General features: G+C 40.6%; 1 long non-coding RNA gene across 2 annotated transcripts; it reads left to right on the top strand.

The window, feature by feature from the left end:
- The first annotated feature begins 27,224 nt into the window (after positions 1 to 27,224).
- On the top strand, positions 27,225 to 34,827 carry LOC111764502 (uncharacterized). Of its 2 annotated transcripts, none has more exons than XR_002797095.2 (4): positions 27,225 to 27,538; positions 30,701 to 30,869; positions 31,528 to 31,649; positions 34,130 to 34,827. It is a non-coding gene; the product is annotated as an uncharacterized lncRNA (long non-coding RNA). The 2 variants fall into 2 exon arrangements; XR_002797096.2 differs by having other exon boundaries at positions 30,701 to 30,975.
- Positions 34,828 to 72,089: the final 37,262 nt, after the last annotated feature.

Raw genomic sequence — 72,089 nt, 5'->3', positions numbered from 1 at the left:
CTATTATTATTCCAGCAAAATAACCAGCAAAAAAATAGAATGGGAAAATACATCATCTGTCTGTCCTACAGTGCAGAGCAGTGCTTCTGAAGGGGTAAGCCACCTGTCACCAACCAGCCTCGGGGGGGAAACAATATCCCGATCCATCCAAGATGTCCTAACACAGAACCTAGAGAAAGAGGCCAAGGAGGCCACAATTTGAAACAGTTTTAATCAACTCCCTTTGTGGTTCTTTTGTTCTCTAGATTTTGATTCCCTAAGGTAGTAAATAAGAATAACTCATTGCGTGAATCTGAGCAAATTATTAAACCTTTTTAGGCTTCAGCTTCCTGATCTACAGAAGAAGGATAATGAAAATACCTAGCTTATAAGGTACTGTAGAATAAATGAAAAAATGAAAGAGAGGGATTCAGGACACTACCTAGTACACGGTGAGAACTTAATTGATATTAGATATTAGTCATAAATATTGAAACAAATATAAAATATATAGAAATAAACAGGAAAAAATAATCAGAATTTAAGTGCAAAAATGACAAAAATTAAGGAATATTTTGTAAAGATTACATAAATATAAGTTGAGAGGCACTCTGTTCTTTCTGGGAGTGATAGGGCAGAGATGAGGAAGAGAAGGAAAATGACAGATTGAAATGAAATATTTTCTAAAATTGTGGTTTTTTTTAATTTCAAGTTGTACACAAAATATCAAAGTGTATACTTTTCACAACACAATAATGGAAAGGGTCATTTTGAGGAACACATGAAAAAACTACCCCTTTACCACCAAATGAAAAAGAAGTGTATTGATGGCCACATTCATTGCCACATATTATAACATACTGTACAGTTACAATAAATTTAATAGTACAGTCTGATTATCAAAATGGACAGACACATCAATGAAACTGAAGAGAAAATACAGAAATATATCTAAGTACATAGTAATTTTGAATATGATAAAGTTGTCACTTCAAATTAATGAAGAAAATGGGAATTATTTAATAGACAATAATTGGATTATTGATTAAGTAATTTAAAAAAAAGAATAGCTTACTCCAAATTCATTTCCAAATGAATTAAAAAGTAAAATTAAGCTATAAAAAAAGGAAAATTATGTGGCTTTATGTGTTCAGAAGTATACTGTACATTATGGGTTTTTTTTTAAGATTTATTTATTTATTTCTCTCCCCTTCCCTCCCCCACCCTGGTTGTCTGCTCTCTGTGTCTGTTTGTTGCATCTTCTTTGTCCGCTTCTGTTGTTGTCAGCAGCACGGGAATCTGTGTTTCTTTTTGTTGCATCATCTTGCTGTGTCAGCTCTCCGTGTGTGCAGCACCATTCCTGGGCAGGCTGCACTTTCTTTCACATTGGGTGGCTCTCCTTACGGGTGCACTCCTTGCGCGTGGGGCTCCCCTACGCGGGGGACACCCCTGTGTGGCACGGCACTCCTTGTGCGCATCAGCACTGCACATGGACCAGCTCCACACGGGTCAAGGAGGCCCGGGGTTTGAACCTTGGACCTCCCATGTGGTAGATGGATGCCTAACCACTGGGCCAAGTCTGCCACCCTGTATATTATGTTAATAGAAACAGAATCTACAAAATTAGTGAATTTAGGAAGCTATGCTTGCTTACTTAAATGTAAGAAGAAATAGACAAGATAGGAATGAAGTAGGGGGAATAGGGAAAAAATAAATCTTTGGGAAAAAAAGTTATGAGGGAGAGTATGGGCAAATTTGTATAAGGACCAAAGGAGTTCTTGAGAGAAAAAGAGAGGAGGAAATTCTTTCTTTTCCTTTGAGGGTCAACATTGTGAGAAAATCCCGCCATGGGCTAAAATCACCATCCTCGTGGCCCTCGTGGCCCTGTCACGGGCCCCTGGCCAGAACCTCATCAAGAACCAAGAGAGAGCTAGGGCAGGGACTTGAGTGGTAGCTGAACTGAGAGCCGCTTGGTTGGGGGTTTCCCACAGTGTGTGGCTGGTGACCCATCCAGCACTTCCTCTGACACGGTTCTCTCCTTCTGACCCAAGCCCCTGCTGGAGGAAGGCACTGACCCAGGTGCTAGGGAGAGCAACTCCACGGTATGGCAGTGTGTTGATGCTCTGAATAGTCACAGTAGTCTTCTCAGAATTATTGGTTTATTGCTTCCTTGGGTGTTTTTTGCCCTATGTCTTTTTTTTACACTTTTTTCTGTTTTTTAAATTAGAGCAGTTATAGATTTACATACCAATCATGTATAAAATGCAAGATTCTCATCCACCACCCTCTTATTGACACCTTGCTTTAGTGTGGTACATTTGTTACAATTGATGAAAGCACATTTTTATAATTGTACTATAATCTATAGTTCATGATTTAACTTAATGTTAGTTTGTATATATGGTAATAGAATTAATTTTGTTTTAAATCATGGAACTGAACTATACAGTGAACCCTAAATCAAACCTTGCTTTAGTTTTTAGACCTTGTTTTTCTCTGTGTTTGGTGGCATTTATACCATCAATAGGCCTGAGAGTTTGAAAGCAGGGAAGGGCTGACTTAAGAGACATCATAAAATAAAAAAATTTTAAAAAAAAGGAGAGAAGCATGGAGAATTCAGAAAATGAAAAAAAAAATTATCTCAAAGAGGAAGTCTGACATTAAATGTCAAAATATTGAATGCTGGTTGGGACTGGGTAAATGACAGAAAAGAGGCTTGAAAGTGAGTAGGACTAGAAGAGGCAGCCACAAAGAGGCTTCTGTGGAAGAATCAGCTACTTAAAAAGGAATGGTACCTTCTGGAAACAAGACAGTGAAGGGAAAGAAGGAAATGGGAAGGAAAATAAGTATCCTGGGTAGAAATATATAGTATGTAAATATTATACTTCCTAACAAAATAGAAAGAATGCAGTCAAAAAAAATGGAAGGAAAAAGGGAAAGTAGAATAAGATCATAAATTGTTGTGCAGGGCAAAAATGGGAGACAGTGGATACCTTTAAAAGCAAATAAATGAAATAGCAAGATAGTAAGTAAACAAAAAAGAGGAGGGGATCCAGCAAGATGGCATCAGTTTAACCGGCACTTGCCAGTTCTCTTGCAAAAAATAGAGAAAGGGCGATACCCTGCCTGAGTGAGCTGTTTTGGGAGCCCACAGAACAGGAGTCTTCAGGGCATCAGTCTGCAGGGAACTGGACACAGAGATAAAAGCCCAAGGGAAAACTGAGTTTCTTGCCCCAGTGGGTGGAAACGGTGGAAGCCCCATCCTCAAGGCAAAAAGTCACTGCCAACCCCCTGGCTCCCACCAGCCCCCAAGCAAGAAGGAGCGTTCTCCAGGAGTAAGAGGGTTCTGGTGAAGGGTGGAGAGGGGTTTCCTTTCTGTGGGTGTGTTACCTGGACCCCCTTTGAACATTAGGGAGCATACTGACTGGCAAGAGGTGGCCCCAGGAATACGGAAGAGGGAGTTCTGCTCAGGCAGCCTGATTTACCTGGCCCACCCGGGACAGAGGAACATGGTCTGGGAAAGGGCAGAGCTGGACAATTGGCAGGTCTGGTGCTGAAAACTATCACAATTCCAAATCCCTTAAGGGAGGCAGCAGTAGGAAGCACTTACCAACCTTCCAAGGGCTGGTTCAGGGTTCCCTAGGAGGAGGGGGAGATCTGGGGGAGGGTTGAGAGTCATCTGGGGAAGGGTTGAGAGTCGTTTCTCTGTGGTGAGTTCAGATACCAGGTCCCATGTGAATTTCAGGAGGGAGCTCAACCTGACCAGGAGAGATGAGGGGGATCCGATCCCAGGCTATCCATTCTGCTGCCCAGGGAAAGAAAGCAGGAAGAATAGAAAGGGGGCAGGGACACACAGGCTCCTAATCAGCAGGAATCTCCCCAACTGCAGCATCAAACCAGCCCTAGGGAAAGTGACTGGATAGCTCTCCAGCTTACAGACCCCAAGAGAAAGTTTAGCCCAATGAAGGAGTCTCCGCTTTGCATATGCGAGCTTCCTGGTTACCCTCCCAGCTCTCCTTAGAGGAATGACCTGCAGTTATCAAACCCCCAGCTGATACTTCAGGACAGGAACACACAGGCAGTGTTTTTGTATTAGCTTCTCTTGGGTCTCTTATTTTTCTTAAAAAAGATGCCTTTTTAAAAAATTTAATTTAGTTTACTTGCTAAAACCTGATTCAAAACCTGCAGCGATATGGGAACCTCATATTTTCTGAATGTAATAAAAAAAATTAAAAAACAAAAAAACAAAGTCCCTTAACTAAAGCAGTCCTATCAATGGTGATCTAATTAAAAGTCCCTTGGGAAAAGGACTTGGCCCAGTGGTTAGGGCATCCGTCTACCACATGGGAGGTCCGCGGTTCAAACCCGGGGCCTCCTTGACCCGTGTGGAGCTGGCCCATGCGCAGTGCTGATGCGCGCAAGGAGTACCGTGCCACCCAAGGGTGTCCCCTGCGTAGGGGAGCCCCACGCGCAAGGAGTGCACCCCGTAAGGAGAGCCGCCCAGCGGGAAAGAAAGTGCAGCCTGCCCAGGAATGGCGCCACCCACACTTCCCGTGCCGCTGACGACAATAGAAGCGGACAAAGAAACAAGACGCAGCAAATAGACACAGAGAACAGACAACCGGGGGAGGGGGGGAATTAAATAAATAAATAAATCTTAAAAAAAAAAATCCCTTAAATGAATCTAGTCAAAAGGTCCCAAGTAAAGTAGGTGTACATGTAAGAATGGGATAGATTGAGAAAATAATTATCTAGAGGCAACAAAAGACTAAAGCACAACAATTGCCTAGTGAAAAAAAAAAATCCTGCAGCGAACAGGCTGCAGGGTAATTGATTGACGAACACCAGCAGCCTGAGAAGCTCCTCAGGGGTCTAAGAGGGAAGGAAGGCTGTTTTTCCTAAGTTTTCATTAGATTGCCAGCTTTAGTCTTTATTTTTTGGTTCTCCACCTCCCCTTTCCCCCCCCCCCCCCCCCCGCTTTCTCCCCACTCCCATTTTTTGTTAATTAGGTCTACTGTCATGTTACTTCTTTGCTGTGTTTCTCCCTTCATTTCACCTTTTTTTGGTATATCAATTTTGTCTCCCTATGCTATTTCTTTTCCTTCCTTCATCTTCTTCCCTTCTGCTTTCTGTTCCACCTCCCTTTGTTTGTCTTCAATTTTTCTTGATATTATTTCTATCTCCTATATTCTGTTTTCTTTCTTTTTTAACTTTTTTTCTTATTGTCTTTTCTCTATCACTCTATTCTTATCATTCTGGCCTTTTAATTCATTCTAGATATTTTTCTCTATTTGGCTTTTCATTTCATTGTTTGTGCCCCACATTTTTATTCTCATTCCTCTGCACTTCTAACATGAGTTAATTATTCATTTTCCTAAGTCTTATATGGTTCCTCTTCTACCTTTTACTATCATTATTATTACTATTATCCTTTTTCTCTTCTTACATCTTTCCCTTTCTCTGGCCCTATTCTTTTTCTTTCAAGGGAACATAGACAACAGCACAGAAATAAAATAAGAGGAACAAAGTGTCAAAGAGAAAACTTAACACACACACAAAAACAGCAACTACATAAAACCCTAGAGTAGAGAGAGAAACTACTCAACTGAATAAACCCACCAAGAAAAGAGATGCCTAAACACCAACAAAAAATTATAAACCATACTAAGAAACAGGAAGACATGGCTCAGCCCAGTGAAAAACCAGGAGAAGATACAGAACATGGACCAACTTATCAGAGCTCTTGAAACAAATATCATGAACCAACTTAATGAAGTGAAAGAAGAGATTAAGGATATTAAGAAGACACTGGGAAAACATACTGAAGAAATTGTAAACATACATAAAAAGATAACAGATATGATGATGATGAAAGGCATAGTCCAAGAAATCAAAATACACTGGAAGCACATAACAACAGATTTGAATAGCCAGAGGAAAGAATTAGTGATGTGGAAGACAGTACATCTGACATCAAACAGATAGTATAACAGATAGATAAAAAGATAAGGAAAAATCCAACAGGGACTTAGGGAACTGAACAACAACACACAGATTAAAGGTATCCCAGAAGGAGAAGAGAAGGGAAAGGGGACAGAAGGAGTGTTAGAAGAAATAATAGCTGAAAACTTCCTTTACCTATTGAGGGAGATGGATGTACATGTCCTGGAAGTGTAGTGCACCCTAAACAGTATAAATCCCAACAGACCTACTCCAAGACATATACTTGTCAAATTGTCCAATGATCAATACAAAGAGAGAATACTGAAAACAGCAAGAGAAAAGAGAACCATCACATACGAGGGAAGCTCAATAAGATTAAGTGCTGATCTCTGATCTGAAATCATGGAAGCAAGGAGACAGTGGTATGACATAGTTAAGGTGCTAAAAGAAAAAATTCCAGCACGAATTTTCTCTCCAGCAAGGCTGGAATTTAAAAAATTATGTAGAATTCAAAATATTCACAGATAAACAGAAATAACAGTGTTGGCCAATAAAAAACCTGCCTTTCAAGAAATACTATGGAAATGCTGCAGGTTGAAGAAAAAAAAAAAGAGGGAGAGAGTTGGAAGAGAGTGTAAGTAAAAATTTTAAAAAGTGAAATAAAAACAACATATGACTTACATAAACCCAGAGAAAATATGGCTAATGTAAATAATTCCTTAGCAGTAATAACACTGAATGTTAATAAATTAAACTCACCAGTCAAGAGACACAGATGGGCAGAATGGGTAAGGAAACATGACCCATCTCTTTGCTGTCTACAAGAAACTCACCTTAGACTCAGGGACTCGAGGAGATAGAAAGTGAATAACTGGAAAATAATTTTACAAACAAACAACCACCAAAAAGGGGAGGGAGTAGGTATACTAACATCAGACAAAATAGACTTTAAATGCAAAACTATTTTAAGAGACCAAGACATACACAAAATATTAGTAAAAAGGATAACCTTTGAAGAAGAACAGTCATAAACATTTATGCACCTAACCAGGGTAGCTCAAAATACATGAGGCAAGTGGAGAAATAGATGCCTCTACAATTATAGTGGGGGACTTTAATATACCATTATAACCATTAGATAGAATATCTCAACAGAGAAGAAACAAAGACTGGATAATATATTAGAGGATCTGGACCTAATAGACATATACAGAACCCTACACCCAAATACAGCTAAATATACTTTCTCCTCGAGTGCACATGGATCATTCTCCAAGATAGACCACATACTAAGCCACAGAACAATTCTCAATGAATTCAGAAATATTGAAATAACACAAAGTAATTTCTCTGATCACAGTGGAATGAAGTTGGAAATCAGTAAGGGCCAGAGAACCAGATTAGGCACAAAATATGGAAGTTAAACAGCACACTTAGACAAAAAATGTGTCAAGGAGGAAATTAAGAAAGAAATCAGTAACTACCTTGGAATGAATGAAAATGACAGCACAACATATCAAAACCTATGGGATGCAGCAAAAGCTGTACTGAGAGGGAAATTCATAGCCAAAAATGCATACATCAAAAAAGAAGAAAGAGCTAAAAGACCTAACTGCACACCTAGAAGAATTAGAAAAAGAAAACAAATTAATGCCAAAGGAAGTAGAAAGAAGAGAATAACAAAGATTAGCACAGAATAGAATAAAATACAAAAGAAAAAAAGCACTAGAAAAAATTTTAAAAACCATAAGCTGGTTCTTTGAGAAGATCAATAAAATCGACAAACCTTTAGCTAGACTAACAAGGAAAAAAAGAGAAAATATGCAAATACTCAAAATAAGAAAGTAGGAAGGGGATATCACCACTGACCCCACAGAAATAAAGAGTATCATAAGAGGATACTTTGAAAAATTATATGCCAACAAGAAGGATAATTTAAAAGAAATGGACAAATTCCTAGACACACACAAGCAGCCTACATTGATGAAAGAAGAAATTGAAGAAATCAACAGACCAATCACAAGTAAGGAGGTCGAGTTAGTCATCAAAAACCTCCCAAATAAGAAGAGCCCAGGTCCAGACAGCTTCATAGGTGAATTCTACCAAACATTCCAGAAGGAACTAACACCAATCCTGCTTAAACTCTTCCAAAATATAGAAGTAGAAGGAACATTGCCTACCTCATTCTATGATGACATTACCCTAATGTCAAAGCCAACAAAGATGCCACAAGAAAGGAAAATTACACATCAATCTCTCAGATGAACCTGATGCTAAAATCCTCAACAAAATACTTGCTAATATTATTCAACAGCACATCAAATGAATTATACACCATGATCAAGTGGGCTTCATCCCTGGAATGCAAGGATGGTTCAACCTAAGAAAATCAATCAATGTAATACACCATTAAAGAGACTAAAAGAAAAAAATCACATGACCATCTCTACAGGCACAGAAAAAGCATTCAACAAAATACAGCACCCTTTCCTGATAAAAACACTGCAAAGAATTGGAATAGAAGGAAACTTCCTTAACAGGATAAAGGGTCTATTTGAAAAACTCACAGCTAACATCATATATAATGGTGAAATGCTAAAAGCTTTCCTTCTAAGATCGGGAACAAGACAAGGATGCCCACTATAACTGCTCCTTTTTAACATTGTGTAGAAGTACTTACTCAAGCCCTTAGGCAAGAAGAAGATATAAAAAGCATCCAAATTGGAAAGGACATAGTCAAAATTTTGCTATTTGCAGATGATGTGATCTTATACATAGAAAGCCCTGAGAAATCTACAACAAAGTTTCTAGAGCTTATAAATGAGTTCAGTAAAGTTGCAGGTTATAAGTTCAATGCACAAAAATCAGTAACATTTCTGTACACCAATAATGAGCAAGCTGAGGAGGAAATGAAGAAAACAAATCCCATTTACAGTAGCAATTAAAAGAATCAAATACCTGGGAATAAACTTAATTAAAGGTGTCAATGACTTATACACAGAAAACTACACAACATTGTTAAAGGAAATCAAAGAAAACTTAAATAAATGGGAGAAAATTCCCTGTTCATAGATGGGAAGACTAAATATCATTAAGATGTCTGTCCTACCCAAACTGATCTACAGATTTAATGCAATTCCAATAAAAATCAACACAGCATTTTTCACCAAGTTGGAAAAACTTAACTATGAAATTCACTTGGAAGGGCAAGAGGCCCCAAATAGCCAAAGATATATTGAAAAAGAAATATGAAATTGAAGGAATCACACTACCTGACTTTAATAAATTGCAAAGCTACAGTCATCAACACTGCATGGTATTGGCACAAGGATAGACATACCAACCAATGGCCCCAAATTGAGAGATCTGATATAGATCCTCGCATATACAGTCATCTGATATTCAACAAGGCCACCAAGCCCACTCAGCTGGGAGAGAATGGCCTCTTCAACAAATGGTGCTTGGAGAACTGGATATCCAAATCAAAAAGAATGAGAAGAACAGCATCTCACACCATATACAAAAATCAACTCAAGATCAATCAAAGATCTAAATATAAGATCCAAGACCATAGAGATCTTGGGAGATAATGTAGGGAAGCACCTACAGGACCTTATATTAAGAAATGGTTTCATGAACTTTACACCTAAAATAGGAGCAATGAAATAAAAAAATAGATAAATAGGATCTCCCCAAAATTAAAACCTTTTGCACCTCAAAGGAGTTTGTCAAGAAAGAGAAAAGGCAGCTACCCAATGGGAGAAAATATTTGGTAGCCATATATCTGAGGGATTTAACATCCAGCATATATGAAGAAATCCTACACCTCAAAAATAAAAAGACAAACAATCCATTTTTAAAATGAGCAAGTCATTTCAACAGACACTTCTCCAAATAAGAAATACAGATGGCTAAAAAGCACATGTAAAGATGCTCAACATCACTAGCTATAGGGAAATGCAAATCAAAACTGCAATGAGATATCATCTTACCCTCATTAGACTGGCAGCCATTTAAAAAGCAGGACTACAAGTGTTGGAGAGGATGTGGAGGAATGGGAACCCCCATCCATTGCTGGTGGGAATGTAATATGGTCCAGCCATTGTGGAGGACAGTTTGGCAGTTCCTTAAAAAACTAACTATAGAACTGCCAAATGATCCAGCAATTCCATTCCCGGGTATATACCCAGAAGAATGAAAGCAAGGAAACAAACAGATATATGCACACCAATATTCATAGCAATATTATTTACTATTGCCAAAAGTTGGAATCAACCCAAATGCTCATCAACAGATGAATGGATAAACAAAGTGTGGTATATACATACAGGGGAATATTACTCAGCTGTAAGAAGGAATACAATACTAACACATGGGATAACATGGATGAATCTTGAGGACCATATGTTGAATAGTAAGCCTAGCATTGAAAGGAAAATATTACATGACCTCTCTGATCTGAATTAAGCAAATTGAGCAGAATCAGAGAGCTAAATTCTGGAAGACAGATTTATAGGAAATAGAAAGGGAGAAAATAACACCACACCAGTGTTCCTCACCTGCCATAGTTGAACCTCTCTGAGGTCCAAAACTTCTTCAAAAATGAATCCTAAAATAATCCCAAGTTCCATTAATAGTGAAATGAACTATAGTGATGGGTTTAAGGGTTAGAGATAGAATACATACTAATTTAGAAAAATTAAATAAAGTAAAAATAAATTGGGGTATCAAAAAATGAAAAACACGTTGACGTTTTACCTTCCATCACTGCAATAGGTATTGCCAATGTACAGTGGCAAGGCAATTTCTTTCATTTCTTCCCCAGTGTCTACATCCTTTCTTTTTTAAAAAATAATTATTAAGTTTGTATTCACAAAAGTTTTAGATCACAGCAATTCACATATACAATATCGGGTACTCCCACATATCCAACATCAAACACTCCATCCCCCCCAAGCAATGATCTTTTTACATATTCATATTATATTTGCTGCAGCTGATGTACAGATATTGAAACATAACTTTCAAACATGGTTCCATTTTGGTTTACATTATGGTTTACATTTTAGCCTGTAGACTTTTATACATTTTTGGTGTAATTTAACATGTCCTATATCCATCATTGCATGATCTTGTGGAACACTTACATTGCCCCACAGTTACACTGATTCCACCTATTCAATACCTCTCTCCCCTGCCCCTCAGGGCCCACAGTGACAATCAATCTTCATTACTTGAAGGACCATATTCACAGATACTTGCAACAATGTTGAGGATTTGACATACTCAACTGCCCTAACCCATTGGGAGCCACCATTTCTCTAGAGGGGCACAATTCCCTCTGTTTGAGAATATCAGTCCTCCCCAGGATGGAGTTCAGTGCCATGTCAGTTGTCCCTACTTTGGAATTTGTGTTCCTGAATGTGATGGAGTTGGACTCAGATGTGACCTTTCTACACATGCCTCGTCTGTCATTTTTACTGAACCTGTGGTTGGTGCTGAGGTTGGTGTATGCTCAGGAGACCTGAATCTCTGGACTGTCCATGTGATAGCCAGGCCCTGAGTCTCAGCAGACTTGTAACTCCTACTCTCTGGTTTATTGGACTTACTCCAGCCAGCTAACAGGGAGGTGAAGAAGGTCAACCATCACATCAGGGAGCCAAGAGTGCCTACAACTGCAAGCAGGAGAATTGCATCCATCTTCCATGTGGAATCTCAGCCCTCTCTAGATATAGAGGGGGAGGGGACATAAGCATCCCAAGGTCCACAGGATGCAGGAATAGAGTATGGATTAGAGTGGACTTACTGGTGTTCTGCTGGGGAACTACTGTGATTAGTAAGGGAAGAAATTGTAGTAGTGATGTGGAGAAAGTGGCCACGGTAGTTGCTGAGGGTAGAGAGAGGGAAGAAGAAATACAGTGTGGGGGCATTTTCAGGACTTGAGGTTGTCCTGCGTGGTACTGCAGGGACAGATGCTGGACACTATATGTCCTGCCATGGCCCCCTGGGTGGACTGGGGGAGAGTGTAAACTACAATGTAAATCACTATTCATGTGGTGCAGCAGTGCTCCAAAATGTATTCACCAAAGGCAAAGAATGTGCCATGATGATGAAAGAGGTTTTTGATGTGGAAGGAGTGGGGTGAAGGGGCTGGGGAGTATATGGGGACCTCTTATATTTTTTGAATGTGACATTTTTAAAAAATAAAGAAAAAAAAAGGGAGAAAAAGTTTGTGAGCCAACTCACATATGGGTGAAATCTATGACAAAATGGAAGTGAGTAGTTATACAGTTAAGGGATATGACAGGGGGATAGTAATTCTATTGGGTTGGGTGGTACAAGTTTGACAAGGTGTAGGTTGGGGAGGGTGAGTTGTACAGTTCATGGAACTGGGGGCAGGGTTGGGGGAGAGAGCAGGTGAACACGGGATTGGTGGGTATCTGGTAGAAACTACAATGTTGGGAAAGCTCTTTTGGCAATATGACAAAGAAGGATTACTGGTTTAGGGTGTTGGATGGGAGGGGCATTTGGGACAGGGCACACCTGGGGCAGTCTTCTAGATAATATGCAAGGGCTCATTTTGTCATAGTGTATTGTGTCAATGGGTGAAGACCCACATAATGAGCAGGAAGGAGTTGGACACCATCCTGGGGAGGCCTGATATGTTCTCCAACAGAGGTGTGGGTGTCTTTTGAGAGCATGGGTAGTTCCTAATAGGAGAGGACAGACCAGTGTGTCAAGCCTCAGTGTTGTTGCAAGTAACTATGAATCTTGTCCTTCAAGGAGTGAAGCCTGGTGGTTGCCATGGGCCCTCAGATGAGGGGGAGGGAGGAGTAGAATAAATGGAAGAGAGGGGATTTAGGGGGCAATGGAAGTGTTCTGTGTGATCTTGCAATGATGGATACAGGCCATGCTAAGTTTCATCAAAAATTTATAAAAGACTATGGTCTAAAATGTAAACCATAATGTAAACCATTGACCATGGTTAGTAGCTATGTTTCAATATTTGTACATCAGTTGTAACAAATGTACCATCCACATATAAAAAGGTTATTAATATGGGAGGGGGAAAAAGGAGGAGGATGTTGGGTATATGGGAGTCCCCTATATTCTGTATGTGACTTTACCATGACCTAAAACTTCTTTGAATTCAAAATGAAAAAAAAAAGTAAGACACTGGGGAAGAAATGGAAGAAAATGTCACTGTACATACAAGACAACATGTATTATAGTGATGAAAAGCAAAACATCAAAAATGTGTTTAATATTTTTCATTATCTTTTTAATAATCTAATTTTTTATTTTTTTATAATTTTTTTAAAAGATTTATTTATTTATGTATTTAATTCACCCCCCTCCCCCAATTGTCTGTTCTCTGTCTAATTTGCTGCGTCTTGTTTCTTTGTCCGCTTCTGTTGTTGTCAGCGACACAGGAAGTGTGTGCGGCGCCATTCCTGTGCAGGCTGCACTTTCTTTCGCGCTGGGCGGCTCTCCTTACAGGGCGCACTCCTTGTGTGCGGGGCTCCCCTACGCGGGGGACACCCCTGCGTGGCGCAGCACTCCTTGCGCGCATCAGCACTGCACATGGGCCAGCTCCACACCAGTCAAGGAGGCCCGGGGTTTGAACCACGGACCTCCCATGTGGTAGACGGATGCCCTGATCACTGGGCCAAGTCCGTTTCCCCAATTTTTAATTTTTATTTCAGTTTTAGTTTTTCTAAATTATTATGTATTTTATTTCTTATGTTTAAACCTATCATTAATATTTCATTTTCCTATTAATTGTATTTGTCAATATTCTTGGCTCCATTTTTGAAGAAGTTTTGGATCACAGAAGGATTACAACTGTGGCAGAGGAAAATCATTGGTGTGGGGTGTCAGTGATGGGAGATACATAGGAGGAAGTTCACTTGGGCATGCATATAAGGTGTATAAATGTGTTCAAATGTTCATGGGGTAGTCACAGTGGGTAAAAATTCACACAATAATTTAAAAAATATTACATTCCCATTCTGGGGTGCTCTGCCACATTCTCTAATGTTACAACAATGATCCCCCAAGTACAGGGGCAATGACTAGTGAAGAAGGATGGTTCATTCATGGGTCCTTGATATTGATGACTAAGCTTTTGAGCTTTTGCTCTTGAAATTGCAACTTAGCCTAGTGCTGTAGGGTGCCTAAGAATTACCTCCCGAGAGTCTCCATGTTGCTCAAATGTGACCTCTCCCTAAGCCAAATTCAGCATATAAATGCATTACCTTCCCCGCAGTGTGAGATATGACTCTTGGGGATGAGCCTCCCTGCCATCAAGGGATTACTACCAAGCAGCAACTAGCAATGCAACTGGAAAAAGACCTTGAAGAAAAGGGGGGAAAGGTAAGGACAAATGAATTTACATGGCTAAAAGACTTGAAAGTGAGTTGGGAGGTCATCTCAGAGGTAACGCTTATGAACATCTCAGCAGGATCACATAGACTACCAAAGTGGATACTACCCCAAATAGTAGTGCTCCTGAGGGCTCTAGAGACAGCCAGGTCCTATGGTCAAAGCAGATCACTCTGGAGTTTGGTGTCTTGCTAGTGGGCCCTTCTTTGGAGTTTGTGCTCCCAAGTGTGACAGAGTTGGACTCAATTGTGACTTCTCTACACCTGCCTCTTCTGTCCCTTCTATTTGAACTTATAGTTGGTGCTGGACTTGGTAGGTGCTCGTCCAAGAGACTTGAATCTTTGGGCTGTCCATGTGACAGCTGGGCCCTAAGCCTCAGCAGGGTTGCAGCACATTTTCTCCTGTTCTTTGGACTCACCCAGGACAACTAATAAGGAGGTAAAAATGGACAACCACCACACCAAGGAACTGAGAGTGTCTAAAGTGGCAATCAAAAGAGTCCCATCCATCAGCCATATGGGATCGAAACCCCCTCTCAATTAGAGGTGGGCATCACCATCCCAGAATCCTCAGGATTGGGGAATACAATATGGACTAGAGTGGACTTACTGGTATTCTACTATAGACATATTGTGATTTTGGCAATGGAAGAAATGATATCATTGATGTGAAGACAGTGGCCACAGGAGGTGCTGAAGGCAGGGAGAGGGAAAAACAGGTGTAATATGGGGACATTTTCAGGACTTGGAATTGTCCTGAATGAAATTGCAATGACAGAAACAAGCCATTATACATCCTGCCATGATCTACAGAACTGAGTGGAAGAGAGAGTAAACTACAGTAAAGCTATAGTCCATGCTTGCTGGCAATGCTCCAAAATGTGCTTATCAATTGCAATGAGTGTACCACACTAATGAAAGAAGTTGTTAATGTGGGGGAAAATGGATGATGTGGGAAGTAGGGCATATGGAAATCCCTTACATTTTTTATGTAACATTTTATGTAATCTAAGTAACTTTTAGAAAAAGTAAAAATACATATTTTTTAAAAAGAGGAATAAAAGGGAAAGTCCCCTAGAACAAATTTTGCAAAATAGTGAAACAAATTTTTAAAAAACAAAGAATATACATCAAAGAGAAAAAAAATCACAGTTTAAAGAAAAGAAACTGAATTCTGTGGTCAACCACAGGAGCGGGGCTCTAGAGGGGAACGCAGCCCTCCCAGCAGCCCTGCTTGCCTTCCTGTGAAGCCTGAGTCAGGACCCCCGACCCACAGAAAACATGAGAACCTGTGCTGCTTCAAGCTGCTTAGTTTGTGATGACTTGATTTGCAGCAATAGGAAACAAAAGCAGAATTCTGCAGGAAAAATGAAATAAAGTAGAACTGACATCAAGTGCATGAAAATAAAGATATTGGAATATATGGGAGAAAATTATAAAGGAAGGAAGGGAGAGAAGGAAGGATGGGGGAAAGAAGGATGGAAGGAAGAGAGCGAGGGAGGAAAGAAGGGAGGAAAATATTAAGAAATTTATAAGAAAGGAAGAATGTTTAACCATGTGGCTTAAAGGTACATTTTCATAATATTGTAAATACTGTCCATTGATTTAACCAATGATTATAATGAAATTATGATAGGTGATATGGGTTGTAGAACAATGTAGGAAGCCAATACAGTTATCTAATAATGATAAGCAAGAAAACTAAGATATTATTTCAAAATTTGGAGATATAGCTGTGAAATCATCTAGAAGAGTTGAAGCTAATTCCCCTTGGCTGCAGGTCTGGGTGGTAGAGAAAGTACTGCAGTTTTCATGATGAGACATTGATACCTAAACTGTCTGCAGGTAAATCTCTCATTATATTTGGAGTTAAGCAGTGGTGTACTGTAGACCCCTCTCAGTAGATCATGAGAGCCAATTGTTACATTTTTAATCATCTGGAGAGCCAATTAGTAAACACAGCCTCATGTAGCACATATACTATAAATACATATTTATTAGTATTTATAAATTGCAACATATCATTTATATCAATGGGCTCCATAATAAACTTTTGTAAATATATAATGTATACTTTTTATTCCAGAGAGCAAACATTAAACCTGTACCAAACATTACTGGATTAAAGTATAATTCATTGCAATCTATCCCAAGAACTCTGTTTCTTCATTTACCTATGCCTATAATTTTAGTATTTATTTTAAAATATATTATTTTAAGTAGATGAACCAATATCACTTTTCCCAGAGTCAAAAGACAGGAGGAAACTGCAGATTGAAAGAAACCACCAGGAGTCACAAAGCAGCACAGTAAATGGTCACATAGCACCTTGCCTTGTGTTTCAAGAGTCTTAAAAATCCTCATTTAGGGAAACGGACTTTGGCCCAGTGGTTAGGGCATCCGTCTACCATATGGGAGGTCCACGGTTCAAACCCCGGGCCTCCTTGACCCGTGTGGAGCTGGCCATGCGCAGCGCTGATGCGCGCAAAGGAGTGCCGTGCCACGCAAGGTGTCCCCCGCGTGGGGAGCCCCACGCGCAAGGAGTGCGCCCGTGAGGAAAGCCGCCCAGCGTGAAAAGAAAGTGCAGCCTGCCCAGGAATGGCGCCGCCCACACTTCCCGTGCCACTGACGACAACAGAAGCGGACAAAGAAACAAGACGCAGCAAATAGACACCAAGAACAGACAACCAGGGGAGGGGGGGGAATTAAATAAATAAATAAATCTTTAAAAAAAAAAAAAAATCCTCATTTAAAGATACTGCACCGTGGAAGTTCTTATCAATATGAACGATATGTGTACATTAACATGTGCATATTATTCAACTGAGCAGAGTCAGAGAGACAGATAAAGCAGATACAACCCCCAGATATTGGTTCCTTTGAGGGCTAAAGAGACCCATGGGAGTTATGGTCATGGCCGATGGGGTTAACTACCAGGGCAGATGGCCCCTCTTTGGAAATGGTGTTTATGTGTGATGAATCTGGACTCAGATGGGATCTCCCTTCATAAGACTTTCATGCTAATGTGCTGGAGGTGCAGTTAATGTTGGGGTTTAAGATATATTTAGGGGATTTGAATCTCTGGACTGACAATGTGATAGCCAGATCCTGAGCCTCAACAGACTCCAGCACCTACAATCTGATTTATTGGACTTACCACACTCAGCTAAGATGGAGGTGAAGAAGGACAACCACCACACCATGGAGCCTAGAGTGATTACAACTGAAAATGGGAGGATTGCATCCAGCATCCAGGTGGAATCTGAGCCTCCTCTTGACATAAAGGTGCAATGGACACAACCAATCCAGTGTCCACATAGAAGAGGTGGCATTGGATTGGGAAAAGTGGACATAATGGACAAAGGGTATGGGGAAAGGCAGGAAGAGATGAGAGGTGGAGGCGTCTTAGGGACATGGAGCTGCCCTGGATGGTGCTTCAGAGGTAATCACCGGACATTGTAAATCCTCACAGGGCCTACATGATGGAATAGAGGAGAGTATGGGCCATGATGTGAACCAATGTATATGAGGTGCAGAGGTGCCCAAAGATGTACTTACCAAATCCAATGGATGTGTCATGATGATGGGAACGAGTGTTGTTGGGGGGGGGGGAGAGGGGGGGTGGGGGGGTGGGGTTGAATGGGACCTCACATATATATTTTTAATGTAATATTATTACAAATTCAATAAAAAATAAAAAAATTAAAAAAAAAAAAAAAAAACATGTGCATATTATTATTTGCAAATAAAAATTGTGGAAAATTAAATATCTAAAACTAGGTTAAATAAATTATAATATATCTTTGTAATAAAATATTTTGTGGCTAACGAGATTTGCAGATAATCTTTATGAAATTAGATACATTTATAGTGTAACAGCAATACAAAATGCATAAAATCATATAAAAAATTTTGAATATGCAAGGAAGAAATGAATAATTTGTGAAAAATTATCAGCGTGTTAATTATCAGAATGCATAGTCATTTTTAAATTTTTCCTTCTTTACACTTTTTATTAACCAACAAATGTCTCTGATAAAAATTTCATAGTAGTGTGGGGGAGTGGAGAGTGGAGTATATGGGAACCTCTTATATTTTTTAATGTAACATTTTGTGCGACCTATGTATCTTTTTTAAAAAAAAATAATAAAGATTAAAAAAAAAAAAAAAAGGAAATCAGACCAGAGACCAGGAGCTGGAAAAATAAAAAATTTGTAGTGAAGAAAAAAGATGATGATAACATAGAAATATTTTAAAAGAAAATTGAATAGAAATAGAACTTTATTTGACTTTCAGAAACAGCAGATCTTTCTATAATTAGTAAAATGAAAATGATGAAAAAATTAGAGAATCAGGCAAAGGACATAAACTGGTGACTAATTTTTAGAGTTGTGTGATACAGTAGCCGTCTGAGTTTCCAGGCTGCTGACAACATGGGATGGCTTAAAGAATGCGAGCTGACCGGCTCGTGGTTTCAGGGCTAGGAGTGTCCAAAGCAGTGCATCGGCAGGGCAGTGCCTTCTCCCTAAGTCGGCAGCTTTCTGGGGCTGCCTGCCACGGGCCTTGGGATTCCTTGGTGTGCTCTTTCTCTTGGGGCGCGTTGGCTTCTGGCTTCTGGCTCCTTCCCGTGGCTTTCCCTGACTATGCCTAAATTTGTTCTGTTTGGGAAGGACTCGGGTAATCTAGACTAATCTCATCCAGTGTGGCCACACCCTAACTAAAAATAACAGCTTCAAGGCATCCTATTTGCAGTTTCACACCCACAGGGGCACAGATTAAGATTAAGAAGGTGCTTAAACTGGGGTACGTAATTCAACCCACCAGTTCATAAACACAGATCAATTCATCCATAAATGTTCAATTTCACATACTAGCAACAACGGAAAACAGTAAAAACTACTAAAATCAAGAATAAGACAATGTATAGACAAAGTGAGGTGAGTCACTCGAAAATGTGTGAATTGGAGAAGAAATTCAAAGGAAGCCTTTTGAAAGTGTGTATATAAAAATATGTTTGTGTATATATGTATATGTATGTGTATGTGTATATGTATGTGTTAATGTATACGTACATGTACGTGTCTGTATATTACTTATATCTTTCTCATCATTCTTTTTTTTTTAAAGGTTTATTTTATTTATTTCTCCCCCTCCCCCAGTTTTCTGTTCTCTGTGTCTATTCGCTGTGTGTTCTTCTCTCTGCTTGCATTCTTGTCAGCGGCACTGGGAATCTGTGTCCCTTGTGTTGTATCATGTTGCTGCATCAGCTCTCCGTGTGTGCGGTGCCATTCCTGGTCAGGTGCACTTTCTTTCACGCTGGGCGGCTCTCCTTACCAGGCAAACTCTTGCGCATGAGGCTTCCCTACGCGGGGGACACCCCTGGGTGGCAAAGCACTCCTTGCGTGCATCAGCACTGCACGTGGGCCAGCTCCACACGGGTTAAGGAGGCCCTGATTTGAACCCTGGACCTCCCATATGGTGGGTGGACACTCTATCTGTTAAGCCACAGCCACTTCCCTCATCATTCTTAATCATGGAGCAATTTCAGTTCTAGATCTATACTAAGTACAGTCAAATAAAATAAAACAGCAACCTGTATTAGGAATTGCCAGGAGTGGTCCCTTTTCTGAAAAATGGCAAGGACTTTTTAGAAGATAAAAATGGCCAAGGACAATACAGACAAAAAGCGGAACACTACTGATAAGGTGCAATTTGAGCAACATTTAATGATAAGATGGCCTCGGTCTGGAAGGAATAGTTTATTAAAAGTGGACAAGTATACTATGTTGACCAATATTTATCTGTTCTTTGCTGTGTAAGATCCTTTATGTGATGAAAAACTTGAATGCCCTCCAGTCACTGTAACTTCCTACCTGAAATCTCCCAGTTCCCTCTACAAACTGCTGAAACCCACTCTCCATTCAGAGACTTTCACTCCCCCCATCTGAAAGCTCCCTCTTGAGCAGTTTCTTTTTTAAAAAGCCTACAGCTTTGACTGCATTGGTGCCTTTGTTTCCTTGGCAGTATCCAATTCTAAAATAAATAAAGCTTTTCACACAATGCAAAAAACTATAGAAAATTAAATATATAACAGGAAAATGGTGGACTAGACACACATGCATATGTGTATACATATATACATCTGATGGAATATTATACATCCAGTTAAAATCATGTTTATCATTTTTCATAAAATTTATGTCTGAATGGAAAAAGTGTTCAGTATATTGGTACTGCAAACAAGGTACAAAATTACACAACCATGTAAATATAAAAGAATAATTAACTTTTTTAAATTCTGTGCACCAAGCACTAGGCTCAGTGCATTATGTTTTTAATTTTGCTTAGTCCTCAAAATCCTATGAGTAGGGACGATTGGGGAAGGTGGCTAAGTTGGAAGCTCAGGAATCAGTCCCTCCACCAGAACAGCCATTAAACAGACAGGAACTGTCTGGATCAATTGTTCTGAGACCCTGGAATCTAGTAGAAAACTGTGCAGCACCCAGGGAAGGATGGGAGAAGAGGCTGGTAAAGCATGGTAAACATCCGTGAATTGTGCTTTCTGTACAGCAGTTCCCACCACCCATTCCCCTACCTCGTGGTGACAGCAATGGGGTTCTCCACCCATGCCCCTGACTCAGCTTGCTGGTGCCAGGATGGGATATGAAGACCTAGTTCCTCAAATCCAGGGGTGTGTGGTCAAACTGAGGTCACTGCTCTTGATTAGCTACTTCAGATCACCAGGGCCCTACTCTGAGAGTGACCATTATTCTAATGCATCCCAGGCAAAAACAGCAGAGGAGACTTAAAAGACAGTTTTGGCACTTCCTCAAAACTATGGAGAACAGCTAGAATGCTGCATTTATGATGCAAGTGCCCAATGGGAAAATTTAGCGTCAAAGAGCCATTGGAAAGGCTCCTGGCACCTTCCTGGCCCCCCCTCTGGCCTCTCCAGGGCGGTGTGGAGCAGCCTGTGATCCCTCTCTGGGGTCCTGGCCTTGATCTGGTTGGGAAAGACCGACTTGGGAAACTCCTCTCTGGCATGTCTCCCCTCCCAGAATTTGTCCTACAGGGGGAAGAAGCTTGAACAGCAATTGAGAGGTGGCCTGGAAAAAGGCTTAGCTGCTCTGACCTACGGTGGAGCACCTGGGGGAGGGAGAAGGTCTGCTTCCTCAGGAGTAGAAGGGCATTCACATTCCTGTGTACAGGGTACCTACTAAGAGCACTAGCAAACACAAGCCCAGGACAAGACACAGCCCCGGAAAAGACAGGGAGGACGCTGTACATTGCATTCACCTTGGGCTGACCTTCTTGACAGGAGGGTGGAACTCTAAAGAAGAGCACCAGCCAACACTAAGCCAACTTGCCAAAACTGTGAAAGCTGCTCTTTGCATTGGTTTTTTTGGTTTTGTTAGTTCTTGACACTCAAGAAAATCCCTGTCCTACCACTAGGATACAAACTCAAGGAACAGACAGCACAGGGACTAAATCCCAGAGTTAAATTTTTATTTTTAGTAATATATATATTACTAAAATATATGTATTATTGTGTGTATGTGTATCCCAAAATTTCTGCTTTTAACCACATTCAAATATATAGATATATACATATATATATATATATTTCAGTGTTGCTAATTACACAATGTTGTGCTACCATCCATCATTAAAACTTTTCCATCAGCACAAATAGAAACTCTGTATAATTAAAGCATTAATTTCCCATTCTTCACCCCCACCTTATCCCCTGATAACCTGTGTTCTAGCTCCTCACTCAAAGAATTTGCTTACTCTCATTATTTCATACTACTGAAATCATACAATATTTGTCCTTTTGTCTCTGGCTTATTTCACTCAGCATGTCTTCAAGGTTCATACTCATTGCTGCATGCATCAAAACTTCTTTCGGGAAACGGACTTTGGCCCAGTGGTTAGGGCGTCCGTCTACCATATGGGAGGTCCGCGGTTCAAACCCCGGGCCTCCTTGACCCGTGTGGAGCTGGCCATGCACAGCGCTGATGCGCGCAAGGAGTGCCGTGCCATGCAAGGGTGTCCCCCGCGTGGGGAAGTCCCCCACGTGGGGAAGCCCCACGCGCAAGGAGTGCGCCCGTGAGGAAAGCCGCCCAGCGTGAAAAGAAAGTGCAGCCTGCCCAGGAATGGCGCTGCCCACACTTCCCGTGCCGCTGACGACAACAGAAGCGGACAAAGAAACAAGATGCAGCAAATAGACACCAAGAACAGACAACCAGGGGAGGGGGGGAAATTAAATAAATAAATAAATCTTTAAAAAAAAAAAAAAAACTTCTTTCCATTTTATCGCTGACTAATATTACATTGTATGTACATACCACATTTTGTTTATCCATTCATTGGTTGATGGACACTTGGGCCGCTTCCATCTCTTAGCAATTGTGAGTAATGATGCTATGAACATCTGCATGCAAATATCTGAGTACCTACTTTCAAGTCTTTTGAGTATATACCTAGAATTGGGATTGCCCACTCATATGGTAGTTCTATGCTTACTTTTCTGAGGAACTACCAATAGGTCTTGCCTACCAACAATGAACAAGTGCTTCTATTTCTCCACATCTTCTCTAATACTTGTTCCTTTCCATTTTTTAATATCAGGCAGTCTGGTGGGTTCAAAATGGTATCTCATTGTGGCTTTGATTTGCATTTCCCTAACAGTGAATGATGTTATCACATCTTTTCATATGTTTTTGACATTTGTATATCTTCTTTGCAGAAATGTCTATTCAAGTCTTTTGTTTGTTTTTGTTGTTCAGTTGTAGGATTTCTTTATATGTATTCTGGTTATTAGACCTTTATTGGATATGTAGTTTCTAAATATTTTCTCCCATTGTGTAAGTTGTCATTTTACTTCCATGATAGCCCTTTGATGCACAACAGCTTTTGATTTTGATGAGGTCCCCCTTATCTATTTTTTCTTTTGTTACCTGTGTTTTGATATAAAGTCTAAGAAACCATTGCATAACACAGGGACCTGGAGATGCTTCCCTAGGTTTTCTTCTAGGAGTGTTGTAGTTCTAGTTCTTATATTTAGGTCCTTGATCCATTTTGAGTTGATTTTTGTATATGGTGTGAGGTTAGGGTCACCTTCATTCTTTTGTGTATGGATATCCAGTTTTCCCAGTACCATTTGTTGAAGTGATTATTCTTTCTTAATTGATAGGCTTGGCACCCTTGTCAAAAATCAATTGACCATAGGTAGGAGGGTCTATTTCTAAATTCTCACATGGTTTATTTCTTACAACAAAATCAAAATCAGCTTGGTCAGTGTTCCAGGTCCCTGATTCCCAGGACAACACTGAGCAGAAGGTCCAGGGGCCAAGGAGCAGGGTGCATCACTCCGTTGCCAAGGAGCCAACGTGAAGCTGCAGTTTGTGGAAGTCCCATCCTTTATTGAAACCAGAGGTGTGGATGAGAAATAGTGGGTGGCAGCCTCCTGCAAGAGAGGAGGACCATTAACAACTGCCTTCGACAGCTGCACAGGAGGCTCTTTATCTCTCCATGTTCCATGGATCACATGTCCTTCTGCCAGACTCAGGTCCGACCGAGGCTGGGCCTTCCCTCCGTGACCTTGGTGGAGACAGGCAAAGTCACAGGACACTGCAGCAGAGCTGTTCACTGTGAGTTGCTTTTGTCTTTCTTCCTGTTTTCTGCCTGCTTTCTCCTTATTGATCCAAGTCCTAGTGTTGTTCTCCTTAGTTATCTTTCCAATATGCCTCCAGAATCAGGTGGACCAGTATCTGCTTTGGTCCCTGGGTCTGAATTTTGCAGACCAGGAGGGCTGCTGGAATGGCCTATTGGCAGGACCGTGTTGTTGGAAAGGTCAGCAGACATCCCTGCGGGCAGTGTGCAGGCTGCAAGACACCATCCCATGGGGAATGCATTAAACAGAATCACAGCCTTTGAGTGGGGGACCTCCACTTAACTGTTTAAGTGGGCGAGCCCCCCACTACCACCGCTGCTATGGCCACATTCCATAATTTGAATGGCATCTGCTGGGTGGGACTGGCTTTTTCCCAGGCCTTGCTGTGTGTAGACGTTGCCATCTTTCTGCCCAGATGCTCTCCACCAGTTCCCATGAGGCAAGAGGACTGCAGCCTCCCTGAATGCGAAGGTCTCCTGCAGCAGAGGGACCTCCGCAATGCCTGATAGCGAGACTTATGTAGCAGGGCAGCCACCTGGAGGTTTACGTGGCCAGACACCTGCTAGATGGGAAATTCAAATATGCCAAGGAAAAGCGGAGGACTCTAATGACCAAACTCTATCCACAGAGATCCCCAGGGCAAAGGTGTCCATGGATGAAGCAGACTTGGCTTCTCATGGAATAATAGATCCAAACTGGAACCAGCTGATACTTTTGTTGAAAAACAAGAGATACGAAGCATGTGTGCTATGGACCTCTTGTGATGGATTTGCATCCATAGTGAGGGAATTGTGAGTGTTAATGTTAGTTTGGATTAGATCTGGATACAAAATGGTTTATTTCCTAGAAGGTTCTAGTAATGGTCTCCAACCAAACAAGCCATTTGTCCTTCCTGATAGAGCCAGGGTAGGAACATGAGTGGGGGATAACGGGGAGTTATTGCTGGTGCGAGTGTGGACTGGCACAGCCACTTTGGAAAGCTGCTTGGCAATATCTACGTGTGGCTATTTCAAGACACTGCACCACCCCAGGGGAAGTGTGGGCTTCTGCCCAGATCATGTTCAAGACCCTTCAGAGAACTCAATTGCTAAGAACTGGAAACAACCCCAATTTCTATCAACCAGGAAAATAGGTGAATATATTGTGGAAGATTCGTACAACAGAAGAAAAAAAGAAAGAAGTAGTGATATAACAACATGGATGAATCTCACAGCCAAATTATTGAGCAAAAGAAGCCAGACACAAAGGAGCACAAGCCATGATTCCCTTCGCATGCAGCTCAAGAAGAGGCAGAACTGTTAATAGTATGAGTCAGACGAGCAGCTCCCTCCTGGATGGGAGCGGGCGCGAACCTTCTGGTGTGACAGAAGTGCCCTATACTACCCCAGGCAGTGGTTACAGGGGTGCACACATATGCCAAAATTCATTAAGCCATATACATAGGATTTTTGCACCTCATTGGATGCATTTTATACCTCAGTATAAACCTAAAAACAAAACAAACAAAAACAAATGGGTTGGGTCCCTACTACATGCCAGGCCCTACTAAAGGCTCAGCATCAAAATAAAACAAAATCCCTGCTCTAATGGAACTTATATTCTAGTGAGAGGAGACATGTCATAAACTAATAATAAAAAATGAACAAAACATTTATTTTTGTACATATACATTTGTATATAGTTTATACATATACGAATACCTATGTATGTACATACACAGACATAGACATTGCTATGCTAGAGATAGAGGAAGAGAGGCCAAGAGTCAGGTGGTGCTAGAGACTGCATAAAGTGAAGTAGAGAAGGGGGAGGAAGATGACTGGTGCCAGGTAAAGTGGCCCTTCCCAGAGGGTGGGCAGGATTGGGTTCCTGACGAGGTGGCACTGAAGCAGACCTGAAGGAGGCGGGGGCCGTCTCCCCTGAGGCTGCTGGGGTTGAAGAACGTTCCCAGCACAGGCGATGGCAGGTGCACAGGTGCTGAGATGGACGCGTGCAGGGGACGCTCAACAACAGCAAAGAGGCCAGTGCGGCTGTGACAGCGAGAACACGAGGGAGCAGGAGACGAGGTCTGTGGGACAGTGATGCGATGGTGCGACTGCGAGGACTTCAAAGACAGAACCAACTCCATCTAGATGTACTTTGGGTCTGGTCATCCTGGACTCTCCAGCTGTTTGTGTTTTCGGTTGTTTTTGTTTTTGTTTTTTAACAGAGAGGAGGACTACTGGGGAAGATGCGGGTTTGCAAAGGAAAGTCAAGCATTCCATTTTGAACCTATTAAGTCCATGACGTTGATTAGATGCATAAGTGCAGTTGTCAGGTAGAGGCAGTTAGGTGGCATGTCTAGAATTCAGCAGAGCAGTCTAAGCTACAAAGTTTCATTTGTATGTTCATAGGGCATATCTGATTTTTTTGAAACAATGGGACTAGATAAGATTAATAAGTGTGTGCCTAGAGGGTAGAGGGGAAGGGAACTGTTACATTCAAAATAAAGAATAAAACCCTGTAGAACTAATTGACTTTTTATTACATCCTGGATAACTTTGATAAAACAAAAGTTAAAAATAAATGTAATAGTTAATTAAACTCTCCCATAGTTTATTAATTTCTGTACCCGTACTTTCCCTCCATGTTCATTTTCCTTCTTGTTGAATACCTCTCAGTATTTTTTAAAAGGATCTGTAGGCTGTCAACCCTCTGAGTCTTTTATATCTAAAAGGTCTGTATTATGCCCATACTCTTGAATGGTAACTTAGTTAGTATAATAGGCTGTCCATGGGAAAATCCAGTAGAGACACCGAGGCATGAAGCGAGTTGTAATACAGACAACCTTCTAAGATACATATGTTTTCAAATGAATAACTAAACAATGGCTGAGTAACTTTTCCGAGATTTTTCTCAGAAAAATCTTTTTTCTGAGATTTTGTGAGCCACAGTGGGAGGAGTGTTACCTTTAGACAATGGTGTGCTGTGTTCTGTCCCACCAAGGGCAGTGGTGGGGCGGTGGCTTGGGGCTCTGTGCCCTGGAAAGCACGTTCTCAATCTCAATCCGTTCCTGTGGCTGCACACCCATTGTAAGGGGGCCCTTCTGACGAAGCCACTTCCGTGAAGGTGTGACCCAACAGAATCTTAACCCTTGACTGGAAAGCTTAATAGGCAGAATGAAATCCAGACACAGAGAAATCCACAGGGAAGGGTGGGAGGTGGGAGGAGTGGGGCAGATGGGAATCCCTTATATTTTCGTGTGCAACATTTTGTGTAATCTATGTATATTTTTTTAAATTGAAAATATGTTTTTTTTTAAATAAAGTTAGCTGACAATAGAAAAAAAAGAGAGAGAGAGAGAGAAAGCCAGAGGAAGAAGCCGGCAGTCAACAGAACCCACAGAAGCTAGAGAGGCTCCAGGTGGCAGAAAAGCGCAGGACCAAGACCGCCCGCAGCCAGCCCAGCCCCCAGGCTCCTGGGCAGAACCATCGCCTCGATGATGCCTGATGATCGACTTCTGGCCTCAAAACTGTGAGTCGGCAAATTGCTGTCCTTGAGGCCAACCTCTTGCAAGGTATCTGTTTCAGCAGCTGGGAGAAAGGAAAGCAGGTGGGGGGGAGAGGTCCCCACTCCTGCAGTGGGATAGTTAGGAGAGCATAACGCCTCAGCTGTGGAGGGTGGCGGAGCGCGGCCGGCTCGGACACCAGCCTGCAAACCTGAAAGGCTGGAGACAGGCAGGGCCGTGCTGACAGACGCCCAGGGAGCGGTAACTGCGCTAGTCGTAGCCGGCTGCTTTCCCAGAGGTTACCAGAGCAGAGCAAAGTGAAAACGTTCCCGAAGGCCGCGGCGTGGGCTGTGTCCAGGGGAGCTGGCAGCAAGACCTCTGAGTTCTTGTCTGTAGGGCTTCCCGGGCGGGCAGTGGGGACCCAGCCCCAGCAGCTGAAGGTGGACACAATCCTTAGAGGACAGGGGGCAGATGAGGGAAGGAGCTGGGGAGAGAGAAGAGCAGTGGGGGCCGGTGTCCGGACAACACGCGGAACTCATGTGGGTCAGAGGTGCAGGCCAGCCAGCTCCAAGCTCTGCTCAGCTGGAAAGTGCAGAGCCAGCTTTGAACAAGCCCAGGAAAATTTTCCTGTTCCCCTACATACCTCGTCTCCTGCATCCTCAGTAAGATGAGAGAGCATGATGTAACTGAAGGAAATTAGAGGCTTAGGCCGTGGATGGGACTGGACAGCCTTGGTACTGGGTTGGAAACGTGTTTTAAAGTGCCCATAAAAATTGTATTAACCTAATCATGGACCTGCTCGTTGGGAAAAAGAAAATTTATATACTTTTTTTTTTAATCCTACTTTATGTTATACAACATATTTGGTTTATAGCAATGCAATCCTACAGTGTTTGTCCTTTTGTGTCTGGCTTGCTGCACTCAACATAACGCCCTCCAGCTTCATCCATGCTGTCATATGCTTTATGACTTCATTTCTTCTTACTGCTGCCTAATAGTCCATTATGCGAATACACCACCGTTTGTTCATCCATTTTTTAGTTGATGGACATGTGGGTTGTTTCCAGCTTTTGGCAATCGTGAACAATGCCACTACGAACATAGGTGAGCAGGTTCTATTTGTGTCACTGCTCTCGGTTCTTCTGGGTATATCCCCACTAGTGGTATTGCAGGGTCACTTGTCAAGTCTATATTCACCTTCCTCAGGAACTACCAAACAGCCCTCCACAGTGGCTGCAGCATTCTGAATTCCCACCAGTAATGAATAACTGTTCCTATCTCTCCACATCCTCCCCACCACTTGTAGTTCTCTGTCTTTTTAATTGTGGCCATTCTGGTAGGTGTGAAATGATATTTCCTTGTAGTTTTTGATTTACATTTCCCTAACCGTTAGTGATGTTGAGCATTTTTTTCATGTGTGTGTTTTTTTTTTTTTTTTTTGCCATTTGTATTTCTTCTTTGGACAAATGTCTATTCAACTCTTTTGCCCATTTTTTAATTGGGTCATTTGTCTTTTTATTGTTGAGTTGTAACTCCTGTTTATATATCCTGGATTTTAAAACCTTATTGGACATGTGATTTCCTCAAAAATAGATTTGAGGAAATTTACTTTTAATCTTTGAAAAAGATTTTAAAGGGAGAGTGGGAGAGCAACTGAATTGGCAACAGTTGCTTCCTTTAAGTCGGTCTTCCCAGCATCCAGTTTGTATTGGCCAAGTCAGCACTTTGAAATTAGCATCCCCATTTCTATGAGCACTGCCTGCTGCTGCTGTCAGTGCAGCACTCATCCCTTGGTGAATGATGGGTCTTTTCTCTGGATGCATTTCAGATGGTCCTGATGTCATTAACATCTGCAGCTTCTCATGCATCTGGATGTGGATTTGCTCTTCTTGCTCTCAGTTGAAGAGCTTAGACTACTCTGTTGACCTGAGGATTCTCTGAAAAGTTCTCTTAAAATATTGCTTCCTTATCATTCCTTCTCTTCTCTTCCTCTGGAACTCTCGTCAAATATATATGGGGCATTTTCAGTCCATTTGTCATGTCTCTAAACTATTCTTTCACAAATATGATTCTAATCTCTCAGTAGTGATCTGAGATAATTTCTCAGTATTATCTTCCAGTTCACTATTTCACTTTTCAATGGTGCTTACTCTAAAATCTAACCCATCTAGTTTTTTTGTTTGATTTCTTTTTTTTTTTTCAGTCTTCGAGGAAACAAGACTTTATTGTAGACAAAGTACTATAGGCTAGCAACATCAAAACCATTGTCGCATAAAATGATAGGAGCTAGAAAAAAATAAATGAGATGAGAAAAGAAAATTTCTAAGATTTTATTTCTAAGGTCATTTTAAATATTTCCTTTTCTTCATTTATTTTTGCATGTTTTAATATATTATTCACCTTCTTATAGATTCTAAACCTTTACCTTTTTAGCATCTTTAACATAATTTATTATAAATGTTTCTCAAACAATTCCATGTAATTAATTTTATCTGGGGTAAATTTAATATGTAATTTCTAATTTTGCCTGAATTTTTCTCTTAAAATTTTTATGCATTTTATAAAGTTTCACAGGGTTATGTTGTAGGAAAGTTTTATTTTGCTTTTATTTTCTCTTTCTTGTTCTGCTAGATACGTCTTCCTGTCTTGAGATCTTGTGTTTGCTTCCACCCAGTCCCCTAGATATCAATTTAGAAGGAGGTAGATTTAGTGCTTCTGGGATAATAATATTGCCATTAATGTCATTTGGTCACTAAACCACTAGGTAGCTTGGTTCGGATATGGACATGAAGTTATGCCTTTGTCCAACTACCTTGCTAGGACAAAATTTTATTATCAACCCAGACATCATTTTTTTTTCTATCTTTTCTCATGAGCAAGAAGGTTCACCCCTTTCCCTGGCTTCAAATTGCAACCCTGGCTCCAGAATTCCTCTACAGTTTCTAAGTCACCCATCACTGCTGGGCCCAGAGCCTCGGTCCAGCAGCCTCTGCCATCGGCACAGTCCTTGTTTCCTCTGCTTATATTTCCTCGATTGCTGATTGCAGTTGAGGATATGGGGCATACCGAAGCATGGGCTTAATGCAGCATCTTGATCGAAATCTACTTTTTTTCTAACTTATCATGAATACTTGGTTCATTTAGCTCACCCCTTTTACAAAAGCATTTTAGGCTTTGGAATTTGACCAAATTCTGTGTTTTTTCTTTTTTTTTTTTTTTTTATGTTTACAGCAGTTTTACTTGTAACAGCTAAAATGTGGACACAGCCAGCTGTCCCTCCAGAGGCGAGTGAGTAAACGGTTATACATCCACACCACCGAATCCTGCCCACCACGGCACATGCCACAGCCTGCACGAACCTCGAGGGAGTCATACCGAGGGAAAAGGCCGATATCAAAAGGTCACGTGCTGCATGATCTCGCCTATGCATTATTAAAATTACAACTTAATAGAAATAGAGAACAGGTTCATGGCTGCCAGTCAAGGGGAGTGGGAGAAGGACGCAGGTAGGTGGGGCTACAAAAGGACAGCAGGAGGGCTCACTGTGGTGATGGAAATACTGTATCTTCTGGCTGTAGTATTTTACTTTAGTTTTGCATTGGGAGAAACTGGGCAAAGTGTCTATTGGATTTCTGTATATTATTTCTTACCCCTACAAGTGAATCTACAATATATCAAAATAAAGTTTAACTAAAAACATTAAGAAAAAAATCATGAAACATATATTAACATTGAAAAGTTGTCAAGATAGTGAATAAAATATCAACCTATAAGTTTTTAATATCTCCTTCCCATTAATTTCGTTTTCTCTATAAGCTATGATTATATTTTTATTTTCTTTTTGATCTAAAGGGAATAATATCCTCCTTCAATATCTAGTTTATTGTTATTTGGGGGGTTTTTACTTGTTCTGCCTCAGAAATATGAATCAAGAAATAAATCTCCTCTTTATTTGGTGTTAAATGCTTTTAACAGTTGTTCTATTTATACATTTCCCACCTTGTGAACCATGAAAGAAAAGTCCCATGTTATAAAAGCCCCTATTTATCTGTCCTCAGGAAGAAACACAAGGAATCCCACCTACCGCAGCAAGTTTCAGAGCTGTTTGTGTCTTTCACTGCTGATGAATTCTGGCTAAAATTTCCCACAGCTGACAATATTACCAATAAAATATTATGAGGTTTGTTTGGGGTTTTTTGGTTTTTTGGGGTTTTTTTTAGTAATACATTCTTCCACTCCATAATGTTAGCTTTGGACTATTTTCTCTACCTTATACATACTCTCAGAATTCAGATTGAGAAAGGAAATAAAAACACTTCGCGAGCCTTTTTTATAACCAGTTTATTAAGTTCAGACTCAAACCACTAAGGCATTCAGGATGTGCCACCGAGCCGAGAGCTACTCAGGGCGAATTTTTATATTTTATCCTAGTTCATGTTGTTAGATTCAGGAAAAATGCAATGAAGAAACTGGTAAAGACACTGAATGAATTTAAATCTCCTTCAGCTGCTGACTTAATCTGATAAATGTGTACCTGTCTCTGGAGGGTCAAGTAGAAATTAAAATTTGAAATAGGCTGTATGGTAAATGAAGTAAAAGGCTATTATGAAAGGTAAATGCCCGCCGCAAGGCAGTCACTCAACCCCTCTGCCAGCAGCTTTCTGTGAGCAGCTTGGAGTGCTGGCACCACAGCAGCCCAGACAAGCCAATGAGAAGCAGAGAATGGGAAGGCCGGCTTGACGGAGGTTGGGAAATAAACCAACCCATTGTCCGGGGAGTTTCTTCCCCTGAACAATGTTTGATCCAAAGCAGTGCCTCTCAAAGTGTGTCCCTGGACCAGGAATGTCAGTTTCACCTGCGAGCTTGTTAGAACTGACACCCACGGGCCTCTCTGTGGCTTATTGAAACAGAATCTCTCGAGATGGAGCCCAGAAAACGGTGTTAAAAAATGGTCCAGGAGATTCCTATGGACATAAAGTTCGAAAACCACTGAGGTAGAAGTAAAGGTTCAACTAGGAAATGGGTGGATGAAGAAATTCAAGGAGTCGGGAGTAAAGCCTTATTGGAAAGGGTGAGACAGGTTTAGGGCCTCGACAAGCTCAGCGGTTTTAACAGCTTTGTTCTAGTCCCTGCAGAGAACTGGGTTGTTAAACAAGTCAACCAAGATTTAAGTCCCATCATAAAGATCAGAACCAAATATGAATCTAATTGAATCATTAGATAAATGGGGCAAGAGAAAAAACAAACTCCGAATGACAAGTGATATACAGATGTTTAGCACTAAGCTCAGCATATAAACAGCAACATGAAGTTTAGATCTCGCTGTATGGGTGGCTTTTTCCATCAAGATCATGCTGGATGGTTTGGGGGAACAAGGGGGTGGAGGAAAGAGACAATAGTGGTAGAAATGGGTAACCAGCCGTCTTGGTTTTTAGGGCTGAAAATCCCCTGCCCTAGCTGACTCAGTTCCAGGAAAGCCTGGACAGCTGGTCGCTCCACATTCAAGTAAACAAATTCTGACTTTCTCAGATATATAAAACACTAAATTTCCTGTCTTTGTTATCATACATGGTGGTAAAAGCAAAAAATATTACCACAATGATCATTTTTAAATACTTTAAGAAGATCATGTCATTTGGAATTATGCATTTCTAGAAATTTGCAGAAATGCATCCTTAACAGCCCATAAACCAAAAATAATTATAAACAGTGTGAAATTATGTGCTATAGACTTTTTGCAATACCACTATTTTTCGAAGTATGAAATGGACATATTTTTAGCTTTTAATCAATGCTTACTAGGTGGGTGAGTAATGGAAGAGCTATGGGATGACACCTGGAGGGACAAAGCTTATTGAAACTCAAGGACAAAACCTCAGAGCAGATGTGCTGTGAATGAAACCCAGAATCACAAAACTATCAGACACACAGAGAGATGCCAAACAGGTGCAGGGTGAAGCAACCAACTCTGAAATATTCCGCCAAATTTGAGGGCTTATGACATTTTATTTAGAACACTTGTAAAGAAAACCTATTCCCCCTTAACTTGAAAATAATATTTCACCTCTTGTTTTAAACTTTGATATAAATCACTAATGTTAGAATTTTCTCTGGTAAATTCTTCTGAAACTGACTACAACTTTTAAATAAAGCTAATTTTATCAAATCTGTTGGTATGTGTAAGGAACTTGGAATCCATCCCTTTAAATTATGAGTCTATAATTACGATCTCCAGCCCTAGGTTACATAATAAACATAGAAGGGTAATTGAGCCTGAAAGAGTGTATTCTCTCTTGCATGAGATATCATCTCAAACAGCTGAGAGCCGGGACCATGGCATGCTTAGTCCCTCTCAAATGCAAACACTGTCTATAAGAACCGTGTTCAAAAGAAGCCTCTTCTATCAATTCAACATTGCACAATCTGTGAGGAAGAGGGAGTGAAGAGAGAGGACTTTATAGGAAACAATTGTCACAAGAAATTGTAGTCTAATATTTTTGATTCTTCTTAACTAAATGCTGTTTAAATTTTATTTACCGAAGCCAAAAGAGACTTCACAAAAAAAATGGGAAATCAGTAAGTTTATTCTATCAACAGCCAAGAAAAAGGAATTAAAGGAGAGGCTATTTTTCTTAAATCTTTGGTCTGTTCATATGCCAGGTGAGTCCTGAATCTCAGCAGAATTGCAGCCAACACCTGCCCTCCAGTTCACTGGACTCATCCAGGACAACTAACAAAACAATGGTGACGGACAATGCCCATCCCCCAAAACAGAGAGTATCTACAACTGCTAGCAAGACCGCTCCATCCACCTGCCTCATGGGCTCTAAGCCCCTCTTAATCAGAAACAGAGTGCACATCACCATCCCCAAATCCTCAAGACTGAGAAATGAACAAACATAAGGGGGTGGGGATGAAACTACTGGCTAAAGTAGACTTATTATTCTAGCAGTGGAAGGACTTGTAACATTAATACAGAGGCAGTGGCTACCAGAGGTTCTGAGGGGAAGGAGAGGGAAGAACAGGGGTAACAGGGGGCGTTTGGGGGACATTGGAATTGTTCTGCATGACACTGAAGTGAAGGATATAGGCCATTACACAGTCTGTCAAAACTGATAAACTTGTGCTGTACAAAGTGTAAACTATTTTGTAAACTATAGTCCATGATTAGTAGCAATACTTCAATTTGTGTTCATCAATTGTAACAAATGTACCACACTATCCTGTTAGTAATGGAGAAAAGTTTGGGGAGGGGAAGGGTGGAGTATATGGGAATCCCCTATATTTTCGATATAACGTTTATATAATCTAAAGCTTCTTTCAGAATAAAATAAAATAAAAAACAAACAACAAAAAAAGGACAGTCTATTTTTCATGTCTGGGTCAAATTATTTTGCTTTAAAAAAATTTCAGTTCCTAGGGGAAGGGAGAAAGACTGCCTGTGTTCTTCTACCAGCTTATAATTGGCATCAGTCCTCCAAATGATTATTTGTGATATACTTCAACAATATGGCTTAGGACAGAACAAGGAAATAACCAATAATTTAAACTATTTTCAACAATCATTTATTTATAATATAACATATTAAGGCTTAAAATGTACAATTTTCTATTTGAGACGATGGAAAAGTTTTGTTGATGGATGGTGGTGATGGTAGCACAACATTGTGAATGTAATTAACAGCACTAAATTATATATTTGAATATGGTTAAAAGAGGTAATTTTAGGTTTTATATTTTACTAGAACAAATTAAAATTTAAAAAATCCATGGAACTGCACAACACAGTGAAATTTAAATTAAGCCATGAACTGTAGTTAATAGTACAGTTATAAAAGTGTGCTTTCACCAATTGTAATAAGTGTACCATACCAATGCAAGGTGTTAATAATAGAGCAGTATATCGGAATCCTGTATTTATGGATGATTGTTATGTAAACCCACAACTTCTTTAATAAAAAAGGAAATAACCAAAAATTTACACAATTTTAACAATCATTTAATTATAACACAGTTCACCACATGACAAAAGGATGTTACTAGTACTAAATAATTTTCAACATGGCATTTTAAAAGTTTATTATTTAAAACTCATAGCCACAACATGTTCTACATGTGGTTCTCTAATCAATCATAAGGGCATGGTTCTGCCTATATCTTGAGTATGTTTGTACGTTTACATGAGACTCATGTAGGATAAGAGAAAAAAGAACATTTCTAGAGTGTAAGACATTAACTCATGATATGCAAAAGCTTCCGTGGTTCACTCACAGCAGTTTTAAATAAATTAGTATAATATCGGAGTCCTGTTTTAAAACATTGAGTAGCTGATAGAGTGAAATGCCCTTTCCAAATTCCCCATTAAAATGCTAAAGAAGATGGATGGATGGATGGATGGATGAAGATAGATAGATAGATAGATAGATAGATAGATAGATAGATAATAAAGATAGAAAATAGATTATATAGATGTATAAAATGATTGAATTGAATAAGTAAATTATTATCCACTGGGAATGTAGGATAAGTTATGAAAGTAATTAATGAGTGTGTTGGGGCAAGGATAAGTAGCAAGTGGCTGAGATTGGGAGGTAGTTGGTAGGGAGAAGGTAATGCATGGGTTGGCAATGAATAGATATGGGGCAAGGGTTAGAGGCTGGGTAGGTGGTAAGTGGGTATACAATTGGTATGAGGAGAAAGTGATTGTAAGGCATCTGGTAAGAAGTGAGTGGGTGTAGATTAGGTGTAGGTAGTGAATAGTGAGTATGTATGGGACAAGTAGTGAATGGGTGTGAAGATAGGTAGTTACTGAGGGAGGTGGTGGCAAGGATAATTAAGAGTGGGTAACTGACAGAGATGAGGTGACGAGTGGTGGTATGGAAGGGGTGGGTAGAGAAAGGGTTGGGCACAGAGTAGTGAGTTCATAGGGGATAGATAATTCCTGTGAGTTGTAACCTTCTAACCCTCAAACCCTCTAATTTATGGTTAAGGTGGTTATGTAGGAAAGTAGGTAATGAGCAGGTGTATAGTGGATTGTGGATAGTGGGTAGTTAGGTAGTGAGTTTGTGTTGGAGTGACGGACCCGAAGGGTATCGGGAATGAAAGACAAAGAGAGATTGGGATCAGGGGTTCTGAGAGCATTGATTTCTCAAGCTCATCAGACAAGTTTATTAACATCAGGGGCTTCTTTATATACCCCAAGCAACCATGAGAACTAGCAACTATTCTAGCTAACTATTCCCATAACTTTGTTAATGAAAACACAGTGCACAGTGGATAAGAGAGTAACTAAAGCCTAAGATGTTCTATTATGTTATTGAAACAAGTATACTCATAAATCTTGTTGCCCAGGTTACTTGAGATATCAAGTCTGGGTTCTGCTGAAAAGTTATGTTTCCCAGAGAGATTAGCCACCTGCACGTACATCTCCAGGGACAGCATGACCCAGTGGTCAGAAAGTAACTTGCTTCCATGGAAACAACATGCCTTTGTTTCCCACATATCCCCCTTTTTGTTTTAGTCAGGTGACTGTGCCTGTCTTAGGTTGCCCTCCTCTGAGAGTCTTACCCATCATTGACTACCAGCCAAGTGCTCTGACCATGAGGAATTATATCAGGGTTTTAGCAAGTACCAAATTGTTAGCTTGTCCCATCGCATTGACATGGCGCAGTTTTTGGCATATTTCTCATCCCAGACAAGCAACCACAATAAGCAACAAGATTAATACACAAAGTCCTATTCCTAATGCTGATAAAAAATGCTGAGACTTCCACCAATCTACTGGATTAAACTTATTAATATGAGAAATTAAATCATTAAAGATAGCCTTATCTTCAGCTACATAAATCTGATTATGAGACATTTCTAATATCTTTTTCTGTAATTCTTCTATTTTTTATGACGTTTTAAATGATTTTTAATCTTTTCCTAATCAAATATAGAATTATTATAAGCAAGTGGAGTAATACAAAAGTTACTTTCATTCCAATCACATTTCAATCCCCTAAGTAAGTTTAAGTTATATACTTGGTCTTCAAGGTGTAAAACTGCTGATTCTAAATCACTAACTCTACTGTTTAATTCTTCATCAATATGTTCTTGACTATGCCATAAGTCACTAGCATTCTTATGCCATTCATGCATGTATTGTTGAGTCTGCACCGTCTCATGCAAGGTCACAGTAGCTGTAGCAGCAGCTGCAATGGCACCAATCAGTCCTAGTATGCCAGCTATTATCAGTCCCACAAATTGCTTCGAGTGCTTCAGGATTTCTCAAGCCATATGGAACAGCAGTTGACTCTCCAAATTGCCAAATTCGGTTCAGTTGCACTGGAATCCACACTCCCCGCTGCCTTCAAGCCATTGTAATGAAATCTCCATTCTGTAAAATGTTCTCAGACAAATAAGTATGCAAGGCCCCTCTTTTATAAAATAGAGCATTCTTGGTTATAGTTAATTTTCCAACCACAAACACATAAGGATCTCTTACACACGCCTGAAGATGATGAATTTGATTTAAATGCAAATGCTGACCATACTTACTATTATTCCCAATCCATTCTATAGTAGGAGCTATTTCTAGAAAAACTTTCCATAAGTTCCTTTGAATATGTATAGATGTAACATTACACCATGGAAAAGGGATCCATTTCCCTTTCTGTTTCCAAACACTATTATTTTTAGTAAAATTTATTTTTTCATCATGATTTAAGGATTCATGAAATGGATATTGCATATTACTAATTTGCAGTCCTTTACTATTTAGACCATACCTGACCCGGACCCGTCCGCAGGCCAGGCCAATACGACAGGACGTCTCCTGTCCCACCAAGTTCGGCGAATCTAGAAACAAAGCAGACGACACAGAAACGGGGACAAGAGACACGAAGAATGGAGGCAAGACAGGATTCTGATCAAGCCTCGTTTATTGGGGGTAAAACATGGGAATATATACTGAGGGAAGGGAACATGTCCACAGGTGATAGGCTAGTCTCACAGGTGACAGGCATCCAAGGAAGGGATTGGCCGAGTGTTCGCGCCAAACCTGCGGAGTTTCATGCCTCGCGCATGCGTATTGCTGTGATCACCTGAGTTGTAGCGGGAAGGGGAGAACGAAGCAGGGAGGAAGAAGAATAAGGAAATGACAGGGCAGATTTGTGAACTCCGCCATGTTGTGAGATCCGCCATGTTGTGGGAGGCTGTAAATAGGTCTCACAGCGGGTGGCTCCCTACAGGTCCCCCTTTTCTATTTAATGAGTTTTGAATTGAAGAAAGGAACAGCCGGCGATGGCTCATGATAGAGCAGGGCTTATTTTCAGTAGTGGCATGCAGCTGCAAGGTGCTCCCGTGCTGAAAGGGGGCCTGTGCCTGTCTTAGGTCGGGGCTGCACCCGGTAAGTGATTGTCTTACCCGGTATGCGATCAATCTTACCCGTCATTGGGAATCATGGCAGCAAAAGGCCACCTCCCTGTCTTAGGTTGACTGATGGGTCAGCCCAGTTGCCCGTCATTGGCTAACCAGTCCAGCGCCTCAGCAACAGATGGCTTGCAATTACAGCAAGCTATAATGGGGAGCCCTATACCACGCATGACATGCATGACATACTGAGATTAGGGGGTGAGGCCACACCTGCCCTGGTCTGTTTAAGCCAGGGTGCCCGCTGCCCTTATGAGCTGCTAAATCCCTTACTGAAGCCGTTCAGCTATATCAATTAAACAGAGAAGGGTTAGCTGCGATAAGGGCCCTGGTGTTCATGGGCGGGGAAAACAGGCAAGGAAAGGAAACACTATTAGAATACCAGTTGGTGATAAGGTAACATAAGAAATTTGCACTTTCAAAGACTGGTTGTTTGTTCTTCGGTCCAGATAGGCTGGTATTGACGAACAGTGGCAAGATACATCACGTGGGCCGAAATTTGCTTCATCCTTTCTTGGAGAAATTTAAGGAGACAAGGCGCAAATGCACAGATTAAAAGGAAAGTGATTAGGGGGCTGAGGAGGGGACCTAGCCATGTTACGAGGGGGGAGGTGAGCCAGGCAGATGAGGAAGTTGATTGGGAGGGCAGTATTCCTTCCCACAATTCTCACAATTTCTTAACATTTTGCTCAACAATACCAGATTCATTCATGTAGTAGCAGCATTCCTCCTGAAGGAAAAGGCAGGTTCCTTAAATATTGTTAACACCTTAATGATGGCAGCAAGTTCAGTACACTGAGCAGACGTGAATGGAGTCTGCCAAGCCTGTTCTTTTTATTACTATTTATTACTATTACTATTAGTAAATACTGTACAAGATGGTTGGGCTATGCACATAGTCCTGAAAAGTACTGCAAAAGTTTATTTTTGGGTATTTTATAGATAGAGGAATGCAGCTGGCTTGATTTGTACAAGAAGAAACTAAAGAAAGTCTTAGCAAGTTTTAAAACAAAGTGATAGCAATACAGCTGGACTTTAACTTTTTGCAACAAACTAGCAGTGTTTGGGATTGCTGCATACTAGTGTTGTTAGTTTAATTTATGATAAGAGGTTGTTTCTGTGACACATACTCTTTTATAATAATTAAAACCATGAATAACCACACTGTACTTCTCTGTAATATTATGCTGAAATATTGGTAACTTTATACACTTTTAAGCATTTATAGAAAACTTTTATTCATACAACTTTAATTAACAGAGGGTTAAAGGAAAGAAAAACTTGTTAATTTTGTAACACTTTAAAACACCTTTCATTTAACTTATAACATATTAAATGAACTCAACCATCACTTTAATTTTTTTTTTTCCCAAGGTAAAAGAACAAATCTCTTATAATTAGTTTGAAATAAAAAGCTGCTTTTCAGGATCTGATTTTTAGAAAGCTGGTTTAAACATTATTTCCTTTAAAAGAGACAAGACCCTTTCTTCCTTGAACACTGAGGAAATGATGAGATTAAAGCATAAGAAGCTGTTTTGATAAAACAGACTCTTTGTATACTGATATTCAGGATATAAACTTTCACCAGAACAGATTAATGATTTCAGAGACTTTGAAAAAGAACAATATTTTTAACTTTGATACATACTACTTGATACTAAGGCTTTTTCAAACTTTATAGACAGACCTATCAAACCTTCTACACTTTCAGTATTCATTTGTCCCACATTTTACTCTTTCTCAATAATCAATCATTTTATTTCAGGGTGAAATCATCTCCTGTTTCCTTAGTAATAAAAACACATTCCATATATCCCACATACTAAGTTACCAGGCAAACTTCTTACAACATATCACTGCCATCAACACTAAATGAGCTTGTTAAAATAATGAACTTTTCTTCACTTTAAATACTTAGTAGCATGTAATACCAGAAACAGTCCCCTAGAAGCCAGTTTGCAGGGAAGACTGGCCACCAGCAAGTTTTCCTGTTATAAAATTACCTTTTATTATTTATTATCATCAATTCAGTTTTATATATATTTAATAATTACTTTTTGGAATTAGCCATTTAAATACCTTAATTTAAACAATGCTTCATTAAACTTCTTATAATTATTTATAACCATATAGACTATATTATTTTAAGACAACTTTTACCTTCACAGAACACATTCCCTTACTTAAAGTTATTACACTACCTTCTACAATTTGCCACATGCAAATTAAGTTCCAAGAGTTTATGAAAATTAGCCATCCTACTTTAGGACAAAATACACCTTTTTGCAAAAACTTATTAAATTTCAGTTAGCATTGTCACAAACTTTTAACCTTTTTAATATTCATTTAAGTTTTGCATCCTTCATATTATCCTGTGAAGAAAAATAAGTTATTCATTTCAATCTAGGCAAGAACCATTTTTTATGAAAAGGCATAGTAATTTTGTTAATCAAGACTTACAATTTTTATTATTGTAGATATCTTATTAACATTTAAACTTATGTATTAATATAATAAACTTAAGTATTAATATAAGCACTTATTTAATCTTTGGCCATTTGAATAGAGCTCTTTTAAAAATATCTACTAATTTATATTTACCATCCGGAGGTATCACAATATACACTGACATTGAATGAACAGACAGACAAACACAAAACAATTACAACACATTAACAGAAACATACAATGCATTTACAATTGACTCATAATTCTTACTTTCTTGGTATAGCTACTTTTGAATCCTCTGTTATATAGCACATCATAGATTATATCTTTCAAGATCTCTTCTGGAATTCATGTTGCCTGTAATACGCAAGCTTGTGCTTGGAAACATTTTTATTAGTTATCAGCAATCAGTTAAAATAACTTGAGCAGCATAAATGTAGTTAAGTTTTCACTTTGCAGTTTAGACAGACCATTAACACACATTTTTGGATTATTACTGTAAGATTAAACTGAGACTTGAAGTTCTGGATAAAACTATTGATTTAAAACCGAAAACTTCCTTTAGACCTTGATAAAAACTTGGTACCAATTTTATTATTTTGGTTAAGTAAGCCCAATCAGAATTAGCATGGAAATAAAACAAAACACAAATGTTGCCACGTTTCTTTCTCTTTCCAGTGGAGTAACTATATTAGCCTTCACTAGCCTAGAGCTACATTGTCCTGTAGACAGTAGGGAGCTGGAAGAATTGTGAAAGGATTTTGGGGCCTGTGGCTGGCCCTGCCTCCTGTTTCCCTGATGGTGAGAGAGAGGGTGACCCTGCATGTTGGTTTTGGACTGACAGCAACCTTTTTACTGCGGCTGTAAAAGCTTTTGCCAAGCCTTGTTGATAGGCGGGGCTAATTTCAGAACAAAGCCTGATGTAACCAGACAAGTTCTCCTTCTTTCTATAAGGTCTAACTGCGGCCTGATAAGCCGCATTTGCATTTACAAAGGCAATTTGCTTTACATATTGCCAAACAGTCTTTCTGCAGCCGCTCACAATCTGCCTACAAAATCTGAAAAGGGTTTCTCTGGCCACTGCTTAATAGTAGTGAGGGAGGAGGCAGGGCGTTCTTTTGTGGGCAACCTTTTGCAGGCCCTAAGGGCTGCAGTTTGAATCTGAGGGTCCAGGGTTCAAGTCCCTGTTCAGGAGCATATGGTGGCGGGTAGTCAATGGCAGTGAATTTCACTGACTCTGACTCGGAGTCAGAATCAGAAGTTTCAGAACTTGCGCTTGCGCCAGCTTTCTTTTTGCGCCTATTTTTATTTTTCCTACCTATTTTGGGTTTGGCCTCATTATTTTGAGATAGGGGTATATCTTCCTCACTTTCTATCTTAATAGAAACTGAATCTGAATCTATAGGAGGCGGGATTCTACACGGTGTCTCCTTAACTCTGAGATCCTGACCGTGTGATTGCTAAGGGTGGTAGAAGGACATGGATCCGGGGGGAATCCAGCCCTGTGACAGAATCTCTTCACCCTTTTTGTAATTACATTTGCCACGACTGCATCTCTATGGCGGACACAAACTATATCATTGCATCTATGCTCCCTTCCTGTGGAAATCGAAGAATTCTAGGAGCTGTTTAACTTTTAACCCTTACTCCTCGTGCCTTTAAAGCCTCACGTAGACCTTCTACAAACACTTTATGCTCACTCATTGCTTGTCCCATACTTTCGCCGATCACTTACCGAGATCCTGACCGCGCAGCAGGCTACTGTGCAGTGTCTCTTTGTACTCCGAGATCCTGACCGCAGGCTCCTGGCGGTGTCTCTTTGTTCTCCGAGATCCTGACCACAGGCTCCTGGCGGTGTCTCTTCAAATATTTTCTTTAGGGCCCATCAATCAGCATTTTCTATTTTATTGCTTGATTCGATTCGCCCCTCCATTGGTCGCCACTATGACCCAGACCCGCCCGCGGGCCAGGCCAATACGACAGGACATCTCCTGTCCCACCAAGTTCGGCGAATCTAGAAACAAAGCAGACGACACAGAAACGGGGACAAGAGACACGAAGAATGGAGGCAAGACAGGATTCTGATCAAGCCTCGTTTATTGGGGGTAAAACATGGGAATATATACTGAGGGAAGGGAACGTGTCCACAGGTGATAGGCTAGTCTCACAGGTGACAGGCATCCAAGGAAGGGATTGGCCGAGTGTTCGCGCCAAACCTGCGGAGTTTCATGCCTCACGCATGCGTATTGCTGTGATCACCTGAGTTGTAGCGGGAAGGGGAGAACGAAGCAGGGAGGAAGAAGAATAAGGAAATGACAGGGCAGATTTGTGAACTCCGCCATGTTGTGAGATCCGCCATGTTGTGGGAGGCTGTAAATAGGTCTCACAGAGGGTGGCTCCCTACACATACCAAATAAATCTGTCATTATATGGAGAGGGACTCCCCATTGGGGCACTCTCCCACACTATTCCATAGGAATCATTAAAAACGACAGATCCTCTTCCTATATGGCACCCTTGCCATCCTTCTTTATCCCTACTGTCTTTTTGTGGACAATCATAAGTAGGATTTTTAGTCATGATTAAATTGTAAGAGGGAAATAAAGTCACAATAAACTGAGTATTATTATTTTTGAAGATAGTTATGGCCCGATTTTTAACATACATACAAGAAGGATGGTTACCAATGCATAAGGGTAGATAATCAAATGGTAATATGAGATTATAGATTCTTTGTCCTTCCTCATAGGGTTTAATTGACAATCGATCATCATTTGGTCCAGGGAATATATGGGTCTTATTCAGATATATATGAAAGAATGGATCTTTTCAGGTTAACACTCTAAGTAATGGTGGTTAGGTATATAGGCCCAATAAGTGTAATTACTGGCAGCTTCTTCATTACTTACGATCACCATCATCAGAAGTTGCAGGAGACCCCATCTCTTCATTCCAGGGTTTAATACTCTTCGCAGGTAGCCAAGTTTGTTCTCCATTTTCTGAAATGATAAGAGCATAGCCTCGCCCCCTTACTTTAATCCTGCCTTTTTTCCATTCATTGCTTAAAATATCTTTCCAGAATATTGGTTGATCTTCATTTCCTGCATCCACTGTAGATGTCTGACATTTTCCAAAGTGACATTTCACAGGTGTCAATGAATTATAAACATTAAGAAAATATAAAGTAAATAAAGCTTTTGCTAATTCATCTTTTGGTGTTATAATACCATCATCTCCCCCTTTTTGTTTTAAAAGCATAGTTTTTAGGGTACGATGACTGTGTTCAACTATGGCTTGACCTGTAGGATTATAAGGAATACCAGAAACATGTTTTATAGCATATGTAGAACAAAAAGAAGTAAAAGACTTACTAGTATAAGAAGGGCCATTATCAGTTTTAATTTTCAAAGGGCATCCCATTACAGCAAAAGCAGACCATAAATGGGAGTGAACATAATGAAAACGTTCACCACTTTGTGCAGTAGCCCACAAAAAATGAGAGCAAGTATTATAACGCAAACATGGACATATTGTAGTTTACCAAATGATGGTATGTGAGTAACATCCATCTGCCACAGTTGATTAGGAGCCAGGCCTCTGGGATTAGTCCCAGCCTAAAAAGGCACTGTAGTTAATGGTCCACAGGTGGGACAGGTACGAATTATTTCTTGAGCTTGATGTTTTGTTAATTGAGGAAATTTATGTCTAAGTCCTTTAGTGTTAATATGAGTTAATGCATGATACTTATTGGCATCCTGCAAACATCCTACTAATAAATCAGCTCTTGCATTTTGTGTAGCCAAAGGACCAGGAAGGGAAGAATGAGACCGGCTATGAGTAATATATATGGGCTGACTTCTTAGCTGAATGAGAGCTTGAAAGCCGGCAAAAAGTTGAGATAATTCATTAATAATAAAAATATGAGCTGTTTCAATATGAGCTACAGTTAAACACACATATTCAGAATCAGAGACAATATTCAAGGGCTCTTGAAATGTCTGTAAAACCTTAATGATGGCTGAAAGCTCTGTGCATTGAGCAGATGAATAAGGAGTTTGTCAAACCTGTTCTTTTTGAGAAGTAACGTATGCTGCTTTTTTATTACTATTACTATCAGTAAATACTGTACAAGATGGTTGAGCTATGCACATAGCCCTGAAAAGCATTGCAAAAGTTTACTGTTGGGTTTTTTACAGATAGAGGAATGCAGCTGGCTTGATTTGTCTAAGAAGACACTAAAGAAAGTCTTAGCAAGTTTTAAAACAAAGTGATAGCAACACAGCTGGACATTAACTTTTTGCAACAAACTAGCAGTGTTTGGTATTGCTGCATACTACAGTGTTGTTACTTGAATCTATGATAAGAGGTCGTTTCTGTGACACACACTCTTTTATAATAATTAAAACCATAATTAACCACATTGTACTTTTCTTTTTATTATCATACAACTTTAATTAACAGGGTTAAAGGAAAGAAAAAACTTGTTCATTTTATAACACTTTTAAACCCCTTCTATTCGACTTATAACATATTAAATGAACTTAACTATTACTTTATTTTTTCTTTCAAGGTAAAAGAACAAATCTCTTATAATTAGTTTGAAATAAAAGGCTACTTTTCAGGATTTGATTTTGAGAAAGCAATTTTGAACATTATGCTCCTTTAAAAGAGATAAAACTTTCCTTTCTTGGAACACCGAGGAAATGATGAGCACAAGAAGCTATTTTGATAAAACAGACTTTCTTTGTATACTGATTATTGAGGATAAAATCTTTTACCAAAACAGATTGATTTGAAAGACCTTGAGAAAGAACAAAATTTTTAACTTTGTGTTAGTATACTACTTGATATTAAAGCTTTTAAAATTTTATAGATAGACCCATCAAATCTTATTTAACTTTAACCATAAAAATTCCTTTTCCATGAAACTTCTGCACTTTTAGTATTCACTCAGGTTTTGTTCCATATTTTACTCTTTCTTAATAACCAATTATTTTATCTTAGGACAAAATCATTTCCTGTTTCCTTAATAATAAAAACACATTCCATATAGCCTACATATGAAGTTATCAAGCAAACTTCTTATAATACCATTAACACTAAACAAGCTTGTTAAAATAATGAACTTTACTTTAAATACTTAGTAGCATGCAATATCAGAAACAGTTTCCTAAAAGCAAGTTGTCAAGGGAGGCTGGCTGCAGCCAAGCTTTCCTGTTATAAAATTACCTTTTAATGATTATTATCATTATTATTAATTCAGGTTTATTTAATAATGACTTTTTGGAATTAGCCACTTAAACACTTTAATTTAAACAATGCTTCATAAAACTTTTTATAATTATTTATAACCATATAGACTATATTTATATTAAGACAAATTTTACTTTTACAGAACACATTTCTTTACTTAAAGTTACTACAATACTTTCTATAACTTGCCACATGCATTTAAGTTCCAAGAGTTTATGAAAATTAGCCATCCTACTTTAGGACAAAACACACCTTTTTGCAAAAATGTATTAAATTTCAGTTAGCGTTCTCACAAACTTTTAACCTTTTTAATATTCATTTAAGTTTTGCATCCTTCATATTATCCTGTGAAGAAAAATAAGTTATTCATTTCAATCTAGGCAAGAACAACTTTTTATAAAAAGACTTATAGTAATTTTGTTAATCAAGACTTACAATTTTTATCATTGTAGAGATCTTATTAACATTTAAACTTAAGTATTAATATAAGCGCTTATTTAATTTTTGGCCATTTGAATAGAGCTCTTTTTTTTTTAATTTTTATTAATTTATATTACCATCCAGAGGTATCAAAATACACACTGACATTGAATGAACAGACAGACACAAAACAATTACAACACATTAACAGAAACATACAGTTTGCAATTAACTCATAATTCTTACTTTCTTGGTATAGCTGTTTTTAAGTTCTTATTAAGATTTCTTCTGGAATCCATGTTGCCTGTAACATGCAAGCTTGTGCTTGGAAACATTTTTATTAGTTATCAGCAATCAGTTAAGATAACTTGAGACAGACCATTAACACACATTTTTGGATTATTACTCTGTAAGACTATACTGAGACTTGAAGTTCAGGAGTAAACTATTGATTTAAAATGAAAATTCCTTTTTAAACCTTGATAAAATTTTTGTACTAATTTTAATATCTTGGTTAAATATGGCCAATTAGAATTAGCATGGAAATAAAACAGAACACCAATGTTGCCATGTTTTTCTCTCTTTCCAGTGGCTTAACTCTATTAACCCCCACTAGCCCACAGCTACATTGTCATGTAGAGAGCAGGGGGTTTGCTGAGTTGCTGCCAGAACAGTTTCCTTATCTTAGTTAACACTTTAACAGAGAGTTTTCTTACAAGCCTGATTTCACTAACAAGGACATTATTTAGTATCTTTGCCCATTTTGAATCTTTCAATAGTTTAAAAGTTTTTGGCTCAGGATGAAACTTGACACCCCCTTGTAGATTCTTTGTATCTGGTGGTATTGCATGTAATGTTACGGGGAAAGCAGATAATAATTGTTTAACATAAAGCAAATTATCGGCAACATCTGAAAACATTGCTAATTTAGGCTTAGTAACAGAAGGCAATTCAGTAGGTGCAGAGAGTTGTACTGGCTACACAGAAGATATTTCAATAAGACACTTCACTGAGCTTTTATTGATGAAAGGGTTAATATCAGGATGAGGGGAAAAAACATGATGGTTTCCCATTCACCTCAACCTCCTGTTTTTGTTCCAATTTACTTCCTTTCATTTTAAATTTACTTATGGGCTTAGAAAATATAGTAATTTCATCTTTCTCTCCTTCTTCAGACTGTAAAGGATCTAAGGTGGCAGCAATTTGCTGGCACAAAGCCCACACAGATAAAGGAATGGATTCCCCTCTTTGATATACTCTTCCTAAAGCTTTCATTACACATTTCCACTGTTTCAAATTTAAAACATTATGCCCCTGAGGCTGAAACCAGTAACAATGTTTCTGAACTAAGGCAAAAAGCTCAAGTAAATCAGCCTTTTTTACTGAAACTCCGACAGTATTTAAAAGAGATTTTAGTACCTGTGAATATTCTTCCATCCATCCTGGTTGATTACCCATACCCTGATGCTAGCGGAAAAAAGGATTAATTAAAATTCTTACCACTGAGTGGTCAGACTCGAGTCACCTTTTGATGGATGCCTCAACCTTTCTGGAAGGTTTTCAGTTCCGCTCCCGATACTGTTGTGGAAGAATCTCTGCTGCAGTCACTACTTCGGGCCCCACAGTGGGCGCCAAATGTCAGAGTGATGGACCCGAAGGGTATTGGGAATGCAAGACAAAGAGAGATTGGGATCAGGGGTTCTGAGAGCATTGATTTCTCAAGCTCATCAGACAAGTTTATTAACATCAGGGGCTTCTTTATATACCCCAAGCAACCATGAGAACTAGCAACTATTCTAGCTAACTATTCCCATAACTTTGTTAATGAAAACACAGTGCACAGTGGATAAGAGAGTAACTAAAGCCTAAGATGTTCTATTATGTTATTGAAACAAGTATACTCATAAATCTTGTTGCCCAGGTTACTTGAGATATCAAGTCTGGGTTCTGCTGGAAAGTTATGTTTCCCAGAGAGATTAGCCACCTGCACGTACATCTCCAGGGACAGCATGACCCAGTGGTCATAAAATAACTTGCTTCCATGGAAACAACATGCCTTTGTTTCCCACAAGTTTGCATGACTCCTGGTGTTGTTTGTGAGTGGGTGTGAGACAGGTTGTAGGTTCTGAATAGGTAGGGAATGAGCATGTTTGGGAAGGATGTATATAGTGATTACATAGGTAGTGAGCAGATATGGATGTTGGAGCAGATCCTTGTAATTAAATTTGTCCAATTCATTGGACCTAACCTTAGATATTGAACTTCATCTTGGAACTGTACTTTGGACATGGACCTTGGACCAGGATTTTGAAATCTAGAATTTAGTCCTAGTCTTTGATGCTGAATATTGGAACAAACCCTCTTACCTCAGACCTGGATGTCAGCCTTGACCTTAGACCTGCACCTGGACCAGTTTTTTTCATGGACATTGGAACTGGACCTCTGACCTAGAACTTCAATTAGTTACTGGACCTGGACCTTGGAAGATTAAATTGGAAATTTTACCAGAACTTTCAAAATGCAAACCTCAAACCTGGACTTTTGACCTAGATCCAGGCCTGGCACCTGAACCTGGATCTTAGATCTGGACTTATTCCTTGGACATGATCTTAGACATGGGAATTGGATCTGAACCTAGATCTTAGACCTGGACATAGTCCCTGGACCTGGTCTTAGACCTGCAAATTAGATCTGAGCCTGGATCTTGGGACTAAACTTTGGACCTGAAATTAGACCTGGAAATTGGATCTGAACCTAGATCTTGAACCTAAATCTTAAACCTTGCTCTGAGCTATAAATTGAACTTGAACATAAGTCTTTGACTTGGGTCTTGGACCTAAGCCACTACCCAGACCTGTACCTTATAATTGAGCTTTGGGCCTGACCGTCAAATCTCAGAAGTGAACCACAATCTTGTACCCCCAGATCTGAATCTGGAACTAAAATGGCAAGTGGACTTTGGACCTGGACTTGTCCCAGATTTTGAACTTGAAACTAGTCCTGGATCTTAGACTCCAGCACTGTGACTTTAGGTATGATCTGAAGCTTGAAGCTGAGCTTCTGGTTTTCTCATGTTAGGACAGGATCACCCTCACTCCTATGCCCCTCAAAAGTGGGTTGAATGTCTAAACTGATGATGCCACACATGCAACCAAAAGGGATGAACTTGTTTATAACTCACATAGTGAAGCTTTCTGGGGAAAGCAGGGAAGGCTCCCAGGCTGGTATGAAAATGGCTGAAAGAGCAAGGAAGAGCAGATGGCTTGGGATTTTATTGTGCTTAGGGGATGGGACAAGGGTGAGGTTTCCCATGCATAGTCCAGGCCTCGTGTGCTTTGAACTTCCTGCCAGCACCAAGGAAGGCCTTTCTTATCAGCTTGCCAAAAATGTGGGGCAAGAGGAGAAGGATGGGTGTGAAAACAATCAGTAATAAAATGTCAAAAATGGAGTCCAACCCTATTACAATTCATCTCTGATGTTTGTCTGGTGGTTGACCTATGCTGTGTTTCACGTAGCTGAATTTGAACTTGTTTAAATAAACAGTTACGGTGCTCTATGAGATCTCTAGGCTGAGACTGGTAAGGGAGGTGAACGTTCCATTGAGTATTGTGCTCAAATCCCTGCATTGTTTATTTCAAGAAATGAAATGAGTGCTTGGTCACTCTCAATTATGTCTCAAACTGTGAAAGAGATAAGGAATCCCTTCCTGAGAACTTTCAGTGTGGCTCTAACATATAGTGAGACGTGTGTGACTTTGATGTATATTTTGGGTAACCATTAGGCAAGAAATTCTGAGTTCTTTACCCAAAAGAGGGTAAATTCTTGAATAAGGAATTGTTGCCATTGGCTGGACTAGATCATAGGCTGTGGCCCAAATGTCTACAAAAAAGGTGCAGATGGGGCTGATTGTTGGTCAGGGCATCCAGGGCTAAGCTGTATGCCTGATGTACAGCCAACTTAACTCACCTTTGGGTCCTGTATTTTATCAGGGAAATCTGCTTAGTGGACAGAGAGCAGCTGCACTCCAGAAGGCTTCGTCATGTGTGATGTTGGTGATGCCATCCACAAAGGATAGTAACTTCCTTTCTTATCTATTCAGATGTCCCCAAGGAGCTTCCCAGGTGGCCAAAGCATCTGAGAAGGGGTGACCTCTTCCAGGACAATTGCATATGGCAATGGACAGAGGACAAGGGAAGTCACTTTCTCCTGAAAATGGGATATGCCAGAAGACCCAAGTCTGATTTAATCCTAAAGTTGTCATTTTCATTTTAGCAAGGCTGCATAAAGCCAAGTCTTTTTTTTTTTTTTTTTTGAATTTTTTTATTTTTTATTGACTTTGTAATAATATTACATTAAAAATATATATGTGAGGTCCCATTCAACCCCACCCCCCCACCCCCCCTCTCCCCCCCCCCCAACAACACTCGTTCCCATCATCATGACATATCCATTGGATTTGGTAAGTACATCTTTGGGCACCTCTGCACCTCATATACATTGGTTTACATCATGGCCCATACTCTCCTCTATTCCATCAAGTAGGCCCTGTGAGGATTTACAATGTCCGGTGATTACCTCTGAAGCACCATCCAGGGCAGCTCCATGTCCCGAAGACGCCTCCACCTCTCATCTCTTCCTGCCTTTCCCCATACCCTTTGTCCATTATGTCCCCTTTTCCCAATCCAATGCCACCTCTTCTATGTGGACACTGGATTGGTTGTGTCCATTGCACCTTTATGTCAAGAGGAGGCTCAGATTCCACCTGGATGCTGGATGCAATCCTCCCATTTTCAGTTGTAATCACTCTAGGCTCCATGGTGTGGTGGTTGTCCTTCTTCACCTCCATCTTAGCTGAGTGTGGTAAGTCCAATAAATCAGATTGTAGGTGCTGGAGTCTGTTGAGGCTCAGGATCTGGCTATCACATTGTCAGTCCAGAGATTCAAATCCCCTAAATATATCTTAAACCCCAACATTAACTGCACCTCCAGCACATTAGCATGGAAGTCTTATGAAGGGAGATCCCATCTGAGTCCAGATTCATCACACATAAACACCATTTCCAAATAGGGGCCATCTGCCCTGGTAGTTAACCCCATCGGCCATGACCATAACTCCCATGGGTCTCTTTAGCCCTCAAAGGAACCAATATCTGGGGGTTGTATCTGCTTTATCTGTCTCTCTGACTCTGCTCAGTTGTGCATGAGGGCAAACCTTCTGCCAGCCTCCAGACTCTTTTTTAGAAACTCGTAGCCATATAAACTCATTTCTCCTTTCCATTTCCCCCTTACTTTAGGTCAAACAGCATTTTAAAGTCATGGTATTTTATGTAGACATAAAGCCAAGTCTTTAGAGTCTGCCTCCAAGGTGTAATGAGTAGCTGGAAGAAGAGAGTTATAAGCTCAGGGCCTATGGAAGCCCCCATTGCCAAAAGGACCTGGAATGCAGCCAGCAATTTTCACTCTAATGGTGTAATCGCATGGGGCTGAGGAGGGCAGAAGCTCAAGGACAGCTTATGGCCACTGTGGGTAGCTGAGAACTCCAGGAGGTATGAGAGGAGGTTGTTAAAGCCTCTACAATGAAAGAATCTCTGAGAACAATGGTGGGAGAGCCTGTTATATTGGAATTTGTACAGATTTGAGAGCCTTTTGTTATAGAAGACCTCATTCAAAATGGGCCAATTTGCAAGTGATGGAATAAAATTTGTATATGAATGATCTTGAATAAAATTTGTAAATGAAGAATATACTGCCTCCAGAACCAATAAAGTCCTAAAATATGCTGGGCTTCTTTTAACATTTTGAGTGCTGTCAATAGAGTAGAATAAAATCAAGGGTTGTTTCTTGACAGTATCAGGGATGAAGTTGCCCTCAACTGCCCAAAAATGTTACTGTTACTGAGGTAACAGGCCTTGTATTATGTGGGGTGCAATGCCCTGCCCCTTTTTGTGAGCTCCTTTATGAATGTTTGCATATGTTGTGTCAAATGAATCTTCTTAAAAGAGGATGTCATTGATGCAGTGTCAAATTCTGCTCCTGGAGAAAACTGGTTGGAGTTAAGATCTTTCCTGCAAATATTATGTGCAAAAGCAGAGGTTCCCCTGGATAGCCAGGTCAAGGTGTATAGAATCCTTTTGAAGGTGTGGGTGAGAGGCAGTTGAAATAAAGACTGAGTACAATAGATTAGCCAAACCTATGACTATAAAGTATTTACCAGTTGCTGATTGGATGGCAATTTCAACTTGGTATGGGGAACTTAATGGGTGGAATCATGGCATTAAATAAATTCACGACAAGATACCATTTATTCTTTCCACATTTAAGAACAGACAAATTGACTTATTAAATGGAAAACAGTAAGTATTCTACATAGGCTTTGTATAATGGGTATCTGTCCTTAAAGATCCTGTTTTATTTGCGATGGTGATAACAATTATGATAGGTTGGGAGAAATCCAGAGGGTTTATTTTGTCAAGCCAATGTTAAGTGCTATAAACTTAATTTAATTTTAATGAATTAATCCTTGGCCAGTCATTAATGCGCACTATGGGATATTTTAGGGATATTGGCACTATGACTGTGGGGAATTTAGGCAAGGCAATAGTTCTGATGGTTAAGGTGAGGTATACCTATGCACTCTCTACTTAATGTTTGGTAATTCTCCTAAGAATAAAAAGGATACTTTATTTAAACTTCGTGAAATCCCCAAGTATAACTGTAATTTGAGCTCTAGTAGTGATTAAGGCCATGAAGGTTTGCCAATTTCTGCATTTCAGTAGATGTTAGTTCATTTAGAATCTATGTTCTAGAAGTGCAAAAGACATTGGCTGCCCTGTTAATATTTTTATTGGCTCATGTTTTTCAGTAAATTTTGGATATCCAATTGTATCAAATTGCAATGCAGAACTCCAAGGTCTTGCTCCAAGCTCAACATCCAAGTGCAAGGTCCATGTGCAGGTCCAATTTTCAGGTCTTAGATCATGTCCAAGGAACTGGAAACATCTACGTCCAAGTTTCATTTACAATATCCATGTCCAAGGTTAGGTTCAGTTCCAAGTCTAATGTCCAGATCTGAGTTCCTGGTCCAAGTTTAGAGGTTCAGTCACAAGATTCACCTCCAAGGTCCTAGAAATAGTTCCAAAGTCCTGATTGTAGTCTAAACCTAAAGTCCAGGTCAAATCAATTACATACCCATGTTCAACATCTAAGTTCAAGATCTAAGTCCACAGTATAGGTCCAAATTTCAGGTCTGAGGTTATGTATAGATCCAGGAATTATATCCAAGATAAACATAGAGGTCCAGATGGAAGCCCAAGGTCTCCAGGTCCATGTCTGAGGCCCATGTGTAAGTTCCATCATCCAAGTCTTGGTCAATACTTAAGGTCCAGGTCCAGGTCCAGGTCTAAAGAATGTTCATTTACATCTGAGTTCTGTTCTAGCTTTGAAGTCTAAGTCCAAGGAACATGACAAGGTCTGAGGCCCAGAAATGAGGTCAGAATCCCATGATCAAAATCCAGAAGGAAGTACCAAAGTCCAGTCCAAGCTGATGTCCAGGTCTAAAGTCCAAGTCCTAGATCTATGCATAGTCATGTTAGCTCTAAGTTGAAGTCCAGATTCAAGGTTAAGTTCCAAGATCGAATATGCAGGTTCAAAGTCTGGACACACATTTGAGGCCCAAGGTTCAACACTGGTTTCCAAAGTCCAACTCCAGTTCTAGTTTCAAGGACCAGATCCTAACATAAGTCTAGTGCAGAGATCCAAGGTCAATTGTCCAGGTCCTGGTCTAGGTTTAGATTCAATATCTAAGCAAAGTCTAGTTATAGGTCTAAATTCCAGGTCTTAGGAGCCAGACAAACCCAAGTCCAAATCCAGATCCAAAGTTGATGTGAAAGGTTAGTGTCAGGTCTAGGTCTGAGTTCCAGATCTGAGTTTAAAAATCCAAGTTGCTGGTCTAAGTTCCAGGATACAGTTTCAAAGTCCAGGTCTTAGTTCAGGTTCAATGTCCAGGTCAAGTACATATCAGAGGACTAGTTTCAAAATACAGGACCAGGTCAAGATTCAGATCTTAAGTCCAGTCCAAAGTTGATACCCACAATATTGTTTAAGAATTAAGATTCATGTAGACATTCCAGGACCAAAACCATGTCCAGAACTAGGTCTGAGATCCTAGATGAAGGTTTTATGTCAAAGTCCAAGATTCAGATCCAGAGTCAGGTCCAAGTTCCCAGACATCCAGGTCAATGGTGGAGGTACCATGTCCAAGTCCACGGTATAGATCCAAAAACAAGGTTCAGGTTCAAAGTCTAAGTTCAAGGTCCTGATCTAAGTCTAAGATCTAGGTTTAATGTCCAGGTTCACAGTTTAGGTATAAGGTCCAAGATTTACTTCAGAGTTCAAAGTCCAGGTCCAACACCATGTCCAAGATCCCAATCCAAGGTCAGAGTTCATTGCAGAGCTCCAAGATTCAGTACAAGATTCAAGTTTAAGGTCAGGTCCAAGGAAATGGAAAATCCAGGTTCAAGGCCTAGGTCAAAGGTCAAAATCCATGCTCCTAGTCCATGTCAAAGTTTAGAGGTTCAGATCAAAGTTGTGTAGGTCAAAAGAAGTGCAGTGGACTAGAGGATATGGTTCTCAGTGTTTTTGTTTGGCAAGTCTTACCTTTACTTTGATCTATTCTAATATTCAATAAGAATTTATTTCAGAGACCAGCTCTGATTTTGAGCTTGAATTTTTCTTATAATGCTAGTGTTTGTATGTACATAATATTTTCATCTAGATTTGCTCTAACTCACAATGAGAAGGTACTGTTGAGAACAATGTGTAAATCTCAGCTTGTTTTCACACATACTGCTTAGGTTTCCCTTAACTTTTTCTCACAGAAAGAAAGTGTGAATGAGTGTTTCTGGGCTTTTTTCTCATATAAATCATATGTTCATGTCAGTTTATTCTAACAAGCAATAAGAAGTTACTTTGAAGAATGTCAGAGAGTGAACTTGTTTGTCCTAGTACTCTATATTTCCACAAAAGCTGCTTAGATTCATTGTAATTTGACCTCATACTGAGAAAGTATATTTGATACGAATATTTCTGACATTTTTGCTCATATAAAATTTTTCTAAAAACACAAAGAAATTTTAGAAACATGTCTGTTTTTTAATGTGTTTCCTTACTTGTACTTATACAAAAGATTTCATCTAATCCACAATAAAAATATACTTTGAAGAACAATGTATAAAACTGAGTTCATTTACTCTATAAACTTCTTGTTACCACAGATACTGCTTTGATTCATTTTAATTTTCTCTACAGTAAGATAGTGCAGTTGAGAAGAATGGTTCTGAGTGTTTTTGTTCAGATAAGGCTTTTGTTTATCCTGATTTATTCTTACATTCAATAAGAAATTTTTAGAGGCAAATATCTGATTCTGAGCTTGATTTCTTCTTAGAAGGCTAGTTTATATATACATTGTTTTTACTGGATTTGCTCTAAAGTGCAATATGAAGTTTGTTTTTTTTTAAAGGAGGTAACAGGGATTGAACCTGTGACCTCATGCATGGGAAGTAGGTACTCAGCCACTGAGCTATACCTGCTACCCAATAAGAGGTAGTTTTGAGAAAGACATGGGTTTATTTTCATACATACTGCTTAGGTTTACTTGTACTCAAAGGAAGAAAGTGGAGATGTGATGAATGCATGTTTCTGAGGTATTTTTCTCATATCGATCTTTCATTCATCTTGGTTTATACTAATAAGTAATGAGAAGTGTCTTTGGAGAGGAATATCTGATTCTGACATTAATTTCTTCTTATACTGCTTGTTTGTATACTTTGGTTTCATCCAGATTCTCTAGCTCTTATTAAGAACTTACTCTTGAGAATAATGTATGCAACTGAACTTGTTTATACTTATACTGCTTGTTTTCACAAATACTGTCAATTCATCTTAATTTCGGGGAGCTTTTTATTTAAAAGGTACTGTTGAAAACAGTATATGATTATGGACTTATTAACCAAATACTCTTTGGATTCACTTTAACTTGCTATGACTCATAGTCATAACATACTTACTTTTGAGAACATTATGTTAGTATGGGCTCCTGTTCACAAATACTGCCTGGATTCATCTTATTTTGCTCTAACTCTCTAAAAGTAGGATTTTTAGGGTAATGTGTGAATCTGAGTGCCTTTTCACAAACACTGGACCTGGAAATTTTGTCTAGACTGTGATTTGGCTTGCAGCATGAACTTGAACATGAAACTTGTACCTGGCCCTCAATCCTGAACTAGAGCCAGGACTTGGCCTTTGACCTTAAACCTCAGACTGGATCTTGATCCTTGGTCCTGGACATTGGACCAGTTCCTCAACGTGCACTTTGAAACTGGACCTTGGACCTGGAATCATGACCTGGGATGTGACCCTGACTTTTGACATGAGCGTTAGATCTGGCAATAGGACTTGAACATGACTCTTGAACCTAACCTGGACATTTGTCCTGGATTTTGCCAGTTCCTTGGACTTGACCTTAGAGCATAATCCTGGTCCTGGTCCTGGACCTTGGACTTGGACCTTTAACCTTCACTGAATCTGAGTCTTAAATATGCATCTTCAATGTTGTGCCAACCTTAGAACTGGACTAGACTCCAACCTGGACTGTGGACTTAGACCTTGGATGTGGACCTGAAACTTGAAGTTGGACATTGGTACTGTAACTCTACCATGAAGCTGGAATTTAGACCTGGGACATTGGACCTAAACATTGTGCCTGAATTTTTCCAGGTCCAATGTCCAATTAAATCTCAGTCAGAGATCCTATGCAAGTATCTAGTGGCCAGTTTCAAAATCAAGGTCCGTGATCAGGTCAAAGTATCAGGTTCAAATTCTAGTTCCAAATCCAAGTCAAAACAGGCCTCATATTCAATACAAAGGTCAAAGGCCAAGTTACAAGATCCAGATGCAGGACCCTGGTCCAGGTGAAGGCACAAGGTCAAGGACCAGATCCAATGTCCAGGTCAAATATTAGGTTAATAATACTGGATAAATCAAGATGCAAGAGAAAGGTCCGCTATTGAGGCCTAAGGCCCAAGTGTAAGGTCTGTGTTTAGTTTCTGAGGTCCAAGTTCCAGGTTTCAGATCCTGGTTTGATCTAGTTACTGGTCCAATGTTCAAGATCAAGGTTCAGGTCCAGATCCAATTATCAGCTCTAAATGAAACTAGACAAATCCATGTCTATTGTCCAAATCCAATGTCAAGTCAGAGTAAAATCCAGGTAAAATCCAGGTCTGAATTCCAGGTCTTGGTCTGAGATCAAACTCAAGATCAAACTCCAGATCAAAAATCTAAGCTCAGTGCTGAGATCCAAAGTCCAGATGAATGCCCAAGTCCAGGTCTCAGGTTAAGTCCAAAGTACTAGACAATTGTCAAGGATCAAGCTCAAATTCTGGTCCAATTCCAAGGTACAGGTCAAATCTATATCCTAGTTCCAAATTCAATGTCCAGGGACCAAGTCAATCCCTAGATCAAGAGCAAGGTCCAAGTTCCAGGTCCCAGGCAGTGTCCATGTGCATATGTGAGGCCTAGGACTAAGGTCCAGTTCCAGGGTCCAGGTCTGAGACACAAGTCAGGTTAGAGGTCCATGTCTAAAATCTAGGTCCAGGTTCAAGTTCCATGAAAAAGGGCCAGGTCAAAAGTCAGGCCCACAGTCCTATAACAATACAGGCACATGGTTGAGAATTAATCACAAGTTCCAAGAGCCAAGTCCAAATACAAAGTCCAGGTCAAAGTCCAAGGATAAAGATAAGCTTGTGACCTGAGATTCAGGTAAAAGTTCAGGTTCAAACTCTGGATCCAAATTTCCAGAACAAGGTCCCAGGCTCAAACCTAATATTCAGATCTAGGTATAATGACAAGTCTAAGTTCCTGATCAAATATAAGGCAAGGTCCAACATGCAGGACCAGGTCAAGATCTTGGTCCTGGGACTACATCCAGGTCCAGGTCTAGGCCGAAGGCTAGGTCCATGCTTCAGCTCTAGATCCATTCTCCAATTCTACCAGCATATCCATACCTATCGTCCCAATCACAATCTACTGCCACCATCACAATCCACAATTCCCCATACCCACCCACTCTTTACCCCCTACATGCTGACTCACTACGTATCCCCTTCTTCACACCATTTGTTACCTATTCCCTGACCCACGCCTACTTGTTACCTACACCTCACCTTATACCAACTCACTATCTACCCTCCAGCTTCCTCACCCATTACCCACCCCATGTGCCATAATCATGAATTAATTACCCCTAGACACCTCAAGTTACCGTGGATGTACCTCATCCCATACCCACTCTCTACCTACCCCTGCTTCACACTCAGTCACTCTGACCCCGGTCTATCTAAACTCCCTGTTCCCCATACTCATGCCTACTCTCTCCCTACCCCCAGCTCACACCTAGTCAAGACCTAAACACCTCCCCATATCCACTCACTACCTCCTGGCCTAGCCCACACCCATACCCACTCAGCAACTAACCTTGCTCCACAGCCAGTCATTTCTTATCTCCCACTCCAAGCCACTCACTACCTACCCTGAGCCATTCCCACTCACGATTTATACCTGTAACTGCACAGAAAGTGCACAATCATTAAATGTAAAGTAAAATGGTATCAGTTTGCCATTGCCTAATTCACCCATGGGTTCATTCACTCATTCGTTTCATAAATATCATGATTTACCTCATGGAATTATTAAATATCAAAAGTTGTTATAGGACAACTTTTGTTGTTTGAAAGAACAAATACAAATTAGACATAATTCTAGACCTCTAGAATATGTCAGCCTATAAAAAGATAGGTATAAGTCAACATTGTTATAATTAATCAAATAAGTGCTAAGTTAGAGAAAAAGCTAGGTATTCTGACAAAACACAGGGACACCTAACTGACAGGAGAGGTCTTGGAAAAAACAAACTGGTTCCAAACCCTGAAACGCGAGTCAACCTGAAGTGAAAAGAACAGCATGTGCAAGTCTCATGGGCCAGAGCAAATGTGGTATAATCAGAGAATAGGTCATAGATCATCAAATAACAAGTAAGTTATTAATTCATGCTCCTTGAGGGCCGGTTTCATACCAGGCATGTGCCAAGTGCCATGCATTAGCGTCCTCCTGCATTCCTCACCTCCACTACAGAGGTGCTATTTTTATAATCGTTTTACAGATGAGAAAAATGAGGCTGAGAGAAGTTAAGCTACTTTCCTAAGGTCATGAAGCTACTATGTGGTAAAACTGGGAATATGTGAAGCCAAAGCTTGGTCAACATCGCCTCTCAACCCTGGTAAGAATGGTGAAAGGTGGAACCGAGAGAGAAGGAAGGCCAGATCATGGGGCCCTCAGGGAGTTTTGCTAAGAGTTTGGGATTTCTGTTGGAAATCAAGAGAAGTCATTAAAGAATTTGTATAGTAACATTGGTTAGGGATTTTCCCCTAATTTTAAAAGGAATTTTAATTACAATTTAAAAAATAATACAATGAATCTCCATCATGTTTGGGGGACACAGGTAAGTATAAATAAGAATATAGAAGTCAGTCAGTGTTCCAACAATCAGAGATAAACACTGAAAGCTCTTTAGTATATTTCCTTCAGGTCTTTTATATAGTTTCCCATTCACTCATTAAAAAAATAGCCAATAAGTTTGTTTGATGCTGATCATGGTGCTAAGCACTGGAGGTGCACTGATGAGCAAGGCAAATATGTTCTCTCCTCACGAGCTTCACTGTTTAGGGATGAAGACAGACATTGAACAAGAACGTGCTATGGCAAGCGCGGGATCCAGCGGGAGTGTGAAATTCCGGAGCCTAAGCTTGGCTGGGTGAGCAGTGAAGGAAGAACATGCAAACGCAAGGAGCAGCATGTGGGGGAAGCACTGAAATGGGAAAGAGTATGGCACTTCTGAAGGACAGAGAAGTATCCCGACGGCTGGGGCCTGCCGAGTCAGGAAGAGAGTGGCTGAGATGGGGAGGAGACCCGGCAGTCACCAGCGAAGGCAGGACTTCGGAGGCCTTTGGAGGCCACGTAAGGCCATTGGACTTTAACCTAGAAGCAGTGGGAAGTAATTAATGTTTCTTAAACAGCAGCGTGACCTAGAAAGATGGGAATGTTTAGTACATCAGTCTGGATCACTGGCTTAAGTGATGGGGGTCAGCCTAACAGGAGGTAACTGCATTCAGGGCGTGATGATGGACATTGTGTTCGAGTGCTGTTGACGGGAGTGTGTATGTGTGTGGAATTTCAGCTCAAAAACTCAAAAGAACACAACACACTTCTGAAATTCCCTTAAATATTTCATTCATTTCTCATCCTCAACTTCCAGTGCCTATGTACCTGGTATCTCTCTCTCTGTCTCTGTCTGTCTCTGTCTCTGTCTCTCTCTCTCTTTCCCCACCCCACCCCCCTTTCTCTCATACACCCACTCTCATTCACCTCACACATACTTTCACTGCCTCCCTTCTCTACAGAAGGCAGTTTTATTCCAGGTAATTGCTCCAATTTCACCCACCACGCTGCCTAGTAAATTGCAAATTCAACTATTACTCTTATTACTTCCTTAGAAGGGAAGAGGTGGGTTATAAATAAAATTCATATTTACACTTAACACTTTATGCCACATTAAAATTATTTCATTGTATGATATGAGGATTCATCTTTTTCTTTTTTAAATTCATATACTTGACTACTTTTTCCAAAGCCATGTCATGAACCATCCCTCTCTTTCCCATTTGTTTTATACGTAGTATTTATACATGCTAGGTGTATCTGGACCTGTTTCCTTACAGCATTCTCTCTGTTAGTACTTGCACCACCATCTAACTGTTTTAAGTTTTAAATACTGCCTTGGCTGGTCTCATCTGCTTATTTTCCAAAGACCTTTAGAATTATTGAAACAAGTTTAAAAAATGAGAATTAATTTAAATTTAAACCAATAAAAATTTTAGGTAGAAATGATGTTTTTGTAATAGTTGATCTTTTACCCATAAATAATGTATTTCTCTCGATTTATTCAAGTCTTCATGTTTCTTAGTAATAATTTTAGGTTTTTCCATATAACTCACACATATTAGAGAGTCTTTGCTGCCATTGTAAATTATTTTTCCAATCAATTTCTATCTGGTTATTCTATACATTAGCCATTTAATAAACAATTATTGAATATGTGCAGAGTATCAGACACATATGTAATAGGTACAGATTAAAAAAACAAATTTAGTATTATAAATATTTTTAAAAGAGAATTCGAATGTAGTTTGGTTCATGTAAGAGAAGGATTCGCCTAATCTCAAAACATTTCTTTAGGAAATGAGGCTTTAAAAAATGCTCTCAAATAGGACCCCAAGGAGACACTTTGGAAGTCTGTAGGGGAATCTGAGTTGTCACAACGACTGAGGGTGCGTCTGACATTTTCTAAGTAGAAGACGTTGCTGACATTTGCGTTCCAGGATGCCTAGTCACGAAGTGAAAGCACGACAAAACCAGATCGGAGGCGGAGAGAGAAATAAGAGGATAGAAAGAGCCAGGAGGTTGTGGGATGGGCATAGTGGGTATTCACACTAAACCTCAGGGCAAAGCTACAATAACTGCAACTGTGCAGCAGAGGCGCAGGAAGAGATGGAGAGTGAAACAGACGCACGCACATGATGGACTCCTGGAAGGAGTCGTTTTGAGTAAGTGGGGCCAATACAATGGACCTAGAAAATTTTGCCTTAGCATGAAAAGGCCATTTGCCGTGAGAAAACTACATCCTTCTTTGATTCAGAAAAAAAACAGTCTCCAATAACTGACACGAGGAGACCTTGTGCCACAAGGTTTGCATAGAAGTTAGAAGAGAGGGACTAGCCTGAGAGAAGAGTCAGTGGAGCCCGCTTGCGCCTGGAAGATGCATTCCTGTCGCAACGTTTTCATGGGGCAGGAAGGAAGCCCGCCTCTCCGGGTCCTGCACGAGAACGGGACAGGCATCTGATTATCAATGCTGGGTGCCAAGAAAGCAGAGGGGACTTTTTAAAAAGCGCAACTCTTGAGGCCAGCGTCGCGCTCTTAAAGTCCTCTTCGTCTTTCACGGAGAATCACTGAATTCACTGTGAGCCCCGCAAGGAGACAGCCTCCCCTAAACTTGAGTTTAGAATCTCCTGAAACACACGCAGGACATGGAAAAGGTTAGCATTTTATTAATACCTAAAGAACACTTACAAACTAAAGAAAAAGAGTTTTCTAAAAATAAAAAATATGGGAAAAGCAATCATCAGGAAATTCACTAAATAAATACAAGTGTAAATGAAACAAGTTTAATCTTACAATTAATGGAAAGCAAATTAGAGCAACCAAGAAATATTATTTTTATCTATAAAAAAGGCATAATAGGGAAGCGGACTTGGCCCAGTGGTTAGGGCGTCCGTCTACCACATGGGAGGTCCGCGGTCCAAACCCCGGGCCTCCTTGACCCGTGTGGAGCTGGCCATGCGCAGTGCTGATGCGCGCAAGGAGTGCCGTGCCACGCAGGGGTGTCCCCCGCGTAGGGGAGCCCCACGCACAAGGAGTGCGCCCTGTAAGGAGAGCCGCCCAGCGCGAAAGGAAGTGCAGCCTGCCGAGGAATGGCACCGCACACACAGAGAGCTGACACAACAAGATGAGCAACAAAAAGAAACACAGATTCCCGTGCCGCTGACAAGGATAGAAGCAGGCACAGAATAACAGACAGTGAAAGGACACAGAGAACAGACGGGGGGGGAGGGGGGGGATGTTGGGGAGAGAAATAAATAAAAAACAAATCTTAAAAAAAAAAGGCATAATATCCAGCAACAGACATTATGTATGTTGCTTATATATGACGGTTATGGATATAAATTTAAATGTATGCAAGCCTGTACATATATGTGAAACAATGGACAATCAGTTGAATAAATTACAGTGCACTTCTAAGATGCACTCAATGAATGTGAAGCTGAATTAAAATATTTACAATGTGAGCAAGTAAATTCATGTGCACTGATTCTAATAGTAAAAGAATTATAGGTTCATGTGTATGTCAAAAAATATTGATGTATTCACACCAAGCTTACCTGTGTTTATTCCCCTGTATTGAAATCCTGAGAAGTTTTTATTTTTCTTGTTTTTGTGTTTACTCACTTTCCACAAAGAGCCTGAATAAGTTGTGTTATTATTTTTTAAATATTTTATTTTTAAGTAGAAAAAAAAATTGATGTGAAAACAGGGATTCGTAGAGGTATCCTAACTTACCAACAATAAAAATAATAAATGATAAAACTGCAATTCTAATACGCCTGTTTATTTTCCTCTGGAGGTCATGCTTTTATTACGGAGCCGTATGATTGCTTAGCTGAAAGACCTATTAGACTTGAACAGTGGAGCCGGCGCACGCACTGTGGAGAGCACACGGGGAAACCTAACTGGGTGCCGGGCTTAGACACCTGTCGCCTCCCTGCAGGCTGGCCCTGCTCGGCGCCCAGGCCCCTGAGGCCTCCGCGGACCCTCAGCCCCGCGCTCGTGCAGTGCACGCGCTGCGCCTCCGGCGGGGACAGCCGCGCGGGAAAGACGCTGAAGGTGACCCCAAGGGGCCCCGCGTGTAAGCCTTAGAAACCGTTCCGCTTCCGGCGTCCTCAGCGGATTCTACTGGAAAATGAAAGCAGGACTTCACCGGCGGAGCGAGCCTGGCACGGAGCGTGGTCTCCTGCCTGCAGGGAGGGGCGCACTTCATCACGTGAACTACTAATTATGCGTCGCCAGCTGCTCTGGGAGACGTGAATCACATCCAACGAGCAGGAGAGCAGCTATTTATCAACGGAGGCCAAGAAGATGGAGCATTACCTAATAAACTATAATAGACAGTTAATAAGACCTAAAAATCAATATTCTTTCCACTACCGTGCCAGAGCAATCTGGTTACGATGAAAAAATATACAAATATGAGCTATTTGGTCTAAAGACATGTGCAGCTGCATTCAGAGAGAAAAAAAATTTATAAGAATGAATCTGTGAAATAATCACAAATATGGAGTTTTAATGACACAGTGTGGTCAATAAAATAAATAAAGCAGCTCAGGTACTGTAACTTAAATTAGGAGTACCCTGGATATTCATTTTAGAAAAATCTTTCCAAAGTCAATTTGGATCTACACTGTTCCGTTTCCAATCATTTCTGAGCTTCTGGCGTTTTGGTAAAAAGACCGGTACGACGCCACGTGGTTTGCCTTCTCTCCAAACGCTGTTTTTAAAGGCATTTAAGGGCTCAGGCTGTAGCAGGGAAGCTCATCCCTCACTCGCTCCCAGCGAGATGTCCACTGGCCCCCAGTGTCAGGAATGAGCCCTCCTGCGCGGACTCCTCGGCGGCCTGCATGGCCTCTCGGGGTTCCCCGCGCCCCGCGCGCGCCCCGCGCTGCTCGGGACCCCCGGCGAGCGCCAGGGAGAGAATTAACCACACGGTCGCCTCCCACAGCGGATCCTTTCTTCTCTCTGTGTAAGGATGATTACAAAGAAAACACACAAGCACAATGTAGGCCTTATGGGGAAAGCATCACCACCAAAAAACAGGCACAATGTACTCAGAACCCAGAGGAAAGGCCATCTCTGCGCTGGAAAAGTCCTACATACGTGAGCGCCTGTGTAAAAGGCAACGATGGGGGTGGAGGTGGCTCAGGCAGTTGAGCGCCTGCCTCCCACACGGGAGGTCTAGGGTTAGGTTTCCGGTGCTTCCTAAAAACAAACAAGAAGCACGAAACAAAGGTAACTTCTTATATTTTTTACTGTAACATTATTTGTGATCTATGTATCTTTAAAAAAAAAGATAATTAAAAAAAGTTATCAAGCAGGTAGCCATGATAGCTGTTTGATGGCGGCTATTCTTTTGCATATCTTCAAATAAAATGTGAAATAAAAAAACACTAAAATAGGAGTGAAAATCTGATGCCTATTTCCAAATACTTGAAGTCAAATTATCAATTCACCAGAAACACCCCAACTGATTTAGGTTAAAAAAAAAAAAAATTAAAGGAGAGCCCGGCTCTGAGCGCGGCGGTTTGCTCGAGCCTCGAGCGGAAGGGAGGCGCGGGCACGCGGCGCGGGCACGCGCCATGCGCGCGGCCGTGTGCGCCCACTGGGGCGCGCGCTCCGCCTCACTTCGCCGGACTCCGGCCAGGCAAAGTAGACAGATCCGCGTTAGTCCCTCGACAACCGCTGTAGGAAAGTGGACGGTAGTAACTCAGTCATGGCTTGCGGCTTGCCCAGAAGAACGCAGGGGATCCGTCTCGCGGGGCAGCTGCTACACGGTCCAGGGCCTTGGGGCCTTGCACTTCTTACGAGGACCTGGTCCAGGAACCCAGGTAGCATCAAGTGGCCTTTCTTGGAAGAAGTATGTGGTTGTCCCATACAGCTCAAACTCCTTAAAACCAAGAAGGATAACTGGCTCCCCTCCGGGGAATGTAAGCTCTTAAGAATTGCCTTAATAAGATGTATGTGTGCCATTTTGCTTATCATCAGAGAAACGTTTAAATATGCTCAGCCACACCCATACTCCCTATCTTTGTATCCCTGTCATCTAATAAACTATTCAAATATTTTTTTTAAAAAATTAAAGTGCATTTACTCTGCTAAAAAAAAAACTCAGAGGAAGCAGATGTGGCTCAAGCAATTGGACTCCCGTCTACTGATGGGAGTCCAGGGTTCAGTACCCAGGGCCCCCTGGTGAAGGCAAGCTGGCCCACGGTGAGTGCTGCCCAGGCAGGAGTGCCGGCCAATGCAGAAAGCTGATTCAGCAAGATGACGCAACAAAAAGAGACACAGAGGCAAGAAGAGACTTAGCAAACCAGGGAGCTGAGGTGGCACAAGAGAATAATCTCTCTCCCACTCCGGAATGTCCCAGGATTGGTTCCCAGAGCTGCCTAATGACAATACAAGCAGACACAGAGGAGCACACAGGGAATGGACACAGAGAGCAGACACTGGAGGGAGCAGGGAGAAATAAATAAATCTTTAAAGAAAAACAACTCAGGGAAGCTGATGTGGTTCAGTGGTTGAGCACTGGCTTCCCACATAGCCACATAGGAGGTCCTGGGTTCAATCCCCAGACCATGGTACCTCCAAAAAAAAAAAAAATGCAACAAGGTGTGCACTTTACTGCACTATGGCATACCTCTATAAAAAAAGGGGGAATCCAGGGGAAAAAAGATTCTATAATTGAGATTACCTGGGGACAGGAGACACTGCTCCTACTACGCCATTACCAATGATTAAGAAGAAGCAAGAAAAGATAAGCAATTCTGAGGGTAGATAGCTTAGATCGAAACTGGAAATGCCAGGTGAGAACCAGAAGCAGTAATCCAAGAAACAAAAGGAAAACTACCGTTTGGCGACTGCCCCTGCCTGTCAAGTGCATCACACCTGAATGCACTCAGTCATCTGTAAGGAAAGCTCCGCAGCCCGCAGGAACCTGCAGCCACAGTCCCCTGTGTGGAGCTGGCAGGGCGGAGCTGGGGTCCCGGGCTCCCTCCTGCCTGTGTGTTCAGTGGTGGTCAGCCAGGGGCTGGCTCCAGGGCAAAGGTGTCTGGACTACCTGGGACGAGGGGAGCTCTCGCTGCACGATGTGCCCATCCTCAAGGAGGGTCGCCTGGCTGTGCATACGGTGGTGGTCTCCTAAGGGTCCCAAAACAAGAGTGGACACCGTACTTACTCTTTTTTTTTATCCCCACCCCCCGAGATAGCTCCCTCGTCTATTTGCTTATTGTTTTGGCTCATTGTTTTGGCTCACTGTTTGCTCTCATTGTCTGCTCATTATTTTTTGCTCGTTGTCTGTTCATTGTCTGTTTTTCCTTTAGGAGGCACAAGGAACCGAACCCAGGACTTCCTGTGTATGAGGCAGACGCTCAACTGCTTGAGCCACATCTGCTCCCTCTTCATTTTTTTTTTGCTCATTGTCTGCTCATTGTTTTGCTCGTTGTCTTGCTCCTTGTTTTTGCTTGTCTCCTTGTTTTTCCTCATTGTTTGCTCATTATTTTTGCCCACTGTCCACTTGTTGTTTTGTTTGTCCCCTTTAGGAGGCACCAGGAACTGAACCCAGGACTTCCCATATGGGAGGCAGGCACCCAATTGCTTGAGCCACATCTGCTCCCTGCACTGCCTCTTGAGGATGAGATTCAAAAGCGACAAAACCTTGCTTCCGCCACGTTGTGTAGTTCAAAGGAGGTTGCAGAGCCAGCCCAGATTCAAGGGGAGGGGAAGAGGATGCTACCTCCTGATGGAGGAGCAAACTCACGGGGCAGGAGCTCAGGGTTGGGAGACTCTGGAAGCATCTTCACAAGCGTGTTTCCCGGCTTTTTTGCTTGGTCTGGAGCATGGTCGCTATGCAAATCTATGAGTGAGGTCAAATATACACCACATTGCATTTGTGGTTTCTTACTCCTACCCAGTTCAAAGCAAATAAATATTCACATACATTTTCTTTTGTTTTAATTGTTTTAGTTCCGAGTTCAGGCTCGGCAAGCTTTTTCTGTAAAGGGCCAGAAAGTGATTATTGTAGACTTTGTGAGTCGTAGGTGTCTGCCACCACTCTCCCTGGAAAAGCAGCCACAGACAATATATTTTAAAAGGGTATAGCGATGTGCCAGTAATATCTTATTCACAAAACCAGGTGATGGGCTGAATTGGGACTGTGGGTCATGGGATGCCAACACCTAATATATTTGGTTTTATGTTGTGTATGTGGTAGGAAATAAATATGTTTCCTCTTTTTCAAACAATCCCCTCACAGAATATTTAATATATAATTCTTTCCTTTCTGCTTTGTTATGCTGTATTTATGATCTAGAGATTAGGATAGTTTCCCACACTATCCATTTGGATCCATTAATCCCTCTATTTATGCACCTTATGACACAGTTTAATTTTGTTTGCCCTTGTGTTATGTTTTTTGTGGATGTTTTTTTTTTTGCCCAAAAGGTCAAATATACTCTCATTATTCTTGTTCTGCAAAAGTGCCTGTGCTTGTCTTTCCTTTGCATTTTTCCAAATAAATTATGGAATCATTTTTTAAGTTTCAATAAAAACTACTTTCCCATTGGTATTCTTACCAATGCATGAAATTGTGATGAAATGTGATATTATTAAAGAGAAAATATTTCTTTACAGTAGCGGGTCTTCCCCTCCAAGATCCTGACATTTCTCTGTAGTTCTCTTCTCACCAGTCCACACATAGCTTAGCTTCTTCCTCGATATTTGTGGCAGAGAACACTTGCTTCGCCAGTAGCCATGGCTCCCTCTTCTTCCTAGACACAGAGGACGATGGCTTTCCCAGCTTCCCTTCACATAGTGTGTAACGTGGGGCACGAGACTGAGGTGCAGGCGAAGAGACATTCACTCTTCCATTCTCCGTCATCTGTTGTTTCTCAGACGGATGCAGAAGATCCCCTGGACAACTCCACGGTCCTAAAGACAGCACAGCTAAGATGGAAGGAGCCTCCTGAGTGGATTCATTGCAGACCACACTGATGATTCTACCCCTGTCCGCTTTAGAGCGGGTGCTTCTTGTCACTTCCCTTCACACGGTCTTTATGTGGTGGAGGCTGATTGTGTGTTCTCGTGTAGAACTTTTTCTTGTTCCTGTCCTGGGTACTTGTTCCAGTTTTCTTGAGAAGTGCCCATCACTCCAAACTGGCTGGAAACTATCATTGTAAAGTCTTCATTTGGCAGGTTCAATGTCTGAGCCCCTGGCAGTTCTACATCTATGGTTGATATTATTCTTGGTTATCAGTTGTTTGACCTAGTTTCCAGACATGCCTGGTCATTTCATTTGAATGTTTGTCTTTCAGTTTAAAAAAACTTTATTTTTGCATTTCTGAATAATCTATTGGCTATTTTTCAAATCTATTCTTAATTGTCTTTTTCCTTGATTGTAATGTCTATTTCTTCTTTTATACTTTTAATTATCTTAAATAATTACTATTTAAAATAAAATACTTTAGAAATAATATTACATTTAGTTAAGAATCTCTTTTTTCTAAAATTTTTAAGCACTATGTTTTGGTTTTGTCTGTTAACTCTCTCTTACAGTGGATAATCTCTGTATTGTTTCTTAATTATGATATCAATTCTGCTGTGATTTTAAGAAAAAACTCAAAATGTCAATGTTTTTAAAAATTTTTTAATTGCATCCCTATAGGGTTTCAAGTCCAGGTGAAGTCCTAAGGCAGCATGTGAGAACTCCTAGGTGTATCTTCCTTATTGACATATGCTGCCAGCTTCCATCACTACATCAGACTAAGAGAAAGATGAAGAAGAGCACACAAACTCAAATGCTTCCACCCAGAAGTGACATATGTCACTTTCATTCACATTTCATTGGCCAAACCATATGACATTTAAGGGTGTCCTGGTTTATCTTTTGTGGACCCCAGAAAATTATGTTCTTAAGCTAACCCATTCCTGTGCCCATAAAGGCAGTATAGATGGGAACTTTTGATTAGATTTAGTTAAGAGACCATTGATCAGATCACTTTGATTAGATTGCTTTAAGGCCCTTGATTGGACCACATCAGTAAGGCATGACCCAGGTTGGGTCTCCACCTTCTTGCTGGTTCTTTTATAAACTGAGAACTGGAAGCAGAAACACACAGAGAAAGAGAGATGCCACTTTGACCCTGCCATGTGAGAGAGAGGACTGCAGGTGGACAGAGAAACCCTAAGGCTGAAAAAGAGGCTGAGAGAAACCTGGGAGGCTGAGAGAGAGGCCCGAGGCTGGGCGCAGTGGAGCAGGCTCAAAGGTCTTTACTTAGTAAGTTCAGGGGCTGCAAGGAGAAGCCAGCATTTGGCTTTGCCACATGGCAGGACTCCAATCAGTAGCTGACCTGCGGTAAGGAGGCATCTCTGAGGCCTTGACTAGTACATTTTCGCAGACTCAGAACTGTCAGCTTTTACTCTAGTGTGATTCCCATCATAAAAGCCAATCCGTTCTGGTATTTGGCATCGGCATTCTTAGCAGACCGAGACAAAGGGTATGGAGAAGTGAGTTAAAACTGATCATTGAGCAGGGGGATAATCTAAATGTGGGTAAACAGCCCCAGGAACTACCACATGTGAGGTCTAATGTCTTATTGTGAATTCAGCTTTCTTATGCACTGTCTTCACTCTGCACACTCTATCTGCTTTATGTATTTCAGGTATCCTTTCTATAATAAAAGGATCTGCATTTATTTCTGCCTGGTGCCCCAAGGATTTTACAGATATGACCAGCTTTGTGCTCAGCTTTGGCTTCCTCTGCCTCATAAATTTTTGACTCCATGACCACGTGTTTTAGTTTCCTAGGCTGCTTAAGCAATTATGATGAAATAGGTTGGGTTAAACACAGTTTGAGGCTGGGAAAATGCCCAAATCAAGGTGTCGTCCAGGTGAGGTGTTCCCCCTGTAGACCGCAGTGTTCCGGGCTGGCTGCCAGCGGTTCTTGGTCTGTAGCTTGCCGCACGGCAAGGCACGCGGCAGCATTCCTGGCCTCCCCCTTCTCTTCCAGGTCCTGTTGACCTCCAGCTTCGTGCTTCCTGTGACTTTCTCTCTGTGTGTGTCTGAACTTCATTCCCCTTGTAAAGGACTCCAGTAATAGGGCTAAGACCCCTCCCGACTGGGCTGGGTGCACCTCAACTGAAGTCACCGCATCGAAAGTTCCTACCTACAATGGGCTCCCACCCAGAGGAATGGATTAAATCGAAGATCATATTTTTCTGGGGTCCATTCAGCTTCAAACCCCCACATCATGGGTTGCTCAGGTTTAAAGTTTCGATATTTCGTTGTACTTTTTCTACACAGACAAACTTCCTTGTTGCTTTCCTAGAAATTGTAGGCGTATTCCATGAAAGATGCAGTAATCTCAGATCCCTCTCCCTACCTTGCTCACCCTATAAGGAAACTCGAACTCCAGCAAATCAAACCCTTGAAGCTTATATTCTGTCTGATCCTCATAAGCTACAGTAGCATCACTTTGCATATTTAATATGCTTTAAATGAAAGCCCTTTTCAGGTCACTTGGAATTTCCTATGCATT

The sequence above is a fragment of the Dasypus novemcinctus genome, chromosome 5, assembly GCF_030445035.2.
Source record: "Dasypus novemcinctus isolate mDasNov1 chromosome 5, mDasNov1.1.hap2, whole genome shotgun sequence".
NCBI lineage: Eukaryota > Metazoa > Chordata > Mammalia > Cingulata > Dasypodidae > Dasypus > Dasypus novemcinctus.
The sequence above is the reverse complement of the archived record's forward strand: the minus strand, read 5'-3'. Positions and strand labels throughout refer to the sequence as shown.